At 42.8% G+C, this 72089-nt stretch overlaps 1 protein-coding gene across 1 annotated transcript; it reads right to left on the reverse strand.

Moving 5' to 3' along the window:
* Positions 1 to 12697: 12697 nt before the first annotated feature.
* Positions 12698 to 43911, reverse strand: LOC147731638 (indolethylamine N-methyltransferase-like). The gene is made up of 3 exons (XM_086958778.1): positions 43755 to 43911; positions 24020 to 24227; positions 12698 to 14674 (listed from the first exon to the last, which is right to left on the reverse strand). The coding sequence occupies exons 1-3, from the start codon at positions 43897 to 43899 to the stop codon at positions 14239 to 14241; spliced, it is 789 nt and encodes a 262-aa protein (XP_086814904.1). The 5' UTR covers positions 43900 to 43911; the 3' UTR covers positions 12698 to 14238.
* Between the last annotated feature and the right edge of the window lie 28178 nt (positions 43912 to 72089).

Raw genomic sequence — 72089 nt, forward strand, 5'->3', positions numbered from 1 at the left:
TTTCCCTCACTTCTATCTCCCCCTTTTACTCTCCTTCTGGGTCTTTCCTCCATTTTCTGTCATTTTCCCCTCATTTCAAGCTCCCCCCTTCACTCTCCTTCTGTGTCTTTCCTCCATTTTTCACTTGTTTTTACCCTCATCTTAAACTCCCTCTTTCACTCTCTTTCTGTGTCCTCTGTATCTTTCCTCTACTCTTTCTTGCAGTTGTGCTGCCTTATTTGCACTTTTCTCATGTTGTTGCCTTTTTCCTTTTGCCTTTTTCAGCCGTTTTTCCCTGGTGCTGCTGCCCCCACGGCCCTTGCCCCCAGCACGACCAGTGCGACTGGCCCAATCCAGCTCTCCCCTCCCACCTCCCCGCTGTCCAGCCCTTCCTGTCCCCTACTTAATGGCAGCCGCTGAGCTGCCGCATAGCGTCCGTGCCGCCGGTGCGCCAAAGACAAGCCTGTCTGCGCCCATCTGCGACCTGACACACTGCAAGAACACAACCAAACCGAAGAACCTGCAATGCATCCTCCTCAATGGCCGATCCCTCCATAAACAAGCCACCGAAATCTGGGACCTCCTCGACAGAACAACCCTGGACGTAGCATTCTTTACCGAAACCTGGACCAACACCACCTCGGTACCGGACATAGCCATCGCCATTCCCCAAGGATACAAGATCTCCAGGAAGGACCACCCCATACTCGCCCAGGAGGAGGAATCGCCATTGTACACAAATCCACCCTCCGCCTGAGCACACTCCCCGATGAGCACACAGAACTGATGGAACACCTTCACTTCAAGATACTGGCCAGCCCTACCTCCACCCTCCAAGGAACCCTTATCTACCGACCCCCTGGACCCCGTAGACTTTTCGACAACTCCATCAAGAACATCATCTCCCTGCATGCCATTACGTCCACCAACTACACCCTACTGGGAGATCTCAACTTCCACCTCGACAACCAACTGGACCCCAGCACCACGTCCCTCCTGGACAACCTTCACAACATTGGATTCCATCAGAACGTGACAGAACCCACGTGCTCAGCAGGACACACCCTTGAACCCCTCTTCACAACAGGAAACTCCATCACCTTCAGCCACACCACAGAACTCCCATGGACTGGCCATCGATGCGTCCACTTCACCTTCAGAACAGCCACCATCCACAGACACCAGCACCTTGGACCAGAATCACCATGACCAGCTAACCTCATCACACAGAAACTCCACCCCAACCATCATGGAAAACGACGACCCCAACTCCGCAGACTGAACCCTGCACAGATGAATCTCCAACAACGCTAACTCCATAGCCCCCCTCAGGAAAAACAACAACACCCACGCCAAGATGGTTCACAACAGAACTTCGAGAGTCCAGATGCACTTGCCATCACCTCAAAAAAGCCTGGAGGAACACCAAATCCACAGAAGCCCTCAACAACTTCAGAGCCGCCACCAACGCTCACCACCAACTCATCAGAAAAACGAGGAAAAAAGAGGATGAAGACAGAATCTTCACTCATGCACACAACAGAAAAGAACTCTTCAACATTATCAAGGAGTTCGCCCAACCCACCAGCGAGTCCACCGATATCCCTCCCTCACAAGAGTTATGCGACAAACTCAGCAACTTTTTCCACCACAAAATCAAGAGCATCTATAACAACTTTGATGAAGACAACCAACACACTGAACGTTCACCAACTACCCCAGACACCCTGAAACAAGCGATCGACAACTGGACAGCCCTCACCAACGAAGACACACTGAAGTCGATTAAGTCAATCCACTCCGGGGCCCCCACAGACTCCTGCCCGCACCACATTTTCAATAGATGCCACCAACACCATCGCACCTATGCTCTGCCACACCATCAACTGCTCCCTGGAAACCGCCTCATTCCCTGATGACTGGAAACACGCTGAGATCAACCCCCTCCTAAAGAAACCCTCGGCAGACCCCACTGACCTCAGAAACTACAGACCCATCTCCCTGCTCCCGTTCCCAGCAAAAGTCATTGAGAAAGCCATCAACAGCCAACTTGCCACATTCATCGAAGAGCACAACATCCTCGACTCCTTCCAGTCTGGCTTCAGAAAAAAACAGTACGGAAACCGCCCTCCCTGCCACAACAGATGACATCCGTACTTTACTGGACAAAGGAGAAACAGCAGCTCTCATCCTCCTCTACCTCTCAGCGGCGTTCGACACAGTTTCTCACCACTCCCTAATACACAGACTCCATGATGCAGGGATCCAAGAGAAGGCCCTCAACTGGATCCGCTTCTTCCTCTCCGGCAGAACGCAGCAGGTCAGACTCCCCCTTTCCTCTCGGACCCGACTCCTACCACCTGCGGAGTCCCCCAGGGGTCCTCCCTCAGCCATATGCTCTTCAACGTCTACATGGCTCAGCTCGCCCCCATCATCAGGACCTACGGACTCACCATTGTGTCATACACATACAACACCCAACTCATCCTCTCCCTATCCAACAAACCTAACACCGCCAGACACAACTTTCCAGAAGGCATGGAAGCCGTTGCGAAATGGATGAAAACCAGCTGCCTACAACTAAACACCAACAAAATGGAAGTACTCATCATGGGACCAAACCCCGATGCCAGGAACGACACCTGGTGGCCCCCGCCCTCAGAAGCCCACCCACCCCCACAGACTACGCACACAACCTGGGAATCATCCTGGACTCAGAGCTCAAACTGGACAGCCAGATCAACTCTGTCTCGTCCTCCTGCTTCCACACCCTCCGCCTCCTACGTAAGACCTTCAAATGGATCCCCCTCGAACACAGAAAGACTGTCACTCATGCCCAGGTCACCGGCAGGCTCGACTAGGGCAACACACTCTATGCCAGAATAAACAAAAACCTCACCTGCAAGCTACAGAAAATCCAAAGCGCCGCCGCAGACTGGTCCTCAACCTGCCAAGACACTGCTACATCTCTCAAGACCTGCGCACAATCTACTGGCTCCCCATTGAAGCTAGAGTCACCTTCAAGATGCTAACACAAGCTTATAAGGCCCTCTACGACACTGGACCAGAATACCTGAACACCTGACTCAAATTCCATACAACCCAAAGGACCCTACGATCAACCCAGATCTCCTACGCCATGGTCCCCCGCACCAGAAAGACCAGATCGGGAGGCCGCTCCTTCTCCTTCTGTGCAGCAAGAGCATGGAAAGACCTCCTGCTCCATCTCAGACAGACAGGAAGATAAAATTGCTGCTCATCTTCGCAAGAAACCTCAAAACCTGGCTCTTCGACCGACCACCTCCTTGATGGATTGGAACCTGCGACTCCTCCCCACCCCCCAGTGCCTTGAGGCCCTTATGGGTGATTAGTCGCACTTAACAAACACCGTGATCGATCATGCACATAAGTTGCAGTATTTCCTGAATAAAATAAACCTATTGTGGAGCTCAGGTCATATCGACCAATACCCATATCAATGGAGACTCTAAGTTGTCCTCAAAAATTTTGGTCATGCGCCTTTCCCCTATAATTAATAAGGTTGTCACTAGACAACAACATGGGTTTATCCGAGGGAGAGGCAGAATCGATCATATTCACAGAGTAATTACCCTATTTGATGTCTTGCGCGTGTCAATTTTTGTGGGCCTCAATTCAAATAGTGGGTATTGGCCCTGCCTATTGTTAGGCAATTAAGGTTTTATATAGCAACCCACAAGCTAGGGTTTATAGAGGGGACTTATCAGAGCCATTCAAAATTAAGAGGGGACCAGACAGGGTTGCCCCTGCTCTTCATTGCTGTTTTTGAGATATAGTTACCTGTTAATTTCAATGTTGGAGAATAACATCTTAATTTATCCTATGCAGTTTCAAGCGTGAGACAGCAAGACATTTGCTTATGCCAATGACATTGCACTGCTAAGACAAGACCCAGCTAGTGCTTTAATAGCGGTGGAGCAGGAAGCCCCCGCTTTTGGGAGTATATCAGGTTATCTATTAAATAATAAAAGGACTCAAACTGTGGTTAATGATGAGATCACTCTCTTGGATAAGCTAAAAGTAAAAAGTGAAATGTATCTTGGTAAAGGCATATCATCGGAGCTAGAGCAAATGGAACAGAGTACCTCAACCCTCTGATATGTGAAACAAAAAGAGGCATGAACAGACAAAAAAAGTGCACCTTTTCTTAGTCTGTAGGAGTAATTTATTAAAATGTTTTTTCCTAAGATTCTCTACTTCTTCCGGGCATTACCTTTGGAATTTGAAGGTTATTGGTTTAAGAAGATGAAGGAAGTAATTACTCGATTCATCTGGTCTTATGCAAGACCAAGATGTGCCCTTACATGTTTTACTCTTCCAAGAGAGAGGTGGATGGGACCTTCTAAATCTTATACTTTAGTACTGGTCAACCACCCTGTTGAATAACTTAGTTTTACTACAAGAAAAGGCAGAGGTGGATGTTGGAGAGCATTTTCCTACTCTGGTCGAATTGTTAGTTGGTAATGCTTGGGCATGTCTGTGGCAGCATCTTGAATTTAGTTACTAAATATGAGTCCACTTTAAGTCTCTAGAAAACGTTTTTAAGGTACGGTCCACAGTACGTAAGATGATGGAGATTGGCAGATTCAAATATTAAACACCGATGAGAAAGAACAAGGCATTTCTAGATATTTTTAACACCTCTTGTATATCGGGATGGAACACAATGGGATTGAAAAGGCTAGAGTATTTTTTTACAATCAATATGATTGCTTCTTTTTCAGGTCTTTTGCAGATTGATCTCCTTATCATTAACGAAAAATCCCCTATAGGGGATATGTATAATTTTTTTGATGCCAGTAATAATTGATGACGTAGATAAGCATTCTCAGAGGTGGCAGGAGAAATTGAATGTGCCTGTGATGTTTTTCCAGAAATCCTTTTTACTAGCTAGAACAATTTTACTGTCCTCAAACTTCAAGTGCAATAGTATAAAACCTGTTTTAATTTGTAGTATACACCCAGTAGGATTATCAATTGGGGGGGAGGTAAGGGGACGCAATGCCCCAGGTGCCAGCTGAATGATGCAGTGTCCACATATTTGCTACTTGCAGTGCTTTAGCAGATGTGAAAGAGGAGATTGTTAGATTTTGTATAAATCACTTGAGGTTAGATATTCAACTAATCCTGGCAATAATACTACTTGGAATGCAAGAAGGGGAGGGGGAGAAAGGGGTAGAGATCTCTTATTTATAATTATGACAATCTGGCAATTATGCTTTGCCTCTGCTTGGCTGGATCCAAACCCCCCAGTATTTCAGCAATGAATCAATCCACAACACCTTTAAAATATGGACAAATCTGTCAACCTGTGTGTACCACTGTATGGGTTTGTCTCTCAATTTTGGAAAATTGTTCATAAATGCTGCAAGATCTCTTCTGCTCCATGGTAAATTACCTAAACTCCACCCGTTATCTCTCTCAGTGAATAAGCTGAAGATTCCTTCTCATCCTGTAAACCTGTTAATGGTGTTTTGTTTTTCCCATCTACCACAGAGTGTTTCTTCTTCTTTCATGTTACTTTGTCCATTTATTTTCGAATTTTTCAAAATCACTCCATTTATGTATAACTTTCACAAATTCAGTTATATGTGATCGCATTCCTGAAGAACGCATTGGGGCCTATTTACAGAACTAATCTGAGATAAAATCCTAAACGTACTACTTTTGGTATTGACAGGAGGCATTTACTAGTAGTAAAGTTAGGACTCTAACTTTACTACTACTAAACTGAGACAAAATCCAAAATATACCACTTTTGGTGTTCACAAAAGGCATTTAGTAGCAGTAAAGTTAGGAGTCCTACCTTTACTACTACCTAATGCCTTCTGTGAATACCAAAAATAGTAAGTTTAGGATTTTATCTCAGATTAATTCTGTGAATCGGCCCCCTTGTTTCTATAGCTCCATTATCCAATTGAACCCAGTAACTTCTCTGCAACTGAAAACTTTTTGAAAGATCAATACAATATCTCCTGACCAAATCAGTTAATTTGTCTTGTATAATTGTGCACACCTTTTAATTTCTTTGTGCAGGTACATCATCTGTGGAGAAGTGTGGCTCAGGGGTTAGAGGCGGCAGACCCGGAAGCTGAGATCGGTCCTGGACCAGCGTTCAATTCCCCGCCTCGGCGGGTCTTGGGCTAAAAATTCCACGGACTCGATAATTCTCGCCCCGTGCCTTCTCGACTCACGGGTTCACACTCTGTGACTCTGGGCAATAGCTTGCTTAATCTCCACAACGGCCCCTCGCGGCAGGATGCCTGACTTTCACCTGCGGATACCCTGCTATCTCACAGGGGAATACCAGGACGGGTTCCCTAAGCAAGCGGCGGGAAACCCACTGCGGGTAGCTGTGCGCTATATAAGCTCAAATACATTTACATCTGTTTTCCTGATACTGGTTCACATGTTCAAGTTCTAAACAACCCCTAATGAATTCTTCCAATTCAAATGTTAATTTTGAAATATTCAGTGGACTCTCCTTTTCATGTTCTGAGGTAACTTGTTGTTCTGCACTCTCTGTCTTTTTAAGTCCTGCATCCTCCTTAAATCATGGTGGAAAATTCCATCTTCGATTAAATGTGTCTCTCCGTGTGCTAATGATGGTGTAAAGACAATCCTTCCGACTTCTCTTCATGACTGAATCATTTGCAGTGTTTTCTATTCAACAATCTGTGAATTCTACGATGTTGGGATGAACCCTGTCACTTCTCCAACAGTTACTTGAGTTACTGGTATCAGGGCAACATTTCTTTGGGCAGTCGCAATTGGCCTTGGGACTGTTTGTGCTGTTGCAAATTGTGGAACTTATAATGGAACAGTTACAATTGAGGCAGTAACACATGCTGTTATCACTGTTGGTGTTAACACCAACTGGTGCAGGAGCAATTTAAAATGTTTGAAATGGGCTCTCAGTCTGGAATACACTCTGCTCTACAGGGGCAGTAGCCAATGCATTACTAGTTGTCATTTTATTATCAGCATTGGTTGAGGGGACCACTTAAAGTGGTGGACTCGCGCAGCTAATAATGCATCCAATATTTCATCCTCTGAGTCACTATGAGTATCCAGCTTCTTCTCGCCTTTTTCATCCTCTTTTATCTGTGTTTTGTTGGCTTTCTGCTTTAAAGATGTCTCAGTAATAAAAGCTGGGTATAGTTTAGTTCCCATGACTATGGCTTTTCTCAAATTCTGTTGTTCTTCATCCCATTGAGCATCTGCATAATTACGTACTCTTCTCTGAGTCTTACTCTAGTATTTCTCCCTTTCCCTTTCTCAGGTTGTCTTTTGCCAAATATGTAATGCTTCATACTGTGTGGGTCTAGGTGGTGGCTTCATTTCATACAGCTTCTAATGTTCCATATCTGGGAAAATTCAAAGGACCTTCATTTTCAGTGAACTTGCATCATTGGCAAAGCCACAAACGTATGCAGCCCCAATTAATGTGTATGTGTACCCTCAGGAGCAGCAGTAGCAGCTGCAAACAGCAATGGCAATGGGCTAAAGAGTTAGGGGCAGATTTATAAGCCCCTTGCGCCTCTTTTATGCCGCTGTTGCGTCACTTTTGTGACGCAGCAGTGGCGCAAAAGATGCGCCATGGTGGGGGGTATTTACAACATGACGCATCTTCCTGTTCCGGCGTACAAATGACAGAGACACGGGACACTTCCTTTCGACGTCAAAGATTCGAGGTTTATTTACTGCAGGGAACACAGAAGTCACGAGAAGTACATAGCATGTAGGTTCACGGAGCCTGCTTCGAATTGTATCTGTGGATCGCTCCTTTTATACAGTTTTTCGTCATAGGATAGCATGGTAAACAAAAGATTACAACCCGGTTTCCCATAGTACATTTCATAGGGGGTCGCTTTCATGTATTCAGGGCCCGGAACATAATTACAGTAGCATTTGTCGGTTCCCAACTGTAAAAGTACATCTTCCCACCATTAGTGCATTCCGTTCGGCTGTAAACGAATCAAGGAAGAGACAGAAACAGGTGTAGAGGAAGACGAGGATAGCGAACAGATCGTAGAAAGTTTAAAAGGGGTGGTATCAGGAAACACGATTGCAGGGATCAAAGGAGACATGCCTAATGAATGCACAACTGAGACAATAGACCGGCACGGCAAGATGAGCCTCAAGCGGGGCCATCTGCCTTACAGTGTCATCCCCCTCATCATAAAGACACCCTCAAAGGAACATGTGTCTTCCGCAAGAGTTTGGGAATCCCAGGGTCACGAAGCGGACAGTGTCCGTTCGCTGGCTACTTGAGGGCAAGAAACAAAATAGATGCTACATCTAAAATGGAACCCGTGGGTTCAGATGAAGAAACCCACGAAACAAACGAACGGTTTAGGCTAGTACAACGAAAATGCGTACACCCACTAAACTCGTCATTTGCGGTTCGTAGATACCAGACTCGACCATATTCGGGCGAGTCAAAAACACCACTTACAATTGTCACGGAACCTCAAAGGCATGACGCAGCATTGGACAGATAGGGCCCCCAGAGCATTGCTGGAGCTGCGTCACGCTTGCGACGCAACTCCAGCAATGCACCGCCTTCACGGCACAGATGCGTCACGCATCTGTACCGTTTTTGCCCCATGGTGCGCCGCATTGTAAACGCAGCGCAGAATAACTGGCGCATCCCTGGGGATGCGCCAGTTATTGTAAATCTGCCCCCAAAAGTGTAAAAACCAGCCTATAAAGGATTAACCAGAATACTCTAGAAACACATACTTTTATAAAACAGACGATAATAATGTTGCAGTCTAATGTTCCATCTTCCCCTCCTCTCGTCCAATTGGCTATCAGTATTCTCCTGGGAACAGAATCACTCTTCATCTTCTCACAGAATACAATGGTTTACAGACGAAAATTTCTAAGATTGCAACTTTGTTGCGTTACTCTAAACTTCATATTTGACAATTTCCCATTTAGGTCCTTCTTCCAATGAAAAGACTGCATCTCTATCCTTCCAATAAAGCAAACTGGATATTTCTGCTGACAATGAACTGTGTAGAAACTGAAATATCCTGCACAAGAAAAAACATTTTCTGGACCACATCATTCTTTGGAAATAAAACAACTTTGTTAAAAGAGGTCAAGTTCAGAATACATGCTGCATTTTAACATCTGAACTTCTTCTTTACTAAAAGAAAACATTCATGAGTTATCAGTTGTTCTTTTGGGAAGGCAGACATATTTTGCAGAGTTTATGTGTACATTTATTCATTAGAACATCATGTCATGTAAAGGTCAGGAATTAAAAATGTTATGCACCTTTCAGCTTTTCTAGTTAAAATACTTTTTTAGTAAGGCTGTTTGCATTTTTGGTTTCTAGTACAAAGGTATGAGTACTTAGTACAATGTAGACATTTTTAAACGTATTTTTGGTTGATTTTGCATTTGCACGTTGATACTGCACATGTATTTCAACTATATTTTGCGTTTTTCTAAAAATGCCCCCTCAGTAGTGTACTTGGTCTGAAGTCAATTATTGCCCTGAGTATCATTGCAGTAATAAGTCCCTGCAGAGAGGTGGGATCTACAGGCACATTTCTAGACCACCGTAGTGGAGCATGAACTTGCACTCCCGAATTTGCACCCCTTGGTGGATGCAGTCGCAACATAATTGGTTCTATCTCATAGTGTTTGAGAACCCTGTAACTGAGCTAATGTCTGTGTGTAGTTTTATGTTTTGCTGTGCTATTAAAATACTTTTCTTTTTCTAAGAAAAACACAGAGATTTACAGTTTAGAATTGTGTCTGTTGGTTGACTTCTCAAGCTACGCCCATGAAAAGCCTTTGACTGCCAGCCCTTGGCACTGAGATTTAAATGCAGAAGGTGTGCACTTGCCCCAGTTTGCAGAGACATTGTAGGACACTGTCCACATCCTGCTAGAAAATATATGTGAGGTGATATGTCTAAAACAATGCAAAACTACCTAAATAAATAAATATAGATCATAGCAATACTGAGTAATATATTAAGTAACTGCAATGCATTACATAAAAAAGAATACTGTACTAACATTTGGTAGTTAAGTCACCATTTTCTTTATTGCTTAACAATTTGTTGGCAAATATGATTTCTTATAATCTATTTGGTAACGTGACAAGGCAAAACGCAGAGCACATACATATGTTATGACTGAGGATATACATTCCCCTTTTTTCCTCCTTATTCAACGCAATTAAAGATACAAACTTTAAAGTCTACAAACGTTTTTACCTTGGCCAGTTTCATTCTACATTATTGAAAGTAGCTTAGAGAGCAAAATACTAATTGAAAAGATGTGGAGTCTTTACTATTTTGATACCTTAGAAGATCCAAATTCTGTCATATTCACACTTCTTTATATTGTATCTGATTCCCTCCTAACATTCAGACACATAATACTGCAAGTTTTACCTTTAGTCATATTCAAGCTTCAATTGATGAAAATATTAACAGAAATGTACATATTTGAAGAATTTCTTCCTGCAAAATTGCAGAAAGGAATTATAAAGTCATACTTCTATAGTGAGCACACCTTTGTAAAGAGCGACATCTCATTCATTAATGTGATTATTTGGTGAAATTTAATGATATTGGATTGAAATATATTTTGTAGCTAATGATCTAATGCTCTTAAGGCTAGAAGGATTGATTGAAGGGGCTGCTGTTCAAAGGACCTATTTTCCATTGGCATGACATCAAGTGAGAGTGCGATAGCATAAGAAAATGTGAACCTGAACATCTGTATGCATGTGCAAAACAGCAGTGCAGTGAACATGTAAGCAATTTTTGCTATTACAAAAATAGCAGCAGCCAGGGACAACAAATGTTATCAAAAACATTATCATCAAGAGAATTATCTCTGCCTCAGTAGCATCACTGGATATTCAATGGAATCATTGCATTTTGTAAGTTATCTGCAGTAACAATGGATTAGATCTATTGACATCTTGGCACCTTGTTCCAAAGAGCAGCAGAACTTCTCCACTTCTGAAGAGGACTTTATCATGATACAAACATAATGATTTTGTTTATTCATTTATCTTTTCTAACTTTTAGTTAGCATAAGGAAGAGTTACTCGGTTGGCTATTGCAAGACACACAGAAAGGGGAATGGCTGGATAAGCTGGTACCAGACTGCAGAGAGGAGTTGGAAAGAGGAAAGAAATGTTGAGGATGGTGTGACCCACTGGTGTGGAGTCTTCAGAGAATGAGGGGGGATATCTATCATTTTATGAGGAATTCATTAAATTAGAAGCTCTACCGCTAAGAAAATTACTGCTTTTGACCAATTAAATTGTATGTTTTTTCATATTTTACTAGTCTCTTCTTAGAGGAGTCCGTTGCTTAGTGTTAATATTCTACTTGATTTAGATTTTCCCTGAGAATTTAGTGTTATTCATAGTTACTGAGGGGCATATTATCAAGGGGGTTTATCTCCGCTTTTTTGGCTTTAAAAGCCAAGAAAGCGGATATAAAATTATCTCCCTATTACCTAGCTGCCGCTAACACCAGTTAGCGACAGCTAGTAGGAGATAGCGACCATCTTGGGCTCACTTTGCATGTCAGAGAAATTTATCACTAATGACATGCAAAGTGGGCGTGCCAAGATGTTAGTGACTGGAAACAGTCGCTAACATCGCTATCTCCTATTACCAACTTTTGGAGATATTCGCGCTAAGCGCGTATATCTCCAAAAGCTAACACCTGCCCCTGAGCAGTTCTTATCCAATGGGAGGGGGATAACATGGCTAAGAGCATTAGCTCGGTAATGCATGAATATCGCTGACTTTTCAGCGATATTCATGCATTGCGGCCGATTTTTATCGCATTTGCGATAAACCTTGGTAATACCAAGGTTTATCTGCGATAAAAGTCGGCGCAGGTCGGCGATAAGTTTTTGTCTCTAACCAAGCAATAGCGATAATTATCGCTATTGCTTGGTAATATGCCCCTATGTTTTTATCCATTCAACCGGTTTTGCAGTTTGTAGTGATGCGAGGGTCGCTTTAATGGTTGGCATTATTGTGAATGAATTTTTTAATATTACACAGTTCTACACTCCTTGGAAAATAGTAGGAAACGTATCAAGTATTTTTTTAGTGACATTATTTTAGTGTTCTCTAATGTATCAAAGGAGTTAGAGGGTGCGCCATGCAAGGTAAATGCATATCACGTTTTCCATACGAAGTAATGACTATGGGACCGATTCACAGAACTAACGTAAGACAAAATCCTAAACTTACTACCATTTTGGTATTCACGTAAGGCACTTACTCATTTTGGTATTCACAGAAGTTAGGAGTCCTAACTTTAGGACTCCTAAATGCCTTCTGTGAATACCGAAAGTCTTAAAATTGGGATTTTTCTTAGTTTAGTAGTAGTAAAGTCAGGACTCCTAACTTTAGGACTCCTAAATGCCTTCTGTGAATACCCAAAGTCTTAAAATTAGAATTTTTCTCAGTATAGTAGTAGTAAAGTTAGAAAAATGCTAATTTTAAGACTTTCGGTATTCACAGAAGGTATTTAGGAGTCCTAACTTTACTACTACTAAACTGAGAAAAATCCCAATTTTAAGGCTTTCGGTATTCACAGAAGGCATTTAGGAGTCATAAAGTTAGGAGTCCTAACTTTACTACTACTAAACTGAGGAAAATCCCAATTTTAAGGCTTTCGGTATTCACAGAAGGCATTTAGGAGTCATAAAGTTAGGAGTCCTAACTTTACTACTACTAAACTGAGAAAAATCCTAATTTTAAGACTTTCAGTATTCACAGAAGGCATTTAGGAGTCCTAAAGTTAGGACTCCTAACTTCTGTGAATACCGAAATGAGTAAGTGCCTTCTGTGAATACCAAAATGAGTAAGTGCCTTCTGTGAATACCAAATTGGTAGTAAGTTTAGGATTTTTTCTTAAGTTAGTTCTGTGAATCCGGCCCGCAATAAATGATTCCAGTTTTGATAAATTAACATCATGTAGCTTACATGACACTCTGGAGTCATCAAGGCCCTCATGGGTTATTTTCTGACCCATACAGTCTAAACTTAGGCAAGAATTTTGAACAGCTCAAGGCAAAAAGAACAAGGTCCAGAGATCCTGTCTCTGGATATTGATTCCAATGTGGTTACGTGATGGTGGAGAAACTATGCTCGAAACTCTGGACCTTTCCAGCCTCGTATTGGTAAATGTAACATGAAGTATTTGAGCATGTGTTCCTCCCTTGAAGGTTGTCAATTACAGCCAGTAGGATGATTCCTTTTAAAGGCAAAGAACGACTGTAATATGATGTTTGTATAAGAAAGATTGCTTTTTATTGGCATCAGCATTTTTAAAAATTCCATCATACCAAGTTTCGCTCTTTTTAGGAGAGCACGAATATTGAACAATGATGGACCAGTAGACCAACAATAAACAATTTATTCCATGCACTGTGATCTACTTTACATACTTATTAATATGATTATTATGAGCTGCTAGGGTGAATTGGGTATTGCAATAAACAATAAAAATGGCTGTCCTTTTCCCCCCATGGTGCTGGAGGTGGCTGGCAGGGGCCAGACTGTCCCTCTGCCCGCTGTGCATTCCCCTCCCAGGCATTGCTTTTATGTTGTGCAGATATATATGCATCCGACAAAAACCGGTCTGGTAAGTCCAGACCCAGCATTGTGAGTCCGAAAACACCAGACCACTCGTAGCGTGGCATACCAATATCCCACGGAGATATCAGAACGCCAGACCCACCCGCAGGTGATATGCGCAGCTCTAGTTTTCACTTATGTGTAACCTTGTCCACACCGGTTTAAGGGGTTGTTAGAAATGAATGCAAGAAATGCAACTCCTCACATGATGGTTTTCCTCACATGTGTTTACTCAGTTTTGCAAGTGGTCGGTCGCGGTCACGCTGATGAGTCCCAAACTGGAATCGAAACACATCCAAGATTGTTTAAATTATTTGAGAGGTGTATTTCTTTACCTGATGACATGAAAATTATTGTAGAACAGATTTAGGTGGACCATATTCTAGTGCCTTGCCTCTCTTTCTGTTTGTTATTTGATTAGGGGCAGAAACACCCGATTAAGCTTTGAGGGGGAAGGGGCAGATGTAGGACTGTTATAGAGGAAGCACTTCTTTAGCACATTGCATTGTGTAAGCCGATCATCTGGACTCTTTTCTGACACATGAGTATTTGAAATCTCTAGCCATAATCAAACAACTAAACGCTGCCTTTTTTTCTTGCAACACAGACAAACAACGTTTTGAAGTCGGAGTAGCGAGTATCAGAAGGATCCTTTCTATTCATGGAAGAAACCTCGGTAATTTCACAGCCTACTTCATCAAGAGCTTTCCTCAAAAACGGCTCCTCGAGGGCAAAGCACGGGACCGTCTGTTGGCCAACTTTATAAAAGGACATACCAAGAGCTGCATATATAACTAAATGCCCTCCGTCTTTTATATAACCAATAACCTTTCTCAGATTCTTGACACAGGTCTCCTTATCAGTCGCTGAGATTTCCAAAACCCCATAAAGGATCACACAGTCTGCAGCCGGTAAAACCACGGGATGAAATGGGTTGCTTTTGGTCAAATCGAATGTCAGGCACTGCTTGATCGTTGCTCGTAGGGTTCGCTCCAAGTCTGCGTATTTTTCCCTGTTGAAGCAAAAGGAACAACACAGCAAGCAACTTATTTTTTTGTATTGGAATAGGTAATACTAAAGGGCATCAACATGTACAGTATGCACAGTTTGGGGCAAATGTACAAGCCCCTATAGCAAACACACAAGGTCACTTTTACCCACGTTGTGGTGGCGATAGGGGCTGCGCCTTATGTACAAGGCAGCGTTAAGTCACTTCACGTGGCTTAACACTGCCTTGTACATAAGGCACGCTTTGGTTAGTGTAAAAGGGGCGTGCAGTGGGTGTTGTGGTCGGCGTTCCACCGCAACACCCATTCATTGTGACGCTGCCCCCTATGTACAAGGGTGGCGTACATAGGAGGCAGTGCCGAAATTAAGACCAGGAAAACCCTGGTCTTAAAATGGCGAAACGGGGAGAAATGCTTTATTTCTCTTCGTTTTTGCTTTTTCCATGTGTGTTGCCTTGTGCCACACACATGGAAAAAGCAAAATGCCATGGTTTGTTTATGTACAGGAGGGTGTCCCTTCCTGCGCATAAACAAACCTTTGAAAAAAATTCCATTTTGTCTCTCTCACAAGTGATGCATGAAGCAGCAGACATGAAAGTGACAGAATTGCATTTTAGGACTATGTGCAGGAATGGACACCTTCCTACACATAAATAATCCTCCCCTGCACGCAGACACCCTTGCAATGTGGTGCAAGGGTGACTGCGTTGGCGCTAAGTTGCTAACCTTAGCGTCATCGCAGGGGGAAACGCAAGGCTGCACCACATTCTTGTAAATATGGTGCAACCTTGCGTTTCAGAAGTGGCAGAGCGTGTCATTAGGCCAAGGAGTCTAACGACACACTCCGCCACTTCCTTGTACATATGTTTTGTTTAAATATGTCAGAAGGTGTCTGAATTAGCACTGATGACTTTACAAGACATAGATTGAAAAGTCATTAGTCATTGTTTAATCACATAAAAATAATTGTATTTATTTTCCTAACAAATAAAAGTAAGGGTATTGTGCAGGCAAAGTATTGTTTATCTCTCCCAAGGAAAACTGCCATTTGTCAGGTCAAACCCTGGTAGCAGTCACATTTTCTCCCATTAGGGACAATCTAACAACCCCCTGGATGGTGGCTGCACAGGCAGTCATATAGTAATGCTTGCTCAAAAGCCATGCCCCCTGTCAGATACAGTATCTTATAGAGCTGAGCTTCATATTTTTATGAATAAATGTATATAAACGGAACAGGAAAGAGAGCACAGATATTGAAAGGTAAGGATTTACTTTCAGTTCAGTGAAAGTGGCATCAGCCAGATGTTGAATTAGTGCTGATCGTTGCCGTGTTTAGTGGCAAATGGATATTGAGAGAATCAGGGGGCATATTACCAACAACTAGCGATAATTATCCCTATGTTGGTTTAGCGGCGATATTTTTATCGCCGAGCTGCGGCGATTTTTATCGCTTAGGAACCTTGCTATTATCAAGGTTTATCTCCTAAGCGATAAAAATCGGCCGAAATGCATGAATATCGCTGAAAAGTCAGCGATATTCATGCATTACTGAGCTAATGCTCTTAGCCATGTTATCCACCTACCATTGGATAACATGGCTAAGAACTGCTCAGGGGCAGGTGTTCGCATTTGGAGATATTCGCGCTTAGCGCGAATATCTCCAAAAGCTGGTAATAGGAGATAGCGATGTTAGCGACTGTTTCTAGTCGCTAACATCTTGGCACGCCCACTTTGCATGTCATTAGTGATAAATATCACTGGCATGCAAAGCGGGGCCCAAGATGGTCGCTATCTCCCACTAGCTGTCACTAACTGGTGTTAGCGACAGCTAGGTAATAGGGAGATAATTTTATCTCCGCTTTCTTGGCTTTTAAAGCCAAAAAAGCGGAGATAAACCCCCTTGATAATATGCCCCCAGGTTCTTTGCTGGCGGAAATAGGAGCAGGAGTTCAGTAACTAATGTGATTGTGATTACAGAAATGAATAAGAAAAGAAAGATGAGTAGCAGATAGTCTTGGTTTCTTTATGTTGTTGTATGGCACAGCAGGGCCATCCAGCGTTGACTGAATTTAAGGTAGTCAATCATTTGGTCATGTTAGCCAGAGGTTATGAGAGAGAATATCATGAATATTTAATTATTATTATCAAATATAAGGGAGAATATCGAGGGAACATGAGTGACCTATTAAATAATCAAGTTTAATACCCTCTGGCACAAGTGGCAGATGTTCAGAGAAGTCTCAGGATTTTGAACCAAATATGTAAGAGTTTGAAAGAGAGCGATGAGAGAGGAGTGCCACTGATGCCTAATGAGGACAAGGTTTGTAATACTCAGAATTAATCTGCTGGTCCAAAAGATAGAGAACCAATAAACAGCAAAAAACAAATGGGTGTGTGTGTCAGGCCAAAGTGAAAGATTTAAACTTTGGAGAAGCAACAGCCCCTGTGGAGTGACATTTGTAAAACTTGAAACAAAGGTGTTTGAAGTGGAATTGTCTCAGATGTTTCAAGATTTAAAATAATGATCAATATTATAGCCAGTGGCAGCTCGCATCGGTAATGCTGTGATGCGGTTCGGCAGGGCAGGACGGGTTGGGTGGGGTAGTAGTGGAGTCCGACATATGACAGCAGATATTTATTTATTTATTTATTTACGTTCACCTTTGCCGTCATATGTCGGACTCCACTACCCCCCCCACCCAGCCCCGCTCCCGCTCCGTCTCACTGTCCCACAGCTTTGCCTCTGCGAGCCGCCACTGATTGTGCTCTTACTCATGGTCACTCTCCATTGTGGCAGTCAAGGTGCCCGACTTACAGGGAGATGAAGTGCTTCACATTGATTTAGCAGGGAAGTGAGGTGGGAATGTCAGGAATGGAACATAGGATTCAAAATTGAAAACCTAATCACTGGACCTCATATCCTCCTAATATGGTAGTAGGTTATGATTTGCACCACATTCATATTACTGGCAACCTTGAGCTCAAAGAATTGTTAGTACTCAGCCAATGGGCAAATGATAGAGTGATGGCATCTCCAGCCAGCTCTTTAGAAGATTCCAGACTATGAAGAATGTTGCAGTAAGAATCCTCCTGGACCTCCCCAAATGAGCCCACATCGCCCGCACCTGAGAGACCTCCAATGGTACTCCATCCAGAAGAAATGCAGGTTCAAGATCCTCATGCACGCCTACAAAGCCATCCACAACCTAGGAAAGGCCTACATCAAACATCAACTGAATGGCATTTTTCCTTGTTCGGAAAGTAAAGGGGAAACATTATTTAGTAATAATTTAGGCAGCCTCAATTGGTACCACTACCAATGAATGTTTTTGGACCACGGATTACATACATTTTTGTGGCTTAAAGCGTGGAGTAGAACTACTGCTTAGAGTAAAAAATTTTAATTTCTTGTGCATTGTACATTAGAAGTCAGAAAGATTGAGAATTTGAGGTATGGCATGTTTGAGATGAAGAAATTATGAATTGATTCTGTACTCCAAGATGATTATGATACTCTAGTTAACCAAAGTATGTTGATCAGCGTGCTGAGCTCCTTTGATGCCTGCCCAGCATGTGGAATAACGAATGGAGAATGGCCAAGTCCCAGAGGCAACTTGGACTGGAGAGTGTACAGCCTTAAAGACGATATGTCAACAATTTGAATGAATTATGTTTGACCAGCTTGTCGCAGTTTTGTTCAAGAGTGTATTTTTACTCTTATTTTTCCTTAATGCTTTTATATGTGTATTTGTAACACAATTAAGTCGTACATTTCAAATTAAACAAAAATATTTCAAACAATACATTTTACAATCAAAAATGGCCGCTTTAAGGTAGTGGGCTGTTTTTTTGTCTGATACCAAATTGAGTTTCCATGTGGGTGAAAACAGGGCAGCAGTGTTTTTTTGTCTCACAATTGTTTGAAACACTAGGGGCCTCATTTATGAAAAGTGATGCATCGCTGCATGAAAACAGCGATGCTTCACTTTTCACTGTGCCCTCCTTGCGACACCAATGATGCGTCATATTTACAGTATGACGCATCATGTCGCAAGGAGTTACAGATACATCAGTATTTCTGACGTATCTGTATGGCGCAAAAGTGACGCATTGCTGAAGTGTGTCACAAAAGGGACGCAACTCCAGCAATGTGTCCTTTCACATGGAGCCTGCGTCAATCTTACGCCTGCTGTGAGGCAGGTGTAAGAAATTGCCGCATTTGTGTCCTAGAAGTGGTGCAGTGAAATGTTATAGATTTCACTGCGTCACTTCTATGAACCATTCTTGCGTCAGAACACCCCCCCTGCATACATTATACCTGGCGTAGGTATAATGTTGCGCAGCGGTTTACAAAGTGACACATCTACCTAGATGCGTCACTTTGTAAATATGGCACATTTTTTATGCTGCTGGAGCGTCACAAAAAGTGACGCACCGGCGGCGTAAAAATTACGCACTGCCTCATAAATTATGCTCTTAGTGATGTGAGCACAATTCAGTCGTAAATGTGCTTAACCATTCTGCTGGCATGCTCTAAGGACCCGCTAAAAGGCTAGGACGTGGTGTATGCACTGGTTGTTCTATGCACTGTGGTCAAAAGGTGATTACAACTATATGTTCCTTTGTAAAATGACACGTGGTTCACAGTTGACATTCGGTATTGGTTGCCAAAGAATGTTGGTTACTTGTTGCGTTTAATCCATGTTGTACTTAAAACTGTTCATTTTCTAAAGGTTATGCCCCTGACGAAGGGACCATCAGCCCTGGGGAGAGCCTGAGAAATTGTAATTCAGAGGTGGGAAGGAGTGTTATCATTTCGCAAGTGCTTTGGACAGATTTGGATGCTTTATTTTCAATTGTTGTACTTCAAGATTTGTGGGCTGAATATAAGATGATAGTACAGTGGGAAGCCCTTCAGTATAAGCATTCACCAGTTGTTCTGGAGAAAGTAATCAGGTTTTCAAGAATTCCAAAAGAAAGGTTCCCCAGAAACAAGGAAATCGGTAAAAGATCATGAGAGAGAGGCAAGATTCAGGTGAATCAGTAAATACATATTATGAGAAATTGATGAAGATTTACAGTCAGTTTAGAGAGTTGAAGACCCTACAAAAGAAGGCGTATCTGCATTCATTTTGGCTTTTGTGTTGACTCTGCACCTGGTAATTAAGTTACATATATTCAGCAAATTGTGATGTATTAGCAGGCCCAATAGTTGGATTAGATTTTAGCTAATACGAAGTATTGTAGTAATTGTTGCGATGCTAAAAAGAAGGTGACAAAGGAGAAATTAATTGAGGCACAAAGGGGCATATTATCAAGGGAGTTTATCTCCGCTTTTTTGGCTTTAAAAGCAAAGAAAGCGGAGATAAAATTATCTCCCTATTACCTAGCTATCGCTAACACCAGTTAGCGACAGCTAGTAGGAGATAGCGACCATCTTGGGCCCCACTTTGCATGTCAGTGATATTTATCACTAATGACATGCAAAGTGGGCGTGCCAAGATGTTAGCGACTGGAAACAGTCGCTAACATCGCTATCTCCTATTACCAACTTTCGGAGATATTCGCGCTAAGCGCGAATATCTCCAAAAGCTAACACCGGCCCTGAGCAGTTCTTAGCCATGTTATCCAATGGGAGGTGGATAACATGGCTAAGAGCATTAGCTCGGTAATGCATGAATATCACGGACTTTTCAGCGATATTCATGCATTGTGGCCGATTTTTATCGCATTTGCGATAAACCTTGGTAATACCAAGGTTTATCTGTGATAAAAATCGCCGCAGCTCAGCGGTAAATTTTTGTCTCTAACCAAGCAATAGCGATAATTATCGCTATTGCTTGGTAATATGCCCCAAAGTTCTTTAAAAAATGATGGCCAAGGTGAGTTTTGAGCACCTGGCTATGGTTTTAATACTGGTATGAAAGGAGTTAATACACAAGGCAATGGTGCACAATTAGTGTAAGGTGGAAATGGTGGTACTCATGGCAGACGTAGAGGTTTTATGAACAACATGCCTAATCAAATTATGAAAAATGCATGGATGAGAAATGGCCTTCGCGACAGCTGTGGGAAAAATGGTCACTGCAAATTAGGTTTTAGAATTAATCCAAAGTGATTTACAAATTTAGGGCCGATTCCGATGTTGGATGGACCAGAGCCCGCCTAACAACGGTCAGGAATTGGAACCGAACGACCTCTTGTCATCGGTTTCACACCTGAAAGTAGGATGCAACCGAACTCTGTTGGTTCGCAATCCTATACTTAACAATGGGAGCATGCATTCCGGACGGAATGCATGCTCACATCGTTAAGTCCAGAGGTGCAGTTCATTCCTGCACCCAGGGGCAGCACCACTAGGTGCCTGCCACTGGGTGCAGGGTTCAACAGGGGTGCATCATCGGTGCCCCCTAGGCCACTATTCGGTGGCCTCCACCCATGGGGGCCCTGCTGGGAGTTCTAAAGACAGTTTTTCAATGCCTTTCTGTGTCAGAAAGGCCTGCGCAGAAAGGAAGTGGGAAACTGCCATCTGCCATGGACTCGAGTACGATGACGGATTTGGATAGCCATTCTGAATTGGTTTCTCCGGAATGAATAAGCTGCCGAAATTGGTATTTAGGGTCCCATTGCAGGCCCCCCTTCACTCAGGGCCCTCTGAATCAGGCTCGTCTGGGTAGCCAAGGTACCCCCCTTTCCAACCATGTACAGTGTAGCAGGCACTATGGGGTGCCCGCAACAGGGTGCGCGATTATCCCCAACCACCCCTTTCGTCAATGGGAGCCTGTGCTCTCGTCCGATCACTGGCTCCCATTGAAGTCAATCGGAGCCCGACTGAATCGTATCTGGAGGCATTCGGATGCATCGTACTCGCTAGGTCGGACTCCACCAATTCGAGTCATTCGGAAAGCATTTCGAACCTATTCGGTCAGAATGCCTTCCGAACAAGATAGGAATCGGCACCTAAATATGTGACTTTCAAACTAGAAAAAGCATCAATTAAAAACAGAATTGACCAAAAGCTCTGGTCCCTATAATTGACGTGCTGTGGACCCCAATGCAACTCCAAATGCTGCACTAATAATGAATGTAGTCCTGAGAAGTAGGCTATCTCCTCTTCTTCCTTCTTTCACTCCTTCCCCACCAAGCCTGACCATCACTTAAATCTTGAAACAAGCGCCTTCTCTTTTTGAAAACAAAAATGTGCTCTAGCATGTTGCCCCCATTTTTGCATTGCCATGGAAAGGTTCCATCTACCCTATTGCAAGCAAGGAACATGATCCCTTCTGTTCACTTTCTAAAGTCAAACATTCATATATGTGGTGCAAAGGGCCCCTCAGCTCCCTGGCCAAAGTGCCACTGGACCTGCTTCACTAATGATAGCTACTGCCTTGGTAAGCAAGCTGTCTCTGCACTGTTTTAACAACATGAGGTCTCAACCCTTCCCTCTCCTTCCTATCTCTCATCATCCCTCTCCCCTATTCACTAAGATGCCCAAATCAAGTTGTCTCCTCTGCTTTATTTTGCCCCTGCCTTAAGCCATACCTCTGAGGCCCAAAGCAACACTGTCACAACAAATATGCTCCAGGCTTCTAATGTAAATGAAGCACTAACAATACCTACAGCTCAGCGAAGCAGGCTATCTACTCTACCCACTCCATTGGGCCATCACTTCTAGGCCAGATGACCAAAGCTGGCTTTCTGTTGATTTCTGTAAAAAGCAGCAACACAAAACACGTCTTAGACCATAGCCCCCCCGCCCCCACTGATTGGGCCCTGTTCTGTGCACAGTAATGGTGACTTGGGCTGTAATGCTAGCAAGGGACATGCACCTAAATGTCCTTTTTCATAGTAAGACAGCCTTACTCAGGATTCAGTGTCCACTCGCTGAATATAGTGAGGTAGGACTCCTGTGCGTTGAAGCAGAAAGAAGGATAGTGCACTAAAGAAGACACCTGCCTTCTCAACAGAGTGCATGCTACTTCAAACACATGTAAATGTGTGCTGCTGGAGTCTCTTGATGCTTCATGATGAAGAATACATTTTGTTTTTAAGATGTATTAAAAGTGTCCATTAAAAAGAGAGCATTCTTTTAATGGACACATACAATATTTGCACTACAGTCTGATTGCTTATTTCTGTCATGTATGTTTTAAGGCACATGTTTCACCTTAAACACTATTATATAGTAGCCTTTTTATACTGTGTACTACAATTTAAGAAAAATGACATTCACAGTGCTTTCTGTCACTTGCTGAGACCTCATAGCACTTGAACCTGTCTCTGCACTCACTGGCCCTGCCCATGGTACTTAGTAGTACAGATTACACAATCTTTTTATGCACTCAAGTGTTGCATGGTCCAGCTTCCAAGATATCTTTGTTTACAAGTAACTGCAGACTCATTTATTTTAATTGTCTGAAAGTCTGACATGATCCAGTCTATAGTACCAATGTTGGGCCCTTAATATATTAAAGTAACACTTCGCCAAGATGAAGAATTGCATTCTAGACAGTAAATTGGTAGGATAAGAGCAGGTAGTGAGTAAACAGATTTGTGCCACTTAAAGTGTCAAAGGAATTACAATAGGTACACATCAACTCCCAGGAAAAAGCAATGGTAATTCCTTGGCCAGCAGATGAACGAACTGTATGACTGGTCCTGAAAATATAAACGCTCCACTTGTGAGAACTAGAGAAAAGTTTGCTATGTTACAAGTCTATATGCTAAGAAACTATGGGCTTGATTTAGAGTTTGGCAGAAAGAGTACTCCATGATGAACATGTCAGACACCATGCCTGCCAAATCATTGGTTATCCTATCTCATTTACACATGGTTGGACCTAAAGTGTTCCATCAACTGTTGGCTCCATCTGCAGAATCCTTCCACCGACAGGGAAAGGATAGGGACATTACACTGCCCACCCTATCTAGATTAGCCCAGGTAATGTCTTTGCTTCTGTCCAAACTGGCAGTGAGGGATATAAAAAAATGATGAACACCACACCCTGGAAGAAGGCTCAAACAATATGTGGGTCATTAGTAAACTCCCATAGTTTGTTTCAGAAAAATAAAAGCTTTTGAAAAGCTCAGTGCATTGCCATCAAAATGGACAGCTGCTGTCTACCAGACTTTTTGTACATTGAAAGGAATCCATGTGATGGCGGTTCCTTTGAACATACAGAGATGGCTGCTGGGCTGGTGGTTAATCCTAAATTTGACACATGGTGGAGAGAAGGTTCTCTGTCACTCTGATGGAGTACAACCTGTCAAATTCTAATTCAGGCTATAAGAATTTATATTTCATAACAGAATATACAATTTAAGTAAAAGGCTGTTGTATCCATACATACACATTGCCTTCCAGGGTACAAAAGCTTTTTATGACTGGATTCCAGTTAAATGCATCTGGCTTATTCTGCAGCCATGTCTTGCATTCTTCTACATCATTCTCACTGGGGGTTGCCACGTAGATCTCTTTGAAGTGTTCACAGGCTGGCATGACTTGCAAGAATGTCGCACCCAATGCAAAGCTGATCAGGACTTCCCCTTTTATGCCACCTGTTATCAGAAAAAATAACATCATCATCATCATCATCAGTTAGCAATTGGAATGAGATGAAGAGTTATGCCTCTTATCAGTTAAGCATGTTTTGTACCTGATTTAAAAATTATAAATAGGAATGTGAGTACATGGAGAATATGTTATGTATTGGTCTCCTGTGCCTTCCATGTATTTCTAACTCCTCCTTTAGGCATTATTACGTAGGTAAAATATTGTTCATGTCACTGATGGGCGACTGGTTGCTTATCTAACAAGAGAAGTAGACTAGAAGTCTAAGCAATAAGGCATACTGCTATTGGTGAGATGCTCCTTCAAGTTATGGACATGTACTGTTAAATTCAAGGAAATTTGGTTTGCACCATCTGGGTCCAGCCTGAAACCTGCTGAGAGGGAGTAGCAAATATGTTTTCCATATCTCAGCTGCCCAACCTCTTCTTCTCCCTTTGCACAAATGTAAGTGCCCCATTAGGGACAGATCACCCTGAAACATTCCAGGGAGGAGCTGTGGTGAATGAGACTTTTTATTGGACGGTTTCATGAAGTGTTCCACAAGTGACATCATTGTGCCTAAGGACTGAACAAGAGATTCAAAGACTGGGCAACAAGGAGCTTATGACAAAATGCAGCTCATAATCTTAGAATTCATTTAAAACAAAGCAATAACATTTTTGGGTCAAGCTTCCTTTTACCATAACATCCTTTATTTTAACGTTTTTTATGCTCAATAAGGAGCTAGCTCACATTACACATATATCAAAATTGTGACTTTTTAATTGAAAATAAATATTTATCATAATAATCTCAAGGTCTTTTGGCTCAGCAGATCTTCCGTGGTGCAAAATATAAATTAATTTTGAGCTTTCATTTGTCTAAAATAACTGAATGGAGGTACACCAAATCACAAAGAAAATAAGTTTCCTAGACCAGGATCTAGCTTTCTGACAAATTTGACGTGATTTCATTCATCCATTTTGACTAAAGCTGTGTCTACTTTTGCTATGTAAAATTGCATGGGCGAAATGTGTTATGAGACATCACATTTTTTACAGCCCTCGTTTGACAGATCACCCCGAAAAAATCCGGGAAGGAGCTGAGGTGGATGCGACCAAAAAATCCATTGCCTAACTATAACTAGCCAGTGGCGACCACCACTGGTAATATAGTTGCACATTAATTATCTATTTTTTATGTGGTGGGGACCCGCGGCCCCTATCCCAGAGATGGTTTCAGGCCCTGGGGACCACGTCTGTGGCCAAATTTAATAAAAATGGCCGGGGTCTCAATCAATGTTCCCTCTACTTTTTTTCCTCTGCGTGCGGCAGTATAAGGTCCCTGTGCGCTGCAGCCAAGGCTATGTGCGCCAAGAACCCTACCGCATGTGTGGGTGCTGCGCCAATTATTAGTGCAAATATCACTCAAACATTTGCATAATAAAGAGAAAAGACAGTTATTTCTACACATACAGCACCACTTAAGGCAGGTTTGCAACATACAACAAAAATTAAAAAGGATACAGTATTCAAAAGCATTTTCTCCATTGAAGGTCTTTTAAAGTAGCAATGTGCCCCTTACTATAATTTGTCAAATGTGAATGCTACATCCCTGAGAGGTGTCTGTATTATTTAAGATAACATCACAATGGAATCTGTAAAAATGTGTTGTTGTTACCTATCCTTAGCCAACCACAGAACATTCCTTATATGCGTTTTATCTCCTGCTGCATTTCCTCCATTCCTTTCGCAGTCCTGCCAAGTACCATGCATCAGGCTTAGACTAATGCATTTTAGTGTGGTGCTCCGGAGGAGGAAGAAAAGCATAAAAGGAAGAGAGCAAGAGGAGCACATAGGGGGAGTGTTTAAATGTAAGAAAAACACAGGAAGGAGAAAGCAGCATGGAACAGTTGGGATGGCAAAGAAAAGCACAAGAGGGACAGAGAGCATCACTGAGAGCAAGAGTGTTTTGCAGATGGAGAAACAGACAGAGAGGAAAGCAACACGGAGCAGGGAAGCATACAAGGGAAAGAGCAACATGGAGTGCAGGAGGTAGTGCCTCGGTGACTCTGTTTCAAAATGTGCTTTTTAATTTTATTAATAAATCTAGCACACCACAGTGGTGCAGGTCCATCTACCTCATACCTTGATTTTGCTCGCGAGAAAGTGTCACTCATAATACACTGAAATTAAGAAAAGGTGTTGCGTAGCAATCAGAAACCTTGGTAGCTATGCATTTGTTAATAAAGCGTGGCCGATTGTGCGCCTTTTTGAAAGTTTTTATGTTAATTTTAGCGCCCTTCTTGCCTACACATAGCACTGCAATTATCTTGAATACTTTAAAAAAGGCACTTAATTTACACCGCTCTATCAATAGGTTGACCGTAGCTCACAGATTTGTCAGGGTAGTCCCAGTTTTTCACCACATGCCCCAGTAGATTTCAGTAAATTTGGCTCATGTCCTCCTTTTTAGATTGGGTTGACTAAAAACAGTGGGAGGTCCCCACCAGGAGCAGCCTCCTTCCGGCTCAGCCCTTCCACACCAACTGATTCTTTCTTCCACACCAACCCTCTCAACATTCTGATGACATCACCATAAGCTGAGCAGCAAGGCAAGGGCAACAATAGAGAGAATGCATTAATCACTTGCTAGATTATAACAGACCCCACCTTCATCAAAATTGTAAAAATACAGGCATACAAGATCATAGTACATACATGCAATATAACCAACAATTAATAAATGTGTGAAGGTGGACATACACACAAACAACATTTCACACAAATAATGGATGTATGCAAGGTGATAATACACACAGGCGACTTGTCTAAGAGCTTTAAGAATAACATCAATCTTTGAGAATATCATCAAATACTACATCAAACACCACCTCCCAATCCCATCCACAAAAGATGAGAAAAACATATGTGTTCCAATCTTTAACAATCACACACCCATCCCATCTAGGAAACCTTCTATTGCACACACTTGCAGGACTAGGGACACAATATATTCCCACTACTGCACACCTGCAGGAACACTCCGCAGGACTAGGGACAAACCACTGTCTGCTTTGCGTGCAATGGACAGCAAGTATTTTAGGCATTGGGAAATCTTAATTACACAAACATCAGAAACACGTGCTTCGCCTATCTTATAGCAGAAAACCATAACCCCTGAATATTTAGTATCCAGTGGGTATAGACTACTCAGTCTGTTAGTTAAAGGAAATCCGACGGCGGGCCAGTAACTGTTTGACCACCGATGTCCACCTAGTTAACAATGTTATTTAATAAAGCGCTCCAAAATGAGTGTTGCTTAACAACACATGGATTACTCAATCAGTGAAAAACAAGTTCTGGAGGCCGAGAGTAACCGTGCACAGTGTAATTACAGGGCTTTCCAGGTAGTGACAGTACAGTCACCTCATTCAGCCCAGCCGCTGTTATATGTAACTTGCAGGGTCAGCCTCGAAGCTAAAGGTTAATGGGTTATTAATGTTTTATTAAAATCAACATCATGTTAGTAGTAGTCCTGAATTCTATCTGAGTGGCCGACGATTGTGGTCTGTTCTTCAGCATGGCACCGCACCGGACGCATATCTCTGCAGCGATGATCCAAGTCACTGATTGGATTATCACTGCCCTGGAACAGGAGCGCAGGGCGGGAGGGGTCGGGGAGCCTAGGGGAGCTGGGCACTTCCCTCGGGGGCTAGAGGGGTGTTTAGTGTCACCAGAGTCCCATGCAAGTAGAGACTGCACCCCACCACCTGCACGTGTGAAGTGCGCTAACGTTCAGTAACACATGCACGTCACACGCTCGTCCATGTTGGAGGACACTTCAGCCACCAACTCTTCCTGTGCTCGCGCCCTGAAGTGGACTGCGTGGGCGTTTTACAAGTCTATAAATAAACGGAGAGGTGCCGGCACTTGATTACCACTTACTTATGGCGGAGTGACCTCTCACCTGTCCTTCTTACACCCCTCCTATGAGGCAGCCCCTCTGCCGCCACCCCCTAAGAGGCAAGTCTGGAGCTGAGCTCTCAAGGCTCACGGGGAAAATAGCCATGCACCCCTTGGGGAAACATTATGACACCCGCAAACATCCAGGAAATGCAAATCCTTATTCGCTACGGTGACGTAGGTGTGGAAGGCGCTATACAAGTTCATGCTGAAAACATACACTAAGGGCGCTTTCTATGAGCTGCCAGGATCCCAGGATTGTACAGGCAAGTTGTGGGGTAGGACCACTGTACTTTCATCGAACTTGGTCGGGAGGACAGTTAGGTCGGTCCACCCATGTGCTCTCTCTTTGACCTCTCCCGCCCCAGCCAGTGAATTAGCACTACTGTGTGGCTTCAGGTTTTCCCGACCCTACACAGTGGGGTAGAGCATGGCATGCGGAGCTCAAGGCGACGGGAAGGGGGCGAACAATGTGATACTCCCACAGGGGTCAGAGGGTCCCCAACCCAGGTGGGGGAGAGGCATATTTAGCCCCAGTCAATGAATATCTCTGTGAGGCTTTTGTTAACAGAATACGGCAGATTGTGTGCCTTTTTTGCGAGTGTTCATGTTAATTGCAGCTCTCGACATGCTTACACTCGGGGCTGAATTTAGCATGAAAACTTTCAAAAAGGCACTCAAACTGCAGCGCTCTGTTAAGAAAAGGCAAGCAGCAAGGCCAACAGCACCACGTGTGCTTTCACAATCACTAATGTATGTTAATTATTGTGAAATCACTCGTTGTGCTTTTAGACTTGCTGCATGACTTTTCTAAAGACAGCGCAGAGGGGGGGCAGATTGTCTGCTTTCCTTCAAGTATTCATGTTAATCGCAGTGCTCACCATGCTTCAACACAGCGCTGCGATTAACATGAATACTTGTCTCTCCTGGTTTGTGCGCGCTTCAAAGAGGACACTGCGCGGCCAGATTCACCCAGGTGGGGGCGCGCGCATGCGCGCAGGTTAAAGGGAACAGTGGTCTCAATACCCCCTCCCCTATCCTCATTGACCCCAGGGACATTATCTCCTGGGGCCAATGCTTACATTTTTGGGAGAGGGCACATAGCCCCCTCTGCAAGCCATACACTAGCACTGGGGACCTCATACTCAGGGGCCCACTGTGATCAGTGTCCTGGAGACCCCATCCCCTGAAAGACTGCAGTCCCTTTCACAGGAAAGTGTGGGTATACCCTTCTAGCACTCTCCCTGGCAGGGAAAGCATTTTTGCTTCCATCTTAGCTGGAGGTCAGAAAAATGCTGCTCCTGTCCGGCCAAAGGGAAGCGACTGAGCCAGCTCCCAAAAGCACCACAATGGGGGCTGTTTAGGGAGCCTCCAAGTGATTAAGAGTTATATTTTGAAAATCCTGGAGGTACCCCTAGAAGGAGCATGAGCACCACCAAGCATTTTTTTACTATTCTGAGGGCCACTGGGAGGGCAACAAGCTCACAGCCATGCAAAAAAAGTTAATCTTCTGTGTCGTGGAATTCAAGACCTCAGGACAGCCTACTATATTTTTTAAAGTATAACGAGCGGGGCAGTAGGTTCTTCAGCTGGATTGCAAGGGCCCCTTGTGATTGGTTCTACGACTGCTCTTTATGACTGAAAATATGTTAAAAAGAGAATCATAGACAAGTTTAATATTTTTATTTAAAAAATGCTTTATTGAATATGTTGTTACAATCACTTGTAGTAAGCATTGCTATGTGTGAATTTATAAAATACACATTTGATTATAGTTATCGGGGAATTTTTGACAAATCAATTAAGGCTGCTGTACATATGTTGATCTGCTGATCCCTTAATAAAGCCAATAGGTCCACTGTTATTTATGTTTCAGTGTAATGACCTTTTGACAAATCCAGTAGGTCTGCTTCACTTAAAATGACACCATTTATCACCTTTTGAGAGGAGGGTTGCCAGGTCCTGCTCCCAAACCCATGCATGGCCAATGGCAATGAGCTGTGGAGGGTTTGGCACAACCAAGGGGGTTTGGTGCAGGCCTGGCCATAGGGGGTTGGCCACCCACGGCGTTGGGTGCTGGTAAAGGAGTGCAGGGCCTTCACCCAACCCCACACCATGCTTTACAGCTTACTTTAAATTAAAAAAACAAAAATTCACAAAAAAAAACCAAAGGTCAAAGGGACATTGTAAATATGTGTAAATGTCGGTTTGCAGGTGCCAAGCGTGTGCCTAGCTTACAGGGCAGTGTGCCTACTCGCTACCACCCCCCTCCCGAGATCCATGGTGCTTGTAATCTGAGCGCCCCCTAATAAACTCGGTTCCATTCAAACACGAAGGAATCTTAGAACAGTGTTTTTCATTTTTTCACACTGGCAACCCAAGGCTAGGGTGGGCCTTAGTGCGCTCATACCACCGGGGTTTGACATTATGTATTCATCCTTTTTAATTCACTGGTCCTGACGAATGCCTGATATACCATTTCACATAGGCTGAAACATGTTGACCACACACTAGGATAATCCTGGACTTGTAATTTGGTCCCTTATCCTACACTTCTAGTTTTTACCCTTGTCCAATTGCCAAAATGAATACATTCTTTTTTTGACTCAATTGTGCCATTTTAATATTCACTTGATTGTTTCACTTCACACTCACAAAAAAAATCAGCTCCGCAGTAACCCGGCGTTGCAGCACACCAGGGTGGCATTCGGCCACTCCTGGTGGGGCCCGATGATGAAGCATGTCACCAACCAGGTTGGTGAGTGAGGGCTTTAAAAACAACCCAAAAAGGTTTCTTTTGCAGTCAATGTAGACTGTGAGCTTGACTCCTTGCTCACTCTCTTTTCTGTAGCCATTTTCTATTGTTGCGCTCCTTTGTTGTTATTTTGGAATCTCGCCTGAGGGGAATAGGAGCGTTTCTTGTTTCCCTTCCTCTCTTGTTGTTACAAGTCAAGTTAAATGTCAGTTAAAACATGCTGTTTTAAATTTAAAAACCAGAGAAATTCATCAATTGTAGTTACCCCAAGTAACTATAATTCAGGCTTTCAAGTAATTATAATTTGCGCCCTTGCCATAAAACTGCTAATTACCTCACATCTTACTTCACTCATGACATGCTCTATGACATCATTGATAATATCACTACAACATCTGAAATTACATAATTGATGACAACTCTGTGCATAGCGGTCACCACTAGATAGATAGATAGATAGATAGATAGATAGATAGATAGATAGATAGATAGATAGATAGATAGATAGATAGATAGATAGATAGATAGATAGATACCGTATTTTCCGGCGTATAAGACGACTTTTTAACCCCTTAAAATGTTCTGGAAAGTCGGGGGTCGTCTTATACGCCGGATGCTAAATTTGAAGGAATGTTTTCATGTGTTTTTACATAGCGCAGACTACACCCGAAGGTGTCAGACTGCTTCTGCATTATATAAAAATGGGCTGATGTGAGCAACAATAACAATGGACAAATTACAAAAGCAAACATTAAGTTACATGGATCAAAAGTGACAATAGCGAGCAACCAAAATACATGAGGTAGCAATCGGTACATTCCTGGAGAAAAAGTGATAAGTGTGCAGGTTACAAAAGCATACAAAGCATACAAAGTACGAGCCAAAATAAAATAAAATACATTCTCAAAATGGCTATGCAGGACTGCGTTGGACTGCACTGGGCACTGGAAGTGGGGGTAGTCTTATACGGCGAGTATAGCACGAAACCTACATTTTATTAAGCAAAGTAGGGGGTCGTCTTATACGCCGGGTCGTCTTATACGTCGGAAAATACGGTAGATAGATAGATAGATAGATAGATAGATAGATAGATAGATAGATAGATAGATAGATAGATAGATAGATAGATAGATAGATAGATAGATAGATAGATAGATAGATAGATAGATAGATAGATAGATAGATAGATAGATAGATAGATAGATAGATAGATAGATAGTCCCTACTAAATGGTGGCCAGGGCATGTCAGTTAGAGGGTCCCCTCTGGGATAGCAGGACTAGTTGTGCCATACTGGGTGGGACATGAGTAAAACAAGACTCCAAGCCCACGATGTGCAGGCTGGAAGAGCAGTTTAAAAGCTTCACCATCTTGGCATTTAAAGCAGTGGCGAAGCCAGACTTCCCCCCGGTTCTTGTATAAGTCATCCCTATGGCAGGCTTAGTGAGTTCTAAGGCAGGGTGCACATACCTTATGGAAAGAACATGTACTTTACATGTTCAGATAATTAAATCGGTCATTTTCGCTTTTGCGCCCGTTTTCGGGCGAAAAGCGGCAATAATTTTATCGCCTTATCAGCAAAGACACAAGATTCCAGTCCATAGAAATTGTCTTCCACGAGCACCCGCAGACAATATTTTTTTCAAATCTTATATTTTCAGTGATATGACCACCGAAGGCCCTGATTTTATATTAAAAACAGAGCTTTGACTAAACCATTTCCCGTTGAAAGACAATATTTCTCTTCATGTGTTCCCATATTTAGATTGTCACGCACTTTGGTGCTCACTTTCCCTATATGATAAAGAACAGTAGATGTTTCAGCACCCAGGCTAATGTGCTGCATAGCTAAATACATATAAGGTCTCAAAGGCGAGACCGATTACTTTGCAAATGCTTGTTTTTGTTTGAGGCACTGGTGGACTGTGGCTGCCCCTTAAAACCGTTTGACAGTGAGGCTGTCATTTCACTTTTTTTTTCAAGGTCATTTATTTTGCATGCGCTCCTGGGTGTTTTATATTTCCAATTTACAGCTACTGCTATCACCGTTTACAAATGTGGTGTCCAATATCAGCGTGCCCTGCCTTCTGCCGCTGGTGAATATAGGAGTGTAAACCCCTGTAGTGGAAGACGCACAGCTTATTTTGAAATGTTCTTCTGATTGGTACTTTGTAGCGTGCTTCAGGGGTATCACTCTTTGATCAGTGAGTGTAATGAATTGAAAATGCAGGTAGCGTCCCCTAGATTAGGGGGCATCCCCCTGAGCACAGCTAAGAACTCTCAATTGGTTGAGTGAGGAGATCTAGGTTGCAGTGATTGGTGTTAACAAGTAATGACAAATCTTCTGAGACTTTATATCATGATGAAGATATTATTCTTGTATCAATATTTCTCCCTTCATATCTGATACAGGTGCTTTAAAGTTGAATGGTTGAATAATCACATCTTTTAAAACGAGTCTCCCGATGCATTTCGGACAATGATATAGCCCTTCATCAGGGGAGAGTGTCTACTAAATGAACAATGCAAAGAAAACATGAGGAGACCACTCCTTGAAAAAAGATGGTGAACATTGGACCCACCACAGTGATGGGTTACGTATCTGTGGTAGACAGTTGTGATAATATCCAGCGAAGAATGATGTTGTTAAACAGATGGTAAAAATAAAGGATTGAACAAGATCAAGCTTTTGTGAAGGATTGAAACTCAAGATGACAAAGCAGATTAAAGGATCGTCCCGAATTCCACCAGTAATGCAATCGCAGAAAAGTGTGGGTGAGAAAAAAATAGATGAGAATATGTGACACTTTGTGTCTAAATGAAATTAAATGGCTGATAGTGTGATGAAATAAGTGATGTGTGCAAGGAGGATAGTGCCCCAAGGTTGGAGAATTATTTACGATATGTTAGGTTGGGGACAGCGATTAAGTGCAATCCATCAAAACTAAAATAAAATAGACTGTGTGTTGTCTCGTTATCAACAGGTCAATCAAAATGCATGCCAGCGTGTTACTGAACAACATAGATAGTGTTAGGTTACCAGAGATGCGGTGTGGATATACAAACAATTCCAAGAACATTCAAATTCCAGAATTTAACATATTGTAGCAAATTTGTATGCATATACACGAATCAATGAACGGTGAAATATGAATGGTTAAAAAGAAATTCTTAATTCGAAGAGTATCCGTTCTTATTCTAAAAGCCGTTCATAGGTCACTATAAATAACAGGAGAATTCCATCCGGTCATTAAGACCGTGCGGTTTCAATTAATTCAGAAGTTTAATCCAATAATTTTCTCTCTGTAAGAGATGTTTGTTATTGTCTCTTCCTTCTGTTTTCTTGATCGTTTCCAAAATAAGGAATTGTAATTGGCTGATGTTATGATGGTTATCCATAAAATGCCCTGCTACCACTGAATTAGGGTTCCTGGTCCGTATGTTGCTCTTATGTTCGTGGATTCTTATTTTAATTTTCCTCCCAGTTTTGCCTACGTATGCCAAGCCGCACTGGCACTATAACATGTATATGACGTTGGCGGTGTCACAATGCCCATTGACTCGGAGTTTGATATCGGTGCCCTTCATAGAATGGCTTATGGTGGCTCCTTTGATGATGTTGTTGCAGTTGCTGCAATTATGGCAAGGTACAGTTCCTTTATAGTTGCATTGTGTGATATCCTTGGGTCTAGGAGTTATGAGTTCTTTCAGGTGTTTCCTTCTGGTATTGGCAAAGATGGGTTTGTTCTTGAATATACCTTTGAAGGCCGGTTCCAAGGGTAGTCTGGGCCAATGCCTTAAGTTGTTATTTTTGTATTGTTGGCTCAGGGTGGAAAATTTGGACACCACAACTGTGCGAGATTCTTTGGGCCTTTGGGTCTAAACATGGCTACAACGAAATATCTAGTCTAACCGAACTCAGAGCTGACATTTTGCATTTGCTGAAGAAGACGCTGATAAAATGTATGCTCTGATACAAGAAGATACCGCTCCGCCATCTACTTCTCGCAATAAAGACAGCTGCTTCAGACAACTTTTATACTTAACGAAGAGAGAAAAAAAATCAACACCTGCACGCCAGCACACTAATCAATTATCATTGTGCGCAAAGGATTCCCAGGGGTTTACGGATTCCCCTAAAACCTCTGCTATGCAAAAACAATCCCAAATTTGTGGAAAAATGGTACGCTATTTTAAATAAATGTTTCCTTGACCTCATACTCTTAATTATTGAAGAACTGTCTAAGATTCTAGAGGACCTATTCAAAGAGATCTCCCACACAAAATCAGAAATGATACATTTCATGACAACTGATGAAATGGCAAAACCCTTAGAAGATATCAATGGTCAATTGGAAATATATACTAAAGAGATCAAAGACAGAAAAAATCGCAAATACAAACGAGATACGATTGACTACAAGTTAGGAGAGGTATATTGATGGGCTGAGGTATACGCCAGACAAAGACAGAATAAACCTTACAGTCAACATACAGAAACAGATACTTCTTCATCTGAGAGCGATTCCAGACGCAAACCAACTGCACCTAACTTGGAAAAACCATAAACTAGCACAGACTCCTTACAAACATCCAATGTTCCTTTTTTAGAAGAAGGTACCACAGAAAAGGACGACCCAAGAATAGGCAAAGGAAAAAGAAGGGGAAAAAGAAATCAGGAATCCCCCAACCATGAGCAAACAACTCAAGGGGAAGAGGACGCCAATAACTTAGTCATAAACATCTCATCCATGCACCTAGATGCCACTGAAATCAAAGTTTTTCAAAAAGGCACCTCCTTTGTGCCCACAAGTATTACCAACAATCTAAAGCTAGAAATTAGTCTATTTAAACTGATGAGGAATATATGCCTCACACATTTTTTTACAACGTTTTGTCTGAACGACTTCCTGATGAACCAGATCATCTACTGGTATTAAGTTCCAACAGCACATATCTGGCTCCTGTAAGCCATATGAATTTGGATTGCTTTGAGAACTCAGTCAAGCTGGACATTCAGAAATTCAATTTCATGCACAGTTCTAAACACCGCAACCTAACAAAGCATGGACTCAACATCTTAAATCATTTTTCAGAAAATCCAGACATAATTTGCCACAACGTAGACAAGGGTGGTGCCCTAGTAATAATAGATTCTAAATGTTATCGGGAAAAAGTAGAAAAACACGTTGCTGACAAGGACATGTATTGCGTACTGGAATACAACCCCACTGAACATTTTGCTAACATCCTTAAAATACTGATTAAGAAAGCAATAGACAATGGAGTTATCAACGCCAAGACGAGTAAGTTACTCACGCCTCACAATCATAAAACCCAATTTCTGTATATGCTTTCCAAAGTGCACAAGAACAGACAACATCCACCGTTTCGACCAATAGTATCAACTAGAGGAAGCATACATGAACCTGTTGGAAAACCTTTGGATAAATACTTGCAACCTTTTGTCATCACTATGAATACATATATCAGAGACACCATAGATTTTCTTTCCAAAATAAACAATATTACATTGAACAAGGATTATGAAATATGGCTCTGCACAGCTGATGTCAATTCACTATACACCTCCATTCCGCACAACCTCGGAATTGAAGCCATGGAAGAAACATTATTACAATCCGATCTGGATCCTGAATTTCAAGTATTCCTGATGGAAATACTACAATTTACACTATATAAGAGCTATTTCAGATGGACCGACCAATGTTACCTACAAATAATGGGTACATTGATGGGTAATTGTGCCGCCCCTTCATATGCGAATATCTTCATGAATACATTTGAAGAAAATCATAAACTGAACACCACCATTTGGAAAAATCATGCTATCAAATTCTTCAGATATATTGATGATATTTTCATCATCTGGAAGGGTTCATACGACAGTCTTATAGTCTCACTAAATGAACTCAACAATATAAATGACAGGATTCAATTCACCTATGAAGTCAATGCCAAATCCATAGCTTTTCTGGACGTACTCATAAGCAGAGTTGGTAACTTCCTTGAAACTAACCTATACAGAAAACACAGAGACAGAAATAACATCTTGCATTATGACAATTTTCACAACAATGCTCTAAAGAACCATCTTCCTTACTCTAAATTTGTTTTGAGTCAAAAGAATTATATCCAACCCAATCAAATATGAACAACAAGCAGAAGATATGGTCAACCGCTTTAGCACAAGGGGTTGTCCTAAAAACATCCTGGAACAAGCCAAAACCCGCTGTTCTGAAAAATAACGGAAAGACCTACTCACTAATACCACCAGTTCCAAAGAATCTTGCACAGTTGTGGTGTCCAAATTTTCCACTCTGAGCCAACAATACAAAAAAAACATCTTAAAGCATTGGCCCATACTACCCTTGGAACCGGCCTTCAATGGTATATTCAAGAACAAACCCATCTTTGCCAATGCCAGAAGGAAACACCTGAAAGAACTCATAACTCCGAGACCCAAGGATATCACGCAACGCAACTATAAAGGAACTGTACCTTGTCGTAATTGCAGAAACTGCAAAAACATCATCGAAGGAGCCACCATAACCCATCCTATGAAGGGCACCAATATCAAACTCCGAGTTAATGGGAATTGTGACACCGCCAACATCATATACATGTTAAAGTGCCCGTGCAGCTTGGCATATGTAGGCAAGACTGAGAGGAAAAATAAAATAAGAATCCACGAACATAAGAGCAACATACGGACCAGGAACCCTACATCAGTAGTAGCAGCAAATTTCATGGATAAAGCACTTGAATCAGATATGAAGGAAGAAATATCGATACAAGAATAAAAGCATCATCATGATATAATCTCTCAGAAGATTTGTGATTACTTGTTAATACTAATCACTGCAACCTAGATCTCCTCACTCAACCTATTGTGGATTTTTAGCTGTGCTTAGGGGGACGCCCCGAACATAGAAGTGTGTCAGGAGGCATCACCCTGAGGCAAGGGTCCCCATTCTCCTGCGGCAAAGGAGCAACCCCTCATCTATTTCAACGGACCTTCCTTCCACTTTAAAGAACAAGCACTGGCATAGCCAACAGGTCTCGCCTTTGGGACCTTATAAGTGTTTAGTTATCCAGCACAATATCCTTGGTGCTACAACATCAGCTGTTGCATGGCTAAACATTTATAAGGTCCCAAGGCGAGACCTATTGGCTCTTAAATGCGATAAACGAACCCCTCAAAAGTTGAACTTTCCCCTACTCTCTCACCGTTTATCAATGTCTTGTTGCATGCTTTGTGGTAGGGCTGGTCACATTGAGCTGCTCCAAAGCCAAATCTAGTTGGGTGATGAGAATTACCAAAAAGTGCAAAAAGATGAAAATATAGCCACTGAAATCTGTTTGCTGACTGGTAGTTCTAGTGCACGAGGGTGCCTTCAACAGGTCCCATTTTTCAAGATGAGACCTTTAAGTATGATAGCATTTGTATTTTGATTTTTCTCATGTTATGTACGGGTCTGTGATTCTTTGTATTATATTGAAATGTATTGAAAATGTATGCAGTGCTTCATAACCCCTTGGAGGCTGGGAAGCACTTCGAACAGGATTGTGGGTGCCCTTTCTGAAGCATGGATGATTGGCTGTGGGTGGTAGTTTGACCTATCTTCAGGGTCACTGGAATTATGTGTTTGCCGCTGCTGCTGTTTTTCCTGCAGAATCTGAGATTTACGGACACTTCTCATAATAAATTGCCCAGCTTGACACAATATAGAAAAGAAAATATTGCAGAAGAGTTTTAGTTGCCTAGATTACACTAAATACGCGATACACACAGGCTGAAGTGCATTCTGATGGGAATTAACTTGGGAAATGCACATTTTTTTGCCATCCCATTTTTCTCTGTCCCTTCTTCATGGATCACCACAAAACTTTCAAATACAACTAAAATCACCAACACACATATTTTTAAAGTTTTGTGAAGATTCTGCAAATGGCGCTAAAGTTATAAGCAAGTCAAAAAATGCTTTTCCTACCGAAACATACTCCTATCCATAATTTACCTATTGGCGACTGCTAGCAGGTTACATATCTATCTATCTATCTATCTATCTATCTATCTATCTATCTATCTATCTATCTATCTATCTATCTATCTATCTATCTATCTATCTATCTATCTATCTATCTATCTATCTATCTATCTATCTATCTATCTATCTATCTATCTATCTATCTATCTATCTATCTATCTATCTATCTATCTATCTATCTATCTATCTATCTATCTATCTATCTATCTATCTATCTATCTATCTATCTATCTATCTATCTAACTATCTATCTATCTATCTATCTATCTATCGAAACTTTTGTTTGCTTTATTTCATCTTAATTGAGGCCACATCGAAAACCATTACATCGCAGATATTACACATGATGAACAATGTAGTCAGATTTTCTGTTACATTAACGCCTTAGCCGCAGCAGTTTTCCACCGCGGTGCGGGCGTTCTAAAGGGTGGGTGGGGCTCCGTCGGCCATTGGCCAACGGCAGCACTAGGGAGGTAGTTGGCCGACGGGAGCACGCAAGGAGTTAATTTTGTTGTGGTTACTTAGAACAATAACATCAGGAGTTACTACATCGAAACTAAGATTTTAAAATGTGTTTGTGTCCATACACCTCACACATAGGCACATATGCACACATACAAACACACAAACACACACACATACACAGAACACTGAGTGTGAGAGATACGGGTTAAGGGCATGAGGTACAGGGATAATGGTGCTGATTAGGCATACAGGTTTATGGGTACTGGGTGAAGGGAACATAGTTAAAGATAAAGGGTATAGAATTATATGCAAGGTAAAACATTGTTTTACTCTTGGTGAATCTCTTTATCTCCCTCTGCCTCCGATTGTACATCTAGTTCTCCAGAAAATTAAATTACTTAGTTCAAATAAATCTATTTTAAAATGCACTGCTCTAATTACTTTTCCAGGTTTCTTCCAATTAGAGTCTGGCTTCTACCATACTCTGTGTTAAACCTTTCTGACCACGGGGTCTGTGTTTGAGGTGCACTTGCAGGAAGAAAACAGTGCCTGCCTTGTGGTCCTTGGAGTCATCAATACAGGGCAGAAATCAGGAGTGACAGAATGGCAGGAAACATACACTCTAATTACAGTGCAGAGCTATAATCCGAAACTGTGCAGATTTGATTACGAGATGTGTGATAATATTCACACTCTAGCAGTTTCCTCAATAGATTCCTGCAGGTCAAACCTGCTGAAATTTATAGGGGCAAAAGGCCCATATAAAAGGCAAAACATACAGAATGCAGTGTGATAAATTATGTATGTTATGTATCATTTGTAAGTTAAAAACTCTGAATCGGTGGTTTTTGCCTCATGTGGTACATACCTCGTCTTCTGGAAATTATTTTTACCACGTGTGATAAATATCTCCCCCTATTTCACTTAGCTTATAATAAGGGCTTAGAGAAAAAAGAGAATATCATGGCGATAGGATGGAGAAAGATACACTCATGCACACAAAATAATGTCTCTGTAAATTGCAATTTCTTTCTGTCATAGTAAGAAGAGTTCAAACAGTTTATTATTCAATACATATGTAGCCTGATTCACAAAGGTCAAGTTAAGAAATTGTAAATCTTGTCCTCTACAGGTACATTTCTGTTTGGGGAAGAATTCTAACTTTCAATGGACACTTTCCTAGTCACAAGAATCACAAAGAAGTTTAGAATTCTACAGGAGAGGTAGGGGCATTTACAAGCCCCTGTTGCCACCACAACGTCAGTTTCAGTGACATGGCGGCGTTAAGGGCTTCGCCTTATCGCCAAGGCAGCGTTAATCCACTTAACATGGCTTAATGCTGCCTTGTAAATAAGGCACCCTTTCATGCTGCACTTAGCGTGAAAGGGGAGGGAAATGGGTGTTACAGTGGGTGTTCCACTGCAACAAACACTGATTTTGACACTGCCACCTATTTACAAGGATGGTGTAAATAGGAGGCTGCGCCAAGATTAAGACCAGAAAAAACTAGGTCTTAAGCAGGCAAAATGAGAAGAAATGCATTATTTTGCATTGTACAGCACATATAGAAACAGCAAATTGCCATTGATTGTTTATGTGTGGGAAGGTGACCCTGATGATTTTCAACTTCTATGTGTGCTGCATTAAGCAGCACACAAAAACAGTTACAAAACGTAATTTAAAGATTGTTTATATGCAGGAAGGGAGACGTTCCTGCACATAAACAATCTTCCCCTCAACGCAGTCACCCAAGGGTGCATGTGTTGGCACTAGGCTGCTAAATTTAGCGCCAGCGCAAGGGGGAAATGCAGGGCTGCACCATATTGTTGTAAATTTGGTGCAGCCGTGCATTTCTGAAGTGGTCGAGTGCAGCATTAAGCCAAGAAAGCTAACGCCACACTCCAGCACTTCATTGTAAATATGCCCCGTAGATTTCAAGGAGTACTCCAGGGGCCCGATGTAGGTGAACTCCACTTTACCACTTCTTAAATACCGAATCATACCGATTCGGTATTTAAGAAGTGGTAAATTGGAGGAGGGGAAATGTAGGTAATCCAGATGTTTTGATTACCGATTCGGTAAAAATCGGTATTTACCGATTCGGTAAATACCGAATCGGTAATGCCCATTGCTTCCTATGGGCTTTGAAGCCCATAGGAATCAATGGGCATTACCGATTCGGTATTTACCGAATCGGTAAATACCGAATCCATCAAGGGTGCAGGGGGTGTCACTTTGACACCCTCTGGCACCCCCAATACAGGCGTGGGTGCCATGTGGCAGGCATACATGCCCTAAGGGCAGGTCTGCCTGTCACATGGCATAGGTGTGCATGCACACATGTGCATGCACACCGGAATCGGTATTTTACCATGAGGTTTTATTTCATGGTAAAATACCGATTCTGTAAGGCCTCTGGGACTCAGAAGAGTCCCACCTACATATGTAAAATACCGAATCGGTATGAATACCGATTCGGTATGGCCGAAATCGGCCGTTACCGACCGGTAAAGGCCACCTACATCGGGCCCCAAATCATGAAAAATAAAGTATGCATAATTCCTAATGGTTGCAAAATTATACATTTATCAATTTGTTGAAAATTTGACTTGTGACATGTAACGTTTTCATTGCATCTTCCAATAAAATTTTGAGTGTTCTTAGAAAATAACGGAATGCCTTGCTTTCCAATTAAATGTGGAAGTGTTGCCTTGCAGTTTCCACTCTGACAAAGCATTTAGGGCCAGATGTAGGTAAATTAGATTTACCGATTTATAATTACCGAATTTTACCGATTCGGTAATTAAAAATCGGTAAATCTAATGTGTGGATATGTAGGTATATCCAGATGTTCAAATACCGAATCTTTAACAATCGGTATTTACCGATTCTGTAAATACAGAATCGGTAATGGCCATTCATTCCTATGGGCTTCAAAGCCCATAGGAATGAATGGGCATTACCGATTCTGTATTTACAGAATCGGTAAATACCGATTCACACAAGGGTGCAGGGGGTGTCACTTTGACACCCTCTGCCACCCCCAAAACAGGCACGGGTGCCATGTGGCAGGCAGACCTGCCCTAAGGGCAGGTCTGCCTGTCACATGGCATAGGTGTGCATGCACACATGTGCATGCACACCTGAATCGGTATTTTACCATCAAATTGGATTTGATGGTAAAATACCGATTCGTTAAGGCTCCTGGGACTCTGAAGAGTCCCACCTACATCAGAAAAATACCGATTCGGTAAAAATACCGATTCGGTATTTTACAGACGTTTGAGCACATTTTGAAGGTGAGAAGCTACCTGCAAGAGGCATGTGTATGTCTACAAATACAATACTATCTGTGCTCCTCTACATGAGACTAATGTCCCAAACAGAATCTATCACAATCCCATTTTAAACCCAAGCTTGAAAATACAACAGTTCCTATAAAGGGTTGACATGCAGCGTACGAAAACGCACTTTACAGATGCAAAATGTCACAAATCTCGACTCTCTGAAAAAGGATTGGGGGCTGATTTACAAGCCCCCTGCAACACCAGTATGTCACTTTTTGTGACGTACTGGTGGCGCATGTTACTGCTACATATTTACAAGGACAGGAAAAGCCACCCTGCGTGGCTTTTCCTGTCCTTGTAAATAGGCACCTTTACACAGATACTCTGCATGAAAGGGGTGTTCCATGGGTGTTGCTGTGGGTGTTCCAACACCCATGGAACAAAGCACATTTCCAGATTTATGAGGAATCGTAAATCTGGAAATGCGTCTGAATTCTACGCCACCCTAGGGGTGGCATAGCGAGGCGCAATGAGGAGAAATGTTTTAATTTCTCCTTGGTTTTTTTCTCTTTCAATGTGTGCTGCATTCTACAGCACACATTGACAGATGAAAATGCCTGTAGTGATTGTTGTTGTGCGGGAAGGTGCCCCTTCCTGCACAAAAACAAACTCCCCATGACGCTGGCACATGAAAGCAGTGTGTGCACCAGCGCAGGGGAGAGCACAGGAGTGCAACATATTATTGTAAATATATCGCAATCCTGTGCTTTGGAAGTGCTGCAGTGTGGCGCAGCCAAAGGGCTTGCGATCCTGTGCTGCGGAACTTCCTTGTAAATCTGCCTGGGGTGTTTAGATTTACAAGGTGTTTTGTTCCCCTGAGTTGTATTTATGTGCACAAAATATTTTGTGAATCAGGATCATTTTAGAATATTTTTTTTTTAAGAATGCCTCTACAAAACATGGAAGCCCAGTGACAACAGTTTTTCACCTACCTGGCTTAAATACTTGATGTAGGCGTTCGAGAGGGAAATAAAATATTTCTTGCTTGCTAATAACAGTGTTATCAGAATAAAATGTTTGTAAAAAAAGTCTTGCACTGTTGGTTTCCTTTTGGACGTCACTTGAAGCTAATGCCATGGTGCTTCCTTGTAAATGATGAATCCTTGTGATGACATTTTCTAACTCACTCCTCTTTATAGGACATATTGCTCCTCAGGCGGTATTCATGCTTACTGCTGATCCTGTAGAGGTACCAAAGAAAACCGGCTGTTACACATTACTTATGCAAACTCTGCTTCAATAAACTTTAGTGCTGCACTCACCAAATAAAGTATTGCCGTAGGGATGCCTCTTGGCAAAGTGAGCCTGTTGTAAATGTTGGCAAAGCATTTTACGATGACAGTTCTCAATACCTGATTAAAATGCGTACCTGACTTTATTTAACTATTTGAATAATGTGTACTTTATACAGCAGAGTGGTGATCTAACCCCTTAAATGCAGAGGGTAATCACCTAAGAATTGTGTGCTTTTTTGAGATTTGGAGCAGTTCGCGCTTAATCAATCCAAACCAGGGGCCTCATGTATGGACGTTTTGCCTTGGGCAGCGCTGCAGGCACCTTGCTGTGCTGTCCTGCGCCAAAGTGAAAGGGCAGGAATGCACTGTAGGTAAGCAATACAGTGCATTCCTGTCCTTTCTCCCTGTGCTGGCACTGTTTCAGAAGCCTAGCACCAACATAGGCACCCTTGCACTACTCTGCACGGGTGCCTTCATTGTAGGCAGGTCTTTTTTTGTGCGGGAAGGGGCACCTTCCTGCAGAAAAACATTTCCAAGAGAGGTTTTCCTCTTTCTATGTGGGCTGGAGAATGCAGCACACATTGGAAAGAGGAAAAAACAACAAGAAATTAAGGTATTTCTCCTCATTACGCCTCACCTCTGGAGGTGTACAGATTTGGCTCTTTCCCACGTTTACATGTTTTTGTAAATCTGGGGCAACGTCAAATTCCATGGGTGTTGCGTGGAAAAACCCACTGCAAAGCCTATGGAACGCCTCCCGGGTGCAGAAAAAGGCAACTCAGCTGTTTGTGCTTAGTCAAATTCGTCATGATTTATGAGGCCACTCATAGCCATGCAGGGTGGCTGTGCGTGTCTTCATGAATCTTAATGAGAACTCTGTGTCACGCATGTATCACTTTACATGCTACAAATGCCTTGCAGGGCTCTCATAAATAACCCCATGAATTCTTGTGCTTTTGCTACACCCACATATGGATGTGATTTACCCTGAAGTGGCCTGAGAAAATAGACAAAGTATGTCAAAATGAAGTGGTTTTTTTCTAAGAATTTGGGAAAAACATGCCCTGTATGAAAGCATGTTTTAGTCTACATATAGCTTCAACAAATGTTTACTGTGCTAAGGTCACCTTCTTCCCAGATTCCAGAAACAGGCAATCCGGTAAAAACGTTTTTTTTCACAGCAGGCAATCCGGAAAAAACTTTTTTTTTCACAGTTTAAATTTTTTTTATTTTCTAAGTGATGGCAAAAAGTGCTGGTTTTGCAGGAGTGAGAAAGTGGGTTACTAATTTGAGAAGGAGGTCTCCTTATTAAGTTAATGACACTATAGGTCATACAATTGCTCTAAGAGTAACATTATTTCTTCATTGATTGCTGTGGCAGAAGAAGAAATTATTCTTCCAGAGAAATGATTGTTACGTTTATTGTTGGTAACAACAACTTTAAAGTCAGAAGAACAGCCCAATAAATTCTCCAATCAATTTAGTAAAATAGAGAAACATGTATCAAGCAAAAGGAGACCAAAATTCAAAACCTAGGGGAACCAAAGTCATGAGTCTATATGTTTTAAGGCAAAAAGTACCAAGAAAATACAAACACAAATCAAAATTTCAAATCACTATTAACTAGTACCTAGTTGCAATTGTTGGAAAGGTCCAAAGGATGGAGAGGGAATCAGTAAAGCAAAGCAGTTCATACTAGTTAAGGTTGTAAGCTTATGACTTTAGGCCTGATTTATTTATGACCCAGTCATAATATCTGTATTATTAGAACATTGGAATGTTGGGAGCTCTATTGCAGACAATGGAGTGCTCCCTGATTCTACAGGCAGGTAAAGACGGCAGAGCAACAATCCAATGTTCTACAATGTTCGAAGCTCGAGGGAATTTATATCCCCTCGAGCTTCGAGAACCTTTTGTTTAATTTGATAGAACATTCTGCCCTCTAGTGGCAGAATGTTCTAATAGCCTTATAGCCCTTCGTAGCAGGGCTATACCGGCTATTAAAGTCCCGCTGTCTCGTTAAAGTCCCTCGCCTTCGGCTCGGGCCTTTAACGATTCAGCGGGCCTTTAATAGCCATTACAGCCGCTATGGCGCGCTATAAGGCTATATTAGAACATTGGCATGTTAGGAGTTTTATTGAAGACAATGGAGTGCTAAGGGCTTCTAATGGCCAGTAGAAGCAAGGAGCCCCGAAATTCCAATGTTTTCAGTTCACAGCTGTTGCTGTGAACAAAGGCCCCACAGAGACGGTGGGGATTTCAGTCCTCTCAGGCTCTAAGTGGTCCTTGTTTTATTTGTTAGAATATTCTGCCCACTAGTGACGGAAGCTGGATTATACCAGCATTAAAGTTCTGCTCCCTTGTTAAAGGCGCTAACCTTCAGCTGGGGGCATTCTGTTAGAATAGAAATGTTTCTGCTTACACATTATCCTATGTAAGTTAGCATTTGCTGCACCATTTTCTAATTAGATGCCATTTTGAATCATGATCTAAACTAATCCTTGGCTATTTCTGAGAATTGGCCGTGGTTAGGTTTTGTTTCTCTAAGGTTGGCTTTTTTCATTAATGAATAGACTGTTCTTATTAGCGCATACCTTTCTCACTAGATAGAGGCCCTCTCCCATTTTTCTGGTGATGGGCCCAACTGGAACAAACTTGGACTTTGAAACTTTGTGTAAGATATGAGCACTGAGATGTTTTTTTCCCTGTATTTTATTGCTTACAGCACCTGCCTGGAAAATTCCACGCTGGGGTGTTTTAGCCCAGTTACGGAATGTACATAATATATCTTTATGCTTGTCAATTTCAGTCCTTCTGCAGCATCCTAGCAACTGGGCAGACTAGGCTCCACTTTGAGTGTATTTTGAATAAACAGTTATTGGGTTGTATTCTCTACTGTCTGACCAATTCTTTGTTTGGTTTGTAAGGCTAAGAGGAGTTCATTAGTGACCCAGGAGACCTGAAACGGGCCACTTCCTTTGGTTGGGTGATTAATCCATCCCCTTCCGCAGACGAAAGGGTGGCCGAGGACATCGTCACGTCGGACTGACGGTTGAGGGATCCCTGAATGAGGAGTATCAATTGCTTGCAGCTGCCGCTTCTGTGCTGCTAGGCAGTGCCTCACCCAGCGGTCATCCCGACTGGAGTCCTGAATGGCGTAACCCTTGAATATGACCATTTGGTCTAAAGAATCGGCAGTGGAGAATTGATTTGTTTGTGCAACTCATAACAGGTGAGTTTGTTTAGATTCTTTATGAATATGGTCCCAATGTGGCTTGAATTGGTACGGTCTGAGGACCATTTTTTATATAAGAATTTGCAATTAATTTGCCAGTAAAAATAAAAAAATTGTTTTCTTTTGAAAATGCCTGATCTTAGTAAGCTTTTGTTCTTTTGTTGTTGTTGTTGTTCTGCAGATGCTCGATTGGAAGAAGCTCTTAGTTAACTCAAGCGTCTCAGTGTCGGCATAAAGGTTTATGCCGACACTGAGACGCTTGAGTTAACTAAGAGATACCCGAGTAATCATGTGGGACCGATTGTCCACATTTCGATTGATGGATACCTAATCAAGTGGGAATTGAGGCTTCCCGGCATAGGTGTATGCCGACTTTGAGACGGTTTTGGAGAGCTCAACGCTGATATTAGATTTAACATTTGGAACAGATGGTCCACAATTCGGGTCGTGTATACAGAGTGAGGAGGAGACCCATCTGAATTGAGATTTAAATACAGGAATCTACAATATAGAGTGGCCCGAGTCAGAACCAGTGGTCCCTTCAAATATACAGAACCCCCTTTTTGAATATTGAGCCCTAATTGAACCAAGTGCTTCTCCTTGTTTTTTCGCTACTGCTCGCTATTCTACATCTTCTATCAATTCCCCACGGAGTGACGAATTGGATTAAAGAATAATCCCTGGGAATGTGGGAATAAACACCACCCCCATCATTGTGGAAGGGGTCATCCATGATCCCAAGTTACCCTTTTATCTTTTTCGTCCTGAAGAAGACTCGCATGGCTCAGGCTTAAATAACCGTCAGGCCATAAAGACGAGTCGAAACGTTGACGTATCTATTTAAAAAACCTGGACCTCTTTTTATGTTTCTGTGTATTGATGTGCGGACATTTTTGACACTGAGGAGTCATGAACATTTATTAATACTTGTAAAGAAATTGGCGTCTCACCTAGGCCAGGTTGAACATTATGGTCAATTGATTTGTCGTCTGCTGTTTAGTCAATCATCAATGAATATATTATATCACAACATTTTTCTGTGAATTCCTTTCCATCTCAAATTCCACACACTTTCTGTACTTCTTTTTCTATCTGCACGCTCCATTGGGGTAACTTTTGTTATATAACTCAAATTAATGTATGAAATGATTTACATTTGTACCTTGGTTGATTAAATAATTCTCAAGGTTATATATTTTGTGTTGTTGCTGCCCCTGCTTCTACAACTTGTTATTATGAAAAATGAGAAACATTTAATTGAATAGAGCGGATTTTGAGTGACATGCTCCTAACTTTGTTGATTCCAAAAAGCTACTGATTAATTCAGTCACTATAACATATAGAGGTCTTGAACCACCTTTCTATATCGCAAGAAACCCAGGTCCAGCACCTTTTAGGTCACCCCATTACTTTAATGGAGAATGCTTGGTTAACACAGCGTAATTTTCCCGCAATAGACTGCGATGCTGGAAGTTGCGTTAAGTGACTTTTGCGGTGGTTATCACACATTCTTGAGAATATGCCCCTGAGAGTGATGAAGTTGACAAACATGATTGCATCTTTCAAACAGTAGAAGAGATGAAAGGACAGGTAGACTTGACTGATGTTCCCTTAGCTAACCCACAAGGGGAACTATATGTTGACGGCTCTTGTTTTAAGTTACCATGTGGCACTATGACTGCAGCTTATGCTATTACCACACTACGCATGGTGGAAGGGACGGGAAACAGTGGTTTCAATGCAGGTGTTACCACGCAGGTACGTAGCAACGCTGTCATTACAATGTCAGCATTGTTACCACACGTGGATTCACATCGCAAGTCATTTCTACGACTTGCGTTAGGTGTCGTGCAACACCAGGGAATATGTTGGATTTTAAATCCAACACATTCCCTTTTGTTGCGCTAACAGGAGTAGGAAAAGTCATTTATACTATTCCTAAGACCAGTGTGCAATCTAGCGCAAGTCGTAGTAAACGACTTGCGATGTAAAGCCGTGCTTGGTAACAGCGGGGTCGTTGTAACAACGGCGGTGTTACCTACTGCTTGGTAACACCAAGCGTTGTAAAGTGACATATTTGGAAGAGACACAATGGGTTCCCTATCAGTCGGCTCAAGCTGCTGAGTTAGCTTCCCCTATGTGAGCTTGTGAACTAATTGAGGGGCTAGTTGTCAATATCTATACTGACAGCCAGTATGCCTTCCACAGTCAGCGGGTTTGGTTGAGAAGTACAATGGTACTCTCAAACTGAAACTGGCAAAAAATACAGGAGACAACAGGATTAAACTGGCCAGAGCTTTACTGTTAGCTCTTTTGTCAACAAGAACAACAGCTCATTTTAGAACAGGATTGTCACCTTATGAGGTCGTGTTTGGACGCCCGGCAAATGTCTGGGGTGTCCCGCCCCCTCGTAGGTTTTCAGATATTGAATACCCTGTGTTGCTTGATTATCTTGGCCAGTTAATGAAGAATTTACATTCTATTCACCAACAGGTGTGGGAGTATCTGCCTTCTACATCAGATGCACCCCGCCATGATATTCTGGCTGGTTATTTTGTGCTCCTCTGGAACTTTCAGCGAAAGAAAAGTTTGGAGCCGAGATGGAAGGGGCTTGAACAGGTCCTGCTGGTGACACGTACTGCTGTGAAGTTTGCTGGCCGTAAGAACAGGGTGCATGCCACCCATTGTATGAGGGTTCCTTTACCTCTACCCTATGATCAGTGGGTCAAGGACAGCATCAGGGACTCCGAATGCGAGCAGGTACCTCGGTTTGTTCTATTCAGCGATGCCCAACTAACGTGGACTCAGACGGATAAGGAAAATGACAACGTGTTGAATGTGACTGTTCCTCCAAAAATTCCAGCTACCCAAGAGTCGTTGTTCACTGATCGTACTGCGCCTTAGGCTACCAGGTACAATTTGCGCCATTGGGGGAGGGAAAGTGCATCAAAGGAGAAGAGAGATTCGTTAGGGAGGGACTGTTTAAGATAGGTTGTACTAAATTATAGTACTACCGGAGTTAGTTCAGATTGGTGAGGGATTTTTGCATTGTATGAATATTAGACAAGGGAGATTGAAATATACCTTGAAGGTACACCATCTGGATTAATATGGGTTACAAGCTTATTAGGACAGAGCAAGCTCCACCGCAAGTGCTCAAGAGTGCCAACTTATTGATGGACAATAGGATCCTGTACCAGTGAGGCTCTTACGGACACTGGGGACTTGTATATTTCTTTTGCATTTTTGCCCTCTTTTAATTATTTGTTATGCATCCCTTTGGTAGGATGGTTGCTGAGGAAGAGTAGCCAGTAATTCTTGTTGCCCAGCATAATATGGTGTGGACCTTCAAGAAGAAAATAGTATGTGTGGCTCGTGTGGTTCTGTTGCTAATAGTATTGTGTGGGGTGTCATGAATTTTGGGAAATGGTCAGGATATATCTTCACGCACAAAGGGTAAGGTTATTCCCACAACAAGAAAGAAAAGTACAGCCCTAAGTAATGTGTTTCTAGACACCCATAAGAGATTCTTTGTAGAAGGGACTGCTTGTTATCCCTCTGAATTGTCACTAGTTTATGGACTGCATATCCAGTGTCACTTGTAAATTACACATATACTCGTCCTCCACAATTTACAAAAGTAAAGGGAGTTTTGGGATTGAGCTACCCAAGTTCTTGTTTATACTATAAAAAGCCACTGGGAACGGGTTATCCAGGTTGTGATAACAACACATATTGTGATAACTTCTACATGGAGGAACAGAATGTCATGCTGGTGGGTTGGCATTATAAGGAATTGATAGTACCCGGGAGGCTGATTATTATCCTGCTTGTTGCCCCATTGTGAATAGTACGGACCCTTCTTTGTATATCAGTTGTTCTGAATAGTGCTGTACAAAAATGCAATCCCCTGGTGAATGACAAAGATCCAAGTACATTAGGGATGAACACCACATATGCTGCAGTAGATTACGAAGGACCGGTTTATGCACATCCAGGGATTTACTTTTCATCCAACGGTACTTATTGTAATGTTCATAATGGTACCGACGATGTTGCTCTTGGGATGGTGTTGCCCTTTGGTGTGCCTTGTGAATATGCTAAGCCTAATGCTACTTGGGTTAAGAGGACTTTGGACAAAGAATTCTGTGAGGGAGTGACTGATATAGAGGTCAATAATTATAGTAATGGGATCATCTTTGGATACATCCTTTCTTCTATTTTCACTTTGGGTGGTACCTCTATGACCGGGGGTGAAAAAGCTAGAGAATACTTTGGGTGCAAGTTACAAATATTATCTAACACTACCGTGGTTGTTTTACGCAACATCACTACTCAGTTGGAAAGTATGCAAATATATTCCGAACAAACCAGATATGCTGTTGATTTCATCTTAGCTAAGAGTGGTGGTGTATGCACGGAAGTGGGAGACCAGTGTTTAGTCGGATTTGACAGTACAGAAAAGAATATTAGAACATATTAGACATCCTCAAGAATGTCAAGGGCATAGAAAGTGGAAATTGGAGTTGGTCTCTTTTTGTGGCTGGGGTTGGATCCTTGAAAAGGTGATTTATTTGATTGTGATATTGGTGATTTACGGTACCCTTATTCAATGCCTCCCCTTCTGTTGCTCTTATTGCACCACCTTTCTCACTCCTAAGGGCAACATTATGATTCATGATACCAACACTGCAATTATGATAGAGAAAGAGATAGACGACCTCATGCAGCTAGATGAGTTAATTTTCTAGACTTCTTCCCTCCTTACAGTCTCCCTTCCAGATACTAAGAACATGGAATGTTCATAAGGAGATATACTTATAGTCTCTTGTTTTCCTGATTTTATATTTTTCTTGTTGCCGTTAGAAAATGTGTTAGCTCATGCTAAAAGGAGGGTCTGTTAGAATAGAAATTTTTCTGCTTAAGCATTATCCTATGTAATTTAGAATTCGGGGCACCATTTTCTAATTAGACACAATTTTGAATCAAGATTCAAACTAATCCTCTGCTATTTCTGAGAAAAGGTCTCCATTAGGTTTAATTTCTCCAAGGTTGGGTTTTGCTTCACTATTGAAGAGATTGTTCTTATTAGCGCATACCTTTCTCACTAGATAGAGGCCCTCTCTCACTTGTCTGGTGTCAGGCCCAACTGGAACAACCTTGGACTTTGTAACTATGTGTAAGATATGAGCACTGAGATATTTTTTCTCCTTGTATTTTATTGCTTATCAGCACCTGCCTGGAAAATTTCACTGTGGGCGTGTTTTAGCCCAGTTATGAAATGTACATAATGTATCTTTATGCTTGTCGATTTTAGTCCCTCTGCTGCACTGTTAGCGACTTGGCAGACTGGGCTCCACTCTGAGTATATTTTGAATAAACAGTTATTGGTTTGTATACTCTACTGTCCGACGGACTCTTCATTTAGTTTGGAAGGATGACCCGAAACGGTCTATTTCCTTCACTTTAATTCCAGAGTGGGACTTTAATGGACGGTATAGCTCCCTCCGGCAGGCTATAAGGCTTTATTATAGGACCCTCTATTGCAGCAGTTCCTCTAAAGGTACCAAAAGTTTGAAAGTTTTGACCACTTTTAAGTTTTCAAAGTGGAAGTTTGTTTTTAAAATCAAACAACTAATGACCCCCACATCTAGGGAATTTTTTTTCCTGCGTGAGTAGGTCATTATTATAATTTTTCTGTTCGTCATCACCAGATTTTTGATGGCAAGGATAGACAGTATACAATAGACATCAGACTTTGAGTATTGCATAGGGCATGCCAGTGTGATGCTCTCACTCTAATGGCCAGTACTCCATTAGGCTATTGAAGGAAGCTGTCGGTTAATGGAGCCAAAAGGGTCACCACCAACGTAAAGCTGATGATACTCCTGACTCTAAGGGCCCATTCTGATTGGAAGGGCTCCGAACCATGTTCGGAGCCCTTCCGACCGCATCGGAATGTGCCGGCCGGATTCCATTCCGACCAAGCCATTCCGAGGGGCTCGGTTGGAATGGAATCCGACTCAAATTTCCGGATGGCTTATGACGGACTCGGAGAGCCCGTTTGCCATCCGGAAATCCTTCAGTACTCCCCCAGTCGCCTCTTTACGACCGAGGGAGTACGATGGCAGTTTTTCACTGCCTTTTCGTTCGGGTGTTTCCAGCATGAAAAGGTAGCCGGAAACTATCTCTGGGGGCCCCCAGCAGGGACCCCATGGGTGCGAGGCCTGGGCCCTGGGGGCACCTATGGTGCCCCTCTGTTGATCCCTGCACCTGGTGGAAGGCACCTTGGGGTGCCGGTCACAGGTTGCAGGGATGAACTGAACCCCTGCTTCACACAATGCAGGGATGCATTCTGCTCGGAATGCGTGCATCCATTGTAAATGTAAATGTAAATTGATACTTGTATAGCACACTACTCACCCGCAAGGGTCTCAAGGCGCTTGTACGAATACCGCTGTGGAACCGATCCTGGCTTTCCCTGTGAGGCGTCCACTCCTGGGCACCCCCAAGGTGGAGGCCAGGCATCCTTAGCGTTGTGGGGGTCGTTGTGGAGATTAAGCAAGCTATTGCCCAGAGTTGTAGAGTGGGCCTCCATGATTAGAATAGGCACCGAGGCGAGAATTATCAGGTCCAAGGAATTTTGAGCCCAAGACCCGCCGAGGCGGGGAATTGAACTCTGGTCCCGGGCTAGACCTCTGCATCAGGGTCTGCCGCTCTAATCATTGAGCCATACTTCTCCACTTCTCCACCTATCCACCTCACCTCATCCATTGTGAAGCATACGAATTCGACCGAACAGGGTTCGGTCGCATCGTACTTGCAGTGCCGTAACCGACAACAGCAGGTTGGTCGGTTACGATTCCTGACCGATGTCGGACGGACCTGAGTCCATCCGACATCAGAATCGGCCCCTAAATAGGGCAGACAGACCAAAGCTGACAGAGTACTCCATCATCTTTGTAGCAGAATACCGTGTTCGCCAAGGACTATATAAAGCCCTTATTCTTTATTCTGGTGCTCCAAGCCTTTCAGCAAGGAAAAACACCCTCAAAGTTGTTGACATTAGTGGGATAAAGATGGATCCTGTAGCCATAGCATTTACTTTTGTCTGTGCAAACTGTAAGTTCACTCTTAGAAATACCAAATTCATTGAAACTCATCCCCAAAATCTGAAAGATAAAAGAACAATCTTTAAAAAAAATATCGAAACCTCCTTTTGTTGAAATGTTACTGTATTGGGGTGAAGACACTGGTATTCTTGATCACTGCATTACTTTGGGTGCAGGATACTGGCATCCTTCTTTAATGCACTGTGTTAGTTTGGAAAACAACACAAATCATATGACATTCCCTAAATCATTTGCAACATCTCTAATAATGTAGGGGCATATTAACAACGGCCTGCGATAATTATCGTTGGCCGTGCTTAGCGATAATTATATTATCGCAGGCTATCTCTGGTATTTATCGCCCTAGTAGCGCGTAATTAACAACGCATTACTCCAGGGCGTTAAAAACTCCAGAGACAGCGAGGTTATCGCCCTTTTGCAGGGAACATCGCTGGTTTTCCAGAGATGTTCCCTGCAAGAGGGTGATAACCTTGCTGATACGACACACAGGGTTGTATCGTCATAATCCACCCCCTATGTTAGGGATGGCTAAGTCAGGATTTTGGGAGACATTAGATTTTTGGCGAAAACGGCAGTTTTTGCCAAAATCTAATGTGTGCTAAAATCATGTGGGCTGCCTTGTAAATATTGCGATGTAAACATCAGCGATATTTGCAAGGTAGTCCATCTGGGGTACACCCAGTAACGACCACTTTGCATCTCATTGGAGATGCAAAGGGAGGCCTTGAGAAAAAGGGTGCTAACATGTGATTATGCACGTTAGCAACCTCTTTTAAACAGGGAGCTGGTTTTATCTCTGCTTTTTTGGCTTTTTAAGCCAAAAAAGCGGAGATAAAGCCCTTGTAAATATGCCCTATAGTGAAATAATGCAGTATGATCACATTTGTTCGACATATCACAAGACAAAGTCATAGTTTTTGATTCCAAGCCAGTAAATGTCAAACACACCGTTGAATTATGAGACTCTCTTCTTTCCAGATAAAGGTCAGTATTCTGGAATAGTACAAAGGTTAAGAATTGCAATTTATATCTACAGAATCTTATGACTTTTCCTTTACATTTCACTACACCATACCTGTGCAGAGTGTTTCACTCGCATATAATACTTTCATCTGCCACTTCCTACCATTCGTCCCAGTGACTGTGCAAATATAGGGATTATGACTGTGACACTCAAGGCACAATTCCAGGTTTTAGGACTCTCTCAAGGTAGGGCTCCTGGATGGTCCAGTCCAAAATGATCAACACTTGATTTTTCAGTTTATAGCAAACCACCCAAAATTACCCAGCCAAGATCTTGAGCCATCCCATCTCTGCTGGAACTCTGGCCCTTTGCTAGCAACTGTTTTTTTTTTACATGTGTTTCCTCTCTGTGTACGCTAGAATTTATTTTCCCTTCAGCTTGTGATGGAGTCTGAATGTCAAAGCATTACTGACAACAAATGATTGCTGTTTCTCCCAGTCCCATTTAGCATTTTTAAATCAGGAGAAGAGATGTGAGAGCTGCACTTTGTGGTGCTATCTGCCCTATTTCTCTCCCCGTTGGCTATACATTTTGAGTGACCACCGGGTAACACCACCTTTCTGCTACCAGAAGCCAGTGTTTTTCAGGAGGAAGTCCATGAACAAACCAGCCATAGAAGTGCATTGAATCTCTCCAGCAGTGTTGAGAGATACACCATTTCTAAATTGGCTTACTTTTAGAGGACAATGTACAATTTTTAGTCATTTTTTCACTAAACCTATCCTAAATCTATTTTCACCTTTGCATTGGATTTTTGAAGCTGAGTGAAAAAGAAATTATAATCAATTGTCTAGCATTTTCCCTCACATTGATCGGAAAATAGGCAGATTCCTTTAAAATGTTGCATTGCCTACACAGTGACAACAACTTTTAATATCTGTGGTGTGGGAGGCATAATTTGTCCACTTTGTTGTGTGCCTCATTTTTATACATTACAAACGTTGCCCTACAAGCTGAAGAGGCAGACTTTTAAGGGTGACCTAGCTAATAAACCTTAGCTACAAAGCCATCACAATCAGCACACCTGCCTATATTGCAGATAGGCTCACCATCCTTGTGGTAGTCGGCAATACAGCAGCCTGGACACCATCAGATGGCAGACTAAGAAATGTAAAAAAGAAAAAATAAGATAATAGGCCTTTTACATCTATGCATCTAGTATCTGGAACAACATGCCCTTATACATCAGGAATGTCCCAATGCTGCACCAATTTAAGAAAGAGTGAAGGAGCTCAAGATTCACCTCTTTAAAGAACATTATATCATAATACATTACCTGCCCACAATCCAGCTTCTTCTCCTTTTACATGTTCACGTTAAGCTTCTCTTTTACCATTCACAGCTCTCCGCTGCTTTTTGGCTAGGTCTGTGCTACAGCAATACTATGTACACATAAATACATATATACCTACATGCATACATACATTCATACATACATACATACATACATTCCTACATATATAAACATAAGTATTTCTATAAAGTAAAGGGACTTTTCTTTGTAATGTTTCAACCTAGCCAAAAGCACAATGGTGTTTTCTGGAGCCATAAATATTTTCACTTATGTGGGAGCAGCAAATACACACTTCAAACCCTATATGACATTTAACTTCCATATCACTGTTGCATTTCTTGTGCCATCTAGCATGACCTTACAATAAAGTTAAATAAGCCAGTTAGGAGAAGCTAAGTGGAAGGTGATAGAACTGTTCCATTGTAGCACACTGACATAGTTTATTGAGTCCTAAAACTAGCAAAACAAGTCAGAACCATGTGGAGTAGACCACAACCATGGTGCAGAGCAGGAACATCGACGTAGAAATATCGAGGGACATAAATATTGCCGCATAAATATACTGGAGAAGAAAATCAACAGCAAAAATATAGTTGACAAGGATATCGACTGACAGGTAAGTAATATCGATTTCAAAAATATTGACGTCTTAAATATCGCTTACAAAAATATAGTTGACAAAAATATTGAATTATTAATAATGTTATGTATTTTAGTGTTTTTAATGAGAATTGATTGTCATTTTATTATTTGTTTTAAAATGTTACTAGTTAGTAAATTATTTTAAGTTTAATTTTGTGTTTTTAGTTCCGTAGCAGGTTGTGGGTTTATAGGGGAATAGGGTGGAAAGTAATTTAATTATATAGATTTAAATATTTATTTATAGTAGTTAATATTTTTTTAATTGAATTTTGTGTTTTTAGTTCTGTAGCAGGTTGTGGGTTTATAGGGGAATAGAATGGGAAGTAATTTAATTATATAAAATGTATTGAATAATGAATTCGTCAATTGATTAATAAATAAATATTGTATAATTATTTGGTAATTAATTGCAATTAATCTATTAATAATTAATTGTGCTAATTGTTTTATTATTTTAGGTGTCTGTTGTGGTGTTAATATGTGTAAATGGTGTGAAGGGTGGTAAATAATTAATTTGTTATTGATGAATTATAATACATCTTTATACAATTATAATTAATAATTACTAATTATTGATTGTAATTTTGTAATTATTTTAGGTGTGTGTTGTGGATTTTGTAGTGTTAAATAATGTGTAATTAATGATTTTTTATTACCTTTGTTAATAATAATATATTTTGATTTGTATATTAATTATGTTAATATTGGAAATTAAATGTAATAAAAATGTTGAAGTTTTTGTTTTTTATTGTTGTGGGATCCAGCACTTTCCCTACTGTTGCACTCACTGGAGTGGGAATTGTAATTGTTACCCCTCCGCTATCCAGCGCTTTCCCTACAGTTGCACTCACTGGAGTGGGAATAGTAATTTTTACCCCTCCGCTATCCAGCGCTTTCCCTACAGTTGCACTCACTGGAGTGGGAATAGTAATTTTTACCCCTCCGCTATCCAGCGCTTTCCCTACTGTTGCACTCACTGGAGTTTGAATAGAAATTGTTATCCCTCCGCTATCCAGCGCTTTCCCTACTGTTGCACTCACTGGAGTGGGAATAGTAATGTTTACCCCTCCGCTATCCAACGCTTTCCCTACTGTTGCACTCACTAGAGTGGGAATATTAATGTTTACCCCTCCACTATCCAGCGCTTTCCCTACTGTTGCACTCACTGGAGTGGGAATAGTATTTTTACATCTCCGCTATCCAGCGCTTTCCCTACTGTTGCACTCAATGGAGTGGGAATAGTAATTTTTACCCCTCCGCTATCCAGCGCTTTCTTTACTGTTGCACTCATTGGAGTGGGAATAGTAATTAGTACCCCTCCCCGATCCAGTGCTTTCCCTCCTGTTGCACTCACTTGAGTGGGAATAGTAATTTTACCCCTACACTATCCATTGCTTTCCCTACAGTTGCACTCACTGGAGTGGGAATAGTAATTTTTACCCCTCCGCTATCCAGCGCTTTCCCTACTGTTGCACTCACTTGAGCGGGTTCAGTAATTTTTATCCCTCCACTATCCAGTGCTTTCCCTACTGTTGCACTTACTGGAGTGGAAATAGTAATTTTTACCCCCTTGCAATCCAAGGTTTTCACTATTATTGTGTTTATTTTGTTATTAAATGTATGTTTTATTCTTTTTAAAAGTTTAATGTGTTACTTAAATACAGAATATGTTATTTAATTTTAAATTATTTATGTTTGTGTATATTTTATTTTATATAATTTAAAAAGTTAATAAATTAAATAAAGATAATGGTTAATAAAATATATTTAAGTAAATATATGTATATGTACACATGGAATAGAATAGAATATGTTCTTATATAGAGCAAGGCTACCCGGAAGTATCCCAGCGCTTTGGACATGCAGTACGGAGCAGATGGGGTTATTGTGGGAATAGCCATGTTTTTAGCTGCCTACGGAAAGAGAGGTGATTGGTTTTGTGGCGGATGTGAAGAGGCATGGAGTTCCAGAGCTTGGATGCGTTGAAGGAGAAGCAATGCCCCCCAGTGCGGGCCCTCCTGATTCTGGGGACCTCTTCCAAGGAAAGGTTATTGGAGCGAAGGTTTCTGGTTGAGGTGTGCGGTTTAAAAAGATTCTTAAAAATGGAGGGGGGTAGTGCCCTTTAGATTTAAGTGTGCAATGCAGAGGGCTTTGAAATGTATTCGCTCTTTCATCGGGAGACAATGAAGTGTTTTTAAGGCTGGTTTAGCTGAGGATCGGAGGTTAGTACCAGTAAGGAGTCTTGCAGCTGAGTTCTGGACTACCTGAAGTTTGTGAATGACCGAGGTGGGTGCTCTTAGATAAAGGGCATTTCCGTAATCCAGCCTCGATAATATGAGGGCTTGGATTCGGATTTTTGGGAATTTCTCAGGTAGGAGGGACAGTATTTTACATGTTGACCTTAGAAGGCCAAAACAGGTTGCGGCTGTTTTTCTTGCCTGGGTTCAAGCCAGACGCCCAGACTCTTTATTTCCTTTTTAGGGATTGGGGCAGGTCCCATACATGCCGGCCACAGAGTATGTGGGTCGAAGATTGCTTGATTTCCTAGCAGCATGAGCTCCTTCTTGTCGCCATTGAGTTTAAGATGTGACTGACTCATCCAGCTGGTGACTTCAATGAGACAGGAGCTCTGGTTTGAGGGGGACTGCTCTGACTGGTTTAATGCCACAATGAGCTCTGTGTCTTCTGCATAGCTTATCAGTTGAATTCCGAAGGGTGCCACTATCTCAGCCAATGGGGACAAGTACACGTTAAAAAGGAGGAGGAGCCCTGAGGAACCCCACCTGTAGAGGAAGTGGTAGTGAAAGGGTGTTACCTTCAAATACCTGAAAATATCTTCCTTCGAGGAACGACTCCAGCCAGGAAAGGGCCCTCCCTGTTACTCCTAGTTTTCTGAGCCGGTGTACAAGGGTACGGTGATTCACCGTATCGAAGGCTGCGCTGAGGTCTAGGAGGATGATAGCCACAGATCCTCCAGAGTCAAAGATCTTTCTGGACTCCTCCACCACCGCCACTAGTGCAATCTCCGTACCCTGGCCCGTCTGGGAGTGGTGAAGTAGTTTGAAGGTTTCAAGATATGCAGATAGTTGGCGGTTCACAAATCTTTAATCAACTTTACTGATACCCGGGAGAAGAGAAATTGGGTGATAGTTGGACCGTTCTCCGGGATCCAAGGGGGATTTTTTCAGAAGCGCTCTCACCATTGCCATCTTCCAATCCTGGGGGACTATGCCAGATTCAAGTGAAGAATTGACTAGATTGACAATGGGAGGGATGATGACTGGTGTCGCGGATTTAAAGATTTTGAAGGGGGCCGGGTCCAGCGTGGAACCACTCTTAATCAGATTAAGGATAGGGGGAAGGAGTTCCTCAGTGAGTGGGTCGAAGGATTCCATCTTGGAGGAATTATTCTGAAGTTCTGCTTCAAACTGCGTGGGGAGTTGTTCACTGTAGGCCGGTGGGAGTAGTTTAAGTATAAGTTGTATTTTGGTGGAGAAGAAGTCCGCTAGCTCTTTGCAGCGGAGACCAGTGGAGTCTGGGACCACAGGGGGATCTGGAACTTTCATGAGTTTTTTATGATCCTAAATAATTCTTTGCGTGCATTAGAGGAGGATGACATTTTTTCTTCATAAAATGCTGTCTGTGCAGTCTTGAGTGCGGCTTTATAGGAGTTGATGGATGCCCTGTAGATCAATTTTTTTCCCTAGAGAAGTCTTTCCTCCATTCTCTTTCTTTTGCACCCCTGTTTTAATTTTCGGAGTACATGTGTGAACCATGGTGCATTGTTTGAGCTGGCTTTTTTAATAGGGATCTCCTTGGGAGTACTGAGTCTAATGAATTCTCAATCCATGAGTGGAATTCACTGCTAGCTAATACTGGGTCGGGGTTATATGAGGGTGTGTTAGATTGCAGTTCCTTAGTGCATTCCTCTACACTTAATTTGGGCCAGTGGCAGGCTTGAGTGCGTGTAGGTGGTACAATCATGTGGGGGGATGAAGGCTGCCATGCCATGCACATTTTTTGTGTTTATATATAATAAATTAGGTTTATTTATCGTAATTATTTAAAATATATATTACATTTAATTTATTTTGTTAATAATATTAACATTATTTAATTAATTTTATTTAAATTATGTAATTCTTTAAGTTGATATTTTTTACTTCTATATTTTTTACATCAATATTTTTGTGTCGATATGATTGTACTTACCAGTTTATGTATAGGCAGTCGATATATTTTTGTTATCGATATTTTTACATCGATGTTTTTTCATCTATATTTTTACGATCGATATTTTATCATGGATCCATGCACCACATCATCCTCTGAAGCATGTGTCCACACTACAAACTCCTTCTTATAGTCAGGAGTCAAGAGTTCTGCTGCAGAACGCATTGGCTCTTTCAGGGTGTCAAAGGAATTCTGATACTCTGCTGTAAATATCATTTTCTTTGGCTGTTTCTTTGATGACAATTCTGTGGTTGGTACAACAATACTCCTAGACCCTTAAACAAAGTACAGTAGTTCCAATGTAAGGCCCTAAACATCTCACACCTGAGTGTGGGTCTTGGAAGGTGTCCTGGCTATAATGTTCTGGTTACTAGGCTTCAGTGGCAGCATGTGCCCTCAACAACCTTTAATCTAAGGCACACCACAAAGCCTTCCCCTTTCTGGCATGTACTGGCATTTTTCGTCAGGCCTGCCTGTTGTAGAGCCTAAACCCTTTTTGTGGTTGGCCATGAAGTCCTCCATGCTGCAGCTAGAAAATATAATGATGCTGTTCTGGTAGACTGCACTGTAGACTTCTAGCCCAGATAGGCTGACCCTATGGAATATGGTTTGGATAATTTCAGCCTCAAGAGAATCACTTATAAATTAAAGTGTCTCTCTCAGGTAGACAATGCAGACCTTATCTTTAGACTCTCTGTCAGGGGGATTTGTCAATAAAGTTACATCTCAGAACAAGAGTTACCCGCAGTGGTGAGTTCTGGTGGTCTTGCTTCAAGTAAATGTAAGGCAGTGCATTTCTGATTCTCTCACCTACATGTGGTAGAAGGATTCTGCTTGTGCTGTCTACCTTGCATATTAGTGGTTACGACTGATAGGACGGGTGTTACATGCGCATTGCCCTGTGCTTGGTACAGGATCAATATGTTTAAGTGCAAAGGTACGAAGGATGTCAAAAATAGATCTTTTAGCTCTGCTTACCTGTTGGACCTGGCCTTTCAGCAGGCTCAACCCAGATATTTTCCTTCCTCTGCCTTCCTTTTCTGAACTTGTTTGTGTTGAATTCAGGACTCTGTGCACATTACCACTGCTAACCAGTGTTCACTCAAATGAATTATAATTTAAAATCCTTTTTTTCTAATGGGAAAGTTGGTTCTTAAGCTAAATTTTGAGCATTTTTGTGCCCAAATCAAGAATCACTGACATAATATTGATGCATGGAATATAAAAACACAAGAATTTTGGAAATAAAATATTGGTTACAAAAATAAAGACTTCCTTTTTTTGTCTTCATGTCTGCATGGCATCTTACAAGTCAAGGACCATTTCCTGGCGCCCTTATATTGTGTAGTCCCTTGCCTTTTCTCAGCCAGACCCTTAAAGAAGGTTAGACACCTCCCGAATATTCTGCTGGAATCATAGTACTCAGGAAAAAAAGGGCCTCTCCGCCATGCTAGCTTAACCAATCAGCAAAAACCTGCCACAGATCCCTAGTTTGTGGTATATTGCCAACTATAGCTGTTTTGCAAGGCCACAAATAACATGTAGAAAAGCAACCCCCTAGATTTACACTCAAGCGTTGATTCCAAATCGTGATTCACCCCGAAAAGCACAAGAGCCACTGTCAATGTTAGTGGTCACAGATAGTGGATTCCCCCACCTTCCAATATTGCTCTATTTCGGGACATGTAAAAAAAATATGTATATCATTAGCTTTTGGTATTTTACATCTGTTACAGCTAGGGATCAGTTGAGATACAAACTAGGCTATTTTTTGTGGTGTCCGGTACAGTCTAATAATTATAAAAAAGTGATGCCTTTTGAAATTTGCTGGCGTGATTTAAGAATATAGCATTTTTAGAGAGCTCTTCCAAATTATTTGCAAATCCTCTTCCTGGAGTGCATTCTGCCAGATTGTATATGGGGGGGTCTAATTTCCTTTCTACCACATCCATCAGTTGCAACGTACCACTTGGAGACTTCTTTGTTCTTTGCCCTTGTGTCTTATATATCATTCTCGAAGTCCAATAGTGACCCTAATTCTAGAGGTATTGTGGAGAGCCATGAGGTTAGCTGAATAAATTTGAATTTCGATAGGCTATTTTATGGTTTGGCTTTTAATACTTCCCAGGGGACCAGTTAATCAACCCGGCTTGCTTCAGTGGTAACGCCAAGCCATCTTTTAGGCATTCCTGTGTACCGGGAGAGTCCCAGATAGGGGCAAATTCTGAGTAGTACCCTATATTTAACATCTTCCTCATTGTAAACCATAAATTTAAGGATCCTGTTAAAGCTTTTAGTCTTACTTTTTTAAAGAATTTCTGAGCCCCAAACTCATACAAGAAAGCTGTCTCAAACTCATATGTCATTTCCCGCAATATTGAGCCCCAGGTGGTTGAGTCGGGGTCCCCTATAAGCATTAAAAAAAATTGAATTGGAATGCCTTGCAGTATATCTTGAGATCTGGCAGGGATAGACCTCCCCCATGGAGCCGTCTTCTTAGCTTCTTCCATGAGAGACGTATTGCTTGAGAGGCCCACATGAAGCTAGTTATTTTCCCTTGTATTTTACTTATCATTTCTTTTAGCGGGTTGCAGTTAGATATATATGCTAATTTGGGGAGGATGGACATTTTTATCAAGTTCACCCTCCAGTAGATAGTAAGCGGGAGGTTCCTCCATCTAACAAGGGTTCTGTCTATCTCTTTTCCGACTCTAATTAAGTTCCGGACCGGGATATCGCTGATCTGTTTAACTATATTAATCCCTAGATATTTAATCTCCAGGCACTCTCTATCTTGTCACCCATCTAAGTTCCAAGCCATCACCTCGTTTTGGCAGTGTTCACTGAATAACAAGAGATTTTCCTGAATTCCTTGTTTAACTGTTCCATCCTTGGTATCATTCTATCTGGGGGGAGGTATAAATTATAAGATCATCTGCAAATAGGGCTATTTTGCTACAGAAACATAGCGAGTGAATGGGGATTATCTGCTTATCCTTCCGCAGGAGCTGGACTACAGGCTCAATATAAAAATCAAAGAGAAGGGGGGACATTGGACAGCCCTGCCTCGTACCTCTGGTAATCCTAAAAAGCTCAGTCAAAACTCTATTTACCAGAATCTTGGCTGTAGGTCATTGATATATTTTTTTTATGGCCTTAAAATAGCCCATACTAATGCCCATTGATTCCAAAACCGCCCTCAGAAATACCCAACACACGCAATCAAATGCCTTGCAGCATCTATGGTAATTACTGCCAAAGGAAACGATCGCGCAGTTGCTAAATCGATAATCCCGATCAAGGACAGTGTCAATTCCTGGATCTGTCTCCTGGGAATAAATCCCTTCTGGTCTGCATGGATTAGTTGGGGGGCTGTCTTGACCAATCTCCCTGCCAAAATGCCTACATTTTATAGTCGACATTTAGCAGGGAGATGGGCCGGTAGGAATCCGCACTCTTTGGGTCTTTTGTAGGCTTAAGGATCAATGTAATTATGGCTTCCCTCCATGAAGCTGGGATTTCTTTCTCACCCTTATAAATCGAGTTGAACAGTACTACCATATCTGAAATTATTTTGCCTACAATTATCTTCTATTATTCTCTTGGCAATGAGTCGGGCCTGCTGCCTTTCCACTTTTTAGATATTTAATTTGTTCTCTAATTTTGCCCTTAGTAGTTTCAGTTTCTAGTATCTCCCTGCCATCACTTGAGAGGAGTGGGAGGTCCAATGTATCCAGCCATTTTTTTCATGTCCCCTCCTCGGACCTAATTTTTTCAGTGTACACGCCGTGGAGCTCTGGGACCTGCTCGACACCTCAGACGTTGCCTTTCTGTCCGAGACCTGGTGGAACGACTCCTCGGTGCCCGACATCGCCATAGCCATCCTGGATGGCTACAAGATCACCCGCAGAGCCCGCGCCAGCTGAACTGGAGAAGGTCTAGCCATCGTTCACAAGTCATATGTCATTTCCCGCAATATTGAGCCCCAGGTGGTTGAGTCGGGGTCCCCTATAAGCATTAAAAAAAATTGAATTGGAATGCCTTGCAGTATATCTTGAGATCTGGCAGGGATAGACCTCCCCCATGGAGCCGTCTTCTTAGCTTCTTCCATGAGAGACGTATTGCTTGAGAGGCCCACATGAAGCTAGTTATTTTCCCTTGTATTTTACTTATCATTTCTTTTAGCGGGTTGCAGTTAGATATATATGCTAATTTGGGGAGGATGGACATTTTTATCAAGTTCACCCTCCAGTAGATAGTAAGCGGGAGGTTCCTCCATCTAACAAGGGTTCTGTCTATCTCTTTTCCGACTCTAATTAAGTTCCGGACCGGGATATCGCTGATCTGTTTAACTATATTAATCCCTAGATATTTAATCTCCAGGCACTCTCTATCTTGTCACCCATCTAAGTTCCAAGCCATCACCTCGTTTTGGCAGTGTTCACTGAATAACAAGAGATTTTCCTGAATTCCTTGTTTAACTGTTCCATCCTTGGTATCATTCTATCTGGGGGGAGGTATAAATTATAAGATCATCTGCAAATAGGGCTATTTTGCTACAGAAACATAGCGAGTGAATGGGGATTATCTGCTTATCCTTCCGCAGGAGCTGGACTACAGGCTCAATATAAAAATCAAAGAGAAGGGGGGACATTGGACAGCCCTGCCTCGTACCTCTGGTAATCCTAAAAAGCTCAGTCAAAACTCTATTTACCAGAATCTTGGCTGTAGGTCATTGATATATTTTTTTTATGGCCTTAAAATAGCCCATACTAATGCCCATTGATTCCAAAACCGCCCTCAGAAATACCCAACACACGCAATCAAATGCCTTGCAGCATCTATGGTAATTACTGCCAAAGGAAACGATCGCGCAGTTGCTAAATCGATAATCCCGATCAAGGACAGTGTCAATTCCTGGATCTGTCTCCTGGGAATAAATCCCTTCTGGTCTGCATGGATTAGTTGGGGGGCTGTCTTGACCAATCTCCCTGCCAAAATGCCTACATTTTATAGTCGACATTTAGCAGGGAGATGGGCCGGTAGGAATCCGCACTCTTTGGGTCTTTTGTAGGCTTAAGGATCAATGTAATTATGGCTTCCCTCCATGAAGCTGGGATTTCTTTCTCACCCTTATAAATCGAGTTGAACAGTACTACCATATCTGAAATTATTTTGCCTACAATTATCTTCTATTATTCTCTTGGCAATGAGTCGGGCCTGCTGCCTTTCCACTTTTTAGATATTTAATTTGTTCTCTAATTTTGCCCTTAGTAGTTTCAGTTTCTAGTATCTCCCTGCCATCACTTGAGAGGAGTGGGAGGTCCAATGTATCCAGCCATTTTTTTCATGTCCCCTCCTCGGACCTAATTTTTTCAGTGTACACGCCGTGGAGCTCTGGGACCTGCTCGACACCTCAGACGTTGCCTTTCTGTCCGAGACCTGGTGGAACGACTCCTCGGTGCCCGACATCGCCATAGCCATCCTGGATGGCTACAAGATCACCCGCAGAGCCCGCGCCAGCTGAACTGGAGAAGGTCTAGCCATCGTTCACAAGTCCACCCTCCAGTGCTTCACCCACGCAGATGACACCCTCAACACCGCTGAACACCTGTACTTCCGGATCCACATCGACCCCAACACCACCCATAGTGGAACACTCACCTACAGACCCCCCGGTCCCCGAGCTCAGTTCTGTGATTCCATCACCGACCACCTACGCACTCGCCTCCAGGGACTACATCCTCCTCGGGGACCTGCACTTCCACCTCGGGGACAACAATGACGTCAACTCCGGCACTCTCATTGACAACCTCACCAACCTCGGCCTCAGACAACTCGTCACTGCACCCACCCACTCCACCAGCCAAACGCTTGACCCCGTCTTCGCCACAAGCACCCACGTCGCCTTCAACCACACCACCAAACTCCACTGGACCGACCACTGCTGCATTCATTTCACCTTCCAGAAACCTACCACGCACAACCACAGCCAACAGCTGCCCCGCCGCTGCTGGAGCAGAGTCACCTAAGACCAGCTGACCCTCACCCTCGCCCAGAACCCCCCTACCAATCCCACCGACCCATGCACCACCGCCAGCAACCTCAGACAGTGGATCGACGACTGCGCCAACACCCTCACCCCACTCAAGAAACCCCCCAACAACCACACCAGCAAGAAAGCCACATGGGTCACTGAGGAGCTCCACAACTCTCCAAACGCACATGCCAGAAACTGGAGAAGAAATGCTCCACGAACGCACACCGGACAGCCACGCAGCCCGCAAGGACACCATCCGCAGACATCTCCACCTCATAAGAACAGCCAAAAGATCCTCCTTCAAAGCCCGCCTGGAAAGCAACGCACACAACAGCAAAGATCTACTCAGCATAGAGAAGGAACTCTCCAACCGCAGCGCCAACACCAACGACATCTCGCCCTCACAAGATCTGTGCGACTCACTGGCCACCTTCTTCCACCGCAAGATAGCCGACATCCGCGACAGCTTTAACACCACAACCACCCTGACAGCGCCAGGCTCCAACACCTCCTCGAACACCACCAGCACCAACCACCTGACCTTCTGGTCTAACGTAAACAATGACGAGACACGCTCAGCCATGAACTCCATCCACTCAGGATCACCATCGGACCCCTGCCCACACCACATATTCAACAAAGCGGACGCAACCATCGCACCCCAACTACGGAAGGTCATCAACATCTCCTTCGAAACAGCGACATTCCCGGAAAGCTGGAAGCACTTTGAAATCAATGCCATCCTCAAGAAACCCAAGCGGACCTCAAAGACCTCAAAAACTTCCGGCCCACCTCCCTGCTCCTCTTCCTGGCGAAGGTCATTGAGAAAATCACCAACATGCAACTGACCCGCCACCTTGAGGACAACAACATCCTAGACCTGTCCCAGTCCGGATTCAGACGAAACCACAGCACCGAGACAGCCCTCATTTCCGCCACAGACAACATCAGGCGCCAACTCGACAACGGCGAGACATCAGCCCTCATCCTCCTGGACCTGTCCGCCTCCTTCGATACGGTCCGCCACCACACACTAAAGACACGTCTCCATGAAGCCGGAATCGGAGAAAAGGCCCTGGTCTGGACCACTTCCTTCCTCTCTGGCAGAACCCAGAGAGTCCGCCTCACACCCTTCCGATCTGAAGCCACCGACACCATCTGCGGCATACTACAGGGCTCATCCCTCACCCCGACCCTGTTCAATGTCTACATGGCCCCCCTTGCACAAGTTGCCCTCCAGCAGGACCTCAACATCATCTCCTACGCCGACGACACTCAGCTCATCCTCTCCCTCACCAAGGACCAGTACAGCGCCAAAACCAACCTCCACGAGGGAATGAAGGCTGTCGCCGATTGGATGAGGAGCAGCCGTCTGAAACTAAACTCGGACAAAACATAGCTCCTCATCCTCGGCACAACCCCCTCTGCCTGGGACGACTCCTGGTGGCCGACCACACTGGGAACAGCACCGACACCCACGGACCATGCACGCAACCTAGGATTCATCCTCGACTCCTCCCTCTCCATGTCGAAGCAGGTCAACGCCATCTCCTCTGCCTGCTACAACACCCTCCGCATGCTCCGCAGGATCTACAAATGGATCCTGACGAAACAGGAAGAACGGTGACCCAAGCCCTCGTCAGCAGCGACTGGAATATGGCAACGCACTCTATGCAGGAATCCCTGCCAAACACCTAAGATGACTCCAACGCATCCAAAATGCCTCCGCCCGACTGATCCTCAACATCCCTTGTCGCAGCCACATCATCCCCCACCTGAGACACCTGCACTGGCTCCCCGTCAACAAGAGGATCACCTTCAAGCTCCTCACCCACGCACACAAGGCACTCCAAGTGAAAATTGCAACACTGGACCAGCCTACCTGAACAGCAGACTCAGTTTCCACACCCCAACCCCTCATCTCCGCTCCACCAGCTCCACTCCGCCAGCCTCGCCCTCGCAACCGTCCCCCACTTCCAACGAACAACTTCCGGTGGCAGATCCTTCTCCTTCCTCGCCGCCAAGACTTGGAACACCCTCCCTACCCACCTGCAACAGACCCAAGACCTGCTCACCTTCAGAAGACTCCTCAAGACCTGGCTCTTCGAGCAGTAGCAGCACCCCCTCCCCTCAGCGCCTTGAGAACCTCACGGGTAAGTAGTGCGCTTTACAAGTGATTAATTGATTGATTGATTGAGTGTATATTTCTGAGAAAAGGGAGACCAGGTGAGCCTCAAGGCGCTAATCACAACAAACACACCAACGACAGAAACAGTTGTCGGGACAGGAACATGGCGGCCACGAGGTAAACGGTTGCGGACCAGCCGGAGTGAGGAGTGCATTAGATCGAGAAAATCACTGTATAAGTATGCAGCTCTCCCACCTCAGCCCCATGCCTGTAAAATTTACCATACTGTGAGGCTCCATCTTGAGTCATTGGAGAGCCATGTCGTTTTTTCTGGCGTTGTGAGGGAACCGCTAGAGTCACTCGCTGCCCGGAGATGCTGCCTCAATGTGGAACAGAGCGGCAATAGAACTGAGACGTGCATGGGCTGTTTGCGTCCTTGCATGCAGAGGCAGAGGCAGCACAGGTTGGTCAGAAAACGGCGAAAGTGGAGATCCAGACTACCAGGACAGAAGGAGATTGGAGGTACAGAGGCCAAAGGCCGTTTTTGATGGGAGTGGAGGTGTGCACATCTCCGCGTATGGAAGACAGAAGCTGCAGGTCTGAGATTTAAGGGACCCTGGGTACTCTTTTGGGCAGGGGAGAGCCTGTATGGAGAAATCTATAGTGCCACTGGATAAGACAGGTGCCCTGTTAGAAAAAAGTTCTAGGTATACTCTGTGCACGAGTGCAGTGGGAAAACCTGGGGCAAGTCCTGACTTGTTTGTACCAGTGACTACAGAGACTCCACCTGAGTCGGTTACGAAAAGGGTGGTGCAACCCAAAATCTCAAAAACGGGCTGGCCGGCAAAACAGCAGGGGAAGAGCTCTTGAGGAAGGGGGACAATAATCTCACCCCCCCCAGGTTAGAGTAACTCCCTTGGTTAAAACCTTCTACAAAGTTAAGTCCCATTCCACCTCACTTTCTACCTCAATGGGGATGGAACTGGCGGTCAAGACCCAGGGGAGATTAGGAGGGGGAGGAAGTACGGGCGAGGCCCCTGAAAAAGCCCATTTTAGCACCAGTAGGCAGAGGTGGTGAAGAGGCAAGAAATGCCCCTGACGAACCTATGTATGTATGTATGTATTTATTGCTTGTTAAGCACATCTGCCACCCAAAGGGTATCCTGGCGCTGAGACCACATCATTCCTGCAGATAGACCATCTTACATTACTCTGGGAAACAGAAAGGTTTTAAGATCCTTTTTAAAAGAGGTAAGGTCTTGTCTACTTCTCAGTGTCAGCGGGAGGGTGTTTCAAAGTGTAGCAGCTGTGAAACTAAAAGCACGGCCACCCATACTCACTCTATTGATCCTGGGGATCGTCACTAGAAACGCAGAGGAGAATCTCAGAAGTCTGGTAGCCTGATACCAGGAAAAAAGATTTTGGAGCGGTATCGGTCCCTGTTTATGCAAAGCCTTAAAAACAAGGCACAAAGCTTTAAAGGCAATACTCTGTTGGACATGCAACCAATGAAGATCAGCCAAAGCAGCCGAAGAAGAGGCGGAGCGAGGGCGGGCTAAAGCCAGTTTGGCTGCCATATTCTGAATCCTCTGCAGCTTTAGGATCAGAGTTTTGGGGGCTCCCAGAAGTAGTGCGTTGTAGTAATCTAATCGACTAAGAATAGAACTGCGCACTACCTCCGCCCTAGCCTCAATGGGGAGGAGCGGTAAGATCTTACGTAGGCCCCGGAGTAAGCCCATACAAGTCGCCGTAGTCCTATTCACAGAGGCATAGAGCTGCAGATTAGGTTCAAACAGAACTCCTAGATTGCGGGCTGATTCGGCAGCCTCTACTGTACCTAAGATGGATGTAGGCCAAAAATTGTCCGGAAGCGGACGAGAGACGCGATCTAAGGAGCAGTGAAGAACCTCTGTTTTGGATCCATTGAATTGGAGCGAGTTAGCTCACAGCCACTGTGCTGTTGCCGACATACAGCAGTGGAAAGTGTCCCTCGATACTGCCTTTGTGCCCTCAAATGAAAAAATCAATTGAGTGTCATCGGCATAATTGATGACAGATATGCCGAATGACTTTATCAGGTCTATTGGAGGTATATTCCAGCTGTTAACGCAGAATGGGTTTACCGCCCTTAAAACGGGGGGAAGTTGAAGTTGTAAACAAAGTTAAAGTTGGAGATGGATATGTGGTTGTAGATGGAGAAAGCCCTACCCAAGAGGGATATCCTGAGGTAGCACCAGTTACGCCAGTTACTGAGCCTGAGACTGAAGCTGGATCTGGGAATTTGAACTTGCACACTGAAACTT

The sequence above is a fragment of the Lissotriton vulgaris genome, chromosome 2_1, assembly GCF_964263255.1.
Source record: "Lissotriton vulgaris chromosome 2_1, aLisVul1.2, whole genome shotgun sequence".
NCBI classification, from domain to species: Eukaryota; Metazoa; Chordata; class Amphibia; order Caudata; family Salamandridae; genus Lissotriton; species Lissotriton vulgaris.

Coding starts and splice junctions, on each gene's coding strand:
- LOC147731638 (XM_086958778.1), bottom strand. CDS start 43,899: ATGGCATTAGCTTCAAGTGACGTCCAAAAGGAAACCAACAGTGCAAGA. Junction 24,228..43,754: donor ACATCAAGTATTTAAGCCAG/GTAGGTGAAAAA, acceptor TTCTGATAACAG/GTGGCATAAAAGGGGAAGTC. Junction 14,675..24,019: donor TGTACCCTGGAAGGCAATGT/GTATGTATGGAT, acceptor TTGCTTCAACAG/GGAAAAATACGCAGACTTGG.